Raw genomic sequence first — 72,089 nt, 5'->3', positions numbered from 1 at the left:
GCTGGCGGTGAGGAGAGACTGAGTGGGAGGGGCAGAGCTGAGCCAGGACTGCAGAGCATTCTCAGAAAGTGGGTTTAGCAGCTGCCCGCACCAGCCCAGAGCTCGGCCCGCTCTCTGCTTCTTCGCCTTCCTAGTTGATGTCCTCCTCCAGGAAGGGAAGAAAAAAAAAAAAAAACATGCCTTCACACTGACGTCAGTCTCTGTGGGTCAGAAAACAAGAGCTGTTCAGCTTCCAATACCTTCGCCGGCTCAAAGCATTACCTGTGGTTGACTCTTACTGTAAAGACAATGGCGAACAGCAGAAATTCAAGGGCAAACAACTTTGAGAGCCTCTCTAAACAGTGAGACTTGGCTACCAGGAAAGAGGAAAAGAAATGAAAACCAATCTTCATTATAACCTGGACGAAAGTGGCAGGGAGGGACAGAGTCAAGAGGAGAGGGAAATGACCTCACTTAAAATGTTTTAATATGGCAGCATGATCAAGACCTACCTTCCCACTGCCAGGCCGTGAGTCCGGAGAGGTCCCAGTGGCCCATTCTCTCAGAGGCTTCTCATCAGGAACGTAATACCCATTTGTATAACACTTATAAATCAATAAAGTACTTGCACATATGGAAACTCAAAGTCTCAGCAACCCTGAACTATTATACCCACTTTACAGATGAGAAAACTGAGACTCACAGAGACACAGAGTCAGTGGGATGTGGCAGAGTCAGGGGCACAGTGGGACCAGGCAGCTGGTCAGCAGAGACAGGGGAGGAGCAGCTGAGGACCGCACTGTGCTGTTCTTTGAGGGGAAAGCACTGAAGCATAGTCCCAACAGTTTATTTTTGTTTTTACTTCCCTTCCCTTAGAAGACGTATCTAGAAAAATGCCGCTTCAGCCAATGTCAGAAAATATTGCCTGTGTTCTCTTCTAGGATTTTTGTAGCTTCAGGTCTCACATTTAGGTCTTTAATCCATTTTGAATTTATTTTTGTGTATGATGTAACAAAATGGTCCAGTTTCATTCTTTTGCATATGGCTGTCTGGTTTTTCCAGCATCATTTATTGAAGAGACTGACTTTTCTCCATTATACGTTCTTCCGTCCCTTGTCAAAGATTAATTGACCATATATGCATGGATTTATTCCTGGGCTCCCTGTTCTAATCCATCGATCTATGTATCTATTTCTGTGCCACTACCATATTGTTTTGATTACTACGGCTTTGTAGTATATCTTGAAATCTGGGATTGTGTTACCTCCAGCTTTGTACTTCATTCTCAAGACCATTTTGGCTACTCGGAGTTTTTCATGGTACATACAAATTTTAGTATAATTTGTTCTAAGTTCTGTGAAAAGTGCTATTGGCATTTTGATAGAGACTGCCCTGAATCTGTAGATTGCATTGGACAGTATGGACATTTTAATAATAATGGTTCTTCCAATCCACAATCATGGAATATCTTTCCATTTGTGTCCTCTTCCATTTCTTTCATCAAAGTTTCACAGCTTTCAGAGCGCAGGTCTTTCAGTTCCTTGGTTAAATTTATTCCTAAGTATTTTATTCATTTTGATGTAATTATAAATGGAATTATTTTTAATTTCTCTTTCTGCTACTTCATTATTAGTGTATAGGAAAGCTACCAATTTCTGAGTACTAATTTTGTTGCAGAGCAAAGGAAACTACCAACAAAACAAAAAAGCAATTGACCAAATGGGAGAAGATATTTGCAAATTATTTTCTCTAATAAGAGGCTAATATTTAAAATATAGGAAAAGCTTATACAAATCAACACCAAAAAAAATCTGATTGAAAAATGGGCAGAGAAACTGAATAGACACATTTCCAACAAAGACATCCAGATGGCCAACAGACACATAGAAGGATGCTCAACATCACTCATCAGGGAAATGCAAATCAAAACCACAAGGAGATACCACTTCACACCTCCCAGAATGGCTACAGTCAAAAAGACAGGAAATAACAAGTGTTGATGAGGATATGAAGAGAAAGGAATGCTGGTACACTGGGGGTGGCAATGTAAACTGTGGGGACCGCTGTGCAGCCATGCGGGAAACACAACGGAGGTTCCTCAAATTATTAAAAATGGAAATATCATAAGATCTCATAATCCACTACTAGGCATTTACCCAAAGAAAGAAAAAATGCAAATTCAAAATTATATATGAACCCCTATGTCTATTGCAATATTATCTATAATTGCCAAGATGTGAAAGCAACCTCGGTGTCCAGTGACAAATGGATAAGGAAGATGTATATAATACATACATAATATATATACCATATATAATATATATTTCATTGTAGATATAATATTTACATATACCCAATATACATGTAACTATATACAATAAATACGATGGAATATTACTCAGCCATAAAAAAGGATAAGATCTTGTCATCTGTGACAACAGGGATGGTCCTACAGGGTATTAGGCTAAATGAAACAAGTCAAACTGAGATAGTCAAATAGCATATGATTTCACTCATATGTGGAATCTAAAAAAAATTAATAAACAGACAAAAAGCAGAATCAGACCTCTAAATACAGAGAACAAGTTGATGGTTGCCAGAGAGAAGGGGTGTGGGGGGAATGGGTGAAGGGGAGTGGCAGGGACAGGTGTTCCGTTATGGAGTAGACAAATCACAGGGATAAAAGGCACAGCCCAGGCACCACAGTCAGCGGTATTGTAATGACCTTGTTTGGTAGCAGATAGCAGCTACACTTGTGAACGCAGCGTAACTACAGACTTGTTGAATCACTATGTTGTACACTTGAAACTAATGCAACGATGTGTGTCAACGGTACTCAAATAAAAAAGCAAGCAAGCAGGCATGGTTTAGGGGGCTTGGGGGCTCCTCTCCATCTTTGCGGTGGACCTAGGAAACCACACTTCAGGGAGTTAGTTTTAGTCTTACTCAGACAATTCAAAGAGAACAGTCCCTAAACTGATAAATTCTCATTTCAAAGGTGATTCATAGAACATTATCTCCAAAAAGAAATCCGCCCAGAAACTTGAGATGAGAGAATTAGGAACAAAGGGCTCCAGCCGTTACTTGAATCTGTCGGTGCTTCAAACGGGACAGCAGCTTAAGCCAAAATATCAAAGGACTTTTAAAGGCCAGCAGCTCACCTTGAAGTGACTCAGCAATATGACCCCAGCCGCAGATGGAGACACTGGATCTCAAAGGCCAGGCCCACAGTGGCAGCAAGAGGTCAAGTCCACAACTCAAACCCAAGGCTGCTTTGTGACTTTGCCACAAGGAAGGGCAAGCAGAGGCACATGCTCTGGTGCGGGAGGGCGGCAGGCTCTCCTGCTCTCTGCCAGCTTCACAGGTGCCTGCATTTTGAGGACAGGTAGGCTCCCCTCTGATCTCAGCAGGTGGCCTGGGGGGGCGATAGAGAAATGAGAGGCGGGTGAACGGTGCAGCAGCAGAGGGAATGATCTACCTCCCCCAAGAGAGCACCCTCTCCTGCTGCCACTTAAAAAAGTGCTTGGCCTCACTGGTGAGTGAATCCAACCCTGGCCAGCACCCTGGGAGCACGTAAAGGTAAGTAAATCCCGAGTCTGGAGTGAAGGGACTGGAGCGAGACCCACCCCACCAGCCAGGTCCCAGGGGGACCCCACCAAGCTTCCACCACCCACTGCTCCCTGCAGCTCTCTGTCTTGTTCGAGGAACGCAACACACACACACAAGCTTGGGACGAGGGACAACACTCCCTTTGGTGAGATTTTGGATGATATTTCTTCCATTTCGAAACGCACCAAAAATCTGCTCTAACTCAATGCTCTGTGAGATAACTTAGCCGCCCTCAGTTTCCCCAGCTTACTTCTTCAGGAGGTTAATTCCAGGTTTCTCTTTCCACCCTAAACATTGTAAGGCCCATTTAAAAAAATGTTTTTTATGTTTTTTATTTATTTTTGAGAGACAGAGAGAGACAGCGTGAGCAGAGGAGGGTCAGAGAGAGAGGGAGACACAGAATCCGACGCAGGCTCCAGGCTCTGAGCTGTCGGCACAGAGCCCGACGTGGGGCTCAAACCCACGAACTGTGAGATCATGACCTGAACCAAAGCCAGTTGCTCAACCAACTGAGCCACCCAGGTGCCCCTGTAAGGCCCATTTTTTTTGGCCTTTCCATCTTTTTTAATTGTGGTAAAACGCACATAACATAAAATCTGCCATTTTAACCATTTTTAAGTGTACAGGCCAGAGGCGTTCGGTACCTTCACATGAGCCATCACGCTCCTCATCTCCAGACTTTTACATCTTCCCAAACTGACGCTCTGTCCCGTCACGCTCTAATTCCCCAGCCCCCGCACCCATCGCTCTACGCTCCGCCTCTGTGGGCTTGACTACGCTGCGGACAGCACACACGTGGAATCGTACAGCGTTTGTCCTTTCGAGTCTGGCTGGTTCCACTGAAAGGTGACCTCATAGTTTGCCCATGTTGTAGCATGTGTCAGGACTTCCTTTCTGCATTTTTAAGGCTCAGTAACGTTCCATTGTATGGATATATCACATTTTGTTTACCCGTCAGCCATCAATGGATGCTTGGGTTGCTTCGACCTTTCGGACCTTTCGGCTCTGACTGACGTGGCTATTATCAGAGAAAACACTGCTTTTACTATTGTGATGTCACTGCCCAAGCCCATCTGAAGCTTGGGCCAGGAGCCTGTCTCAGTGGTTTCCAAAACCTCCCGTCATGTTCAGTGCCCTCCACCCCACACACATGATACCCAGCCCCCACCTCAAAGCCCAAGCAATCACAAAACTCCATCCTTACACAGTCCCACCCTCCCCCACCCCAGCCCTCCCCCACCCCAGCCCTCACTCACCGCAACTCTGCCACACCCCAACCCTCATACACCCTAACCCTCATACACCCCAACTCTGCCACACCCCAACCCTGAAACACCCCAATCCTCACACACCCTAACCCTCATACACCCCAACTCTGCCACACCCCAACCCTCACACGCCCCAACGCTCACACTCCCCAACTCTGCCACACCCCAACCCTGAAACACCCTAACCCTCACACACCCTAACCCTCATACACCCCAACTCTGCCACACCCCAACCCTCGCACGCCCCAACGCTCATACACCCCAACTCTGAAACACCCCAACCCTCACACACCCTAACCCTGACACACCTTAACCCTCACAAACCCCAACACTCATACACCCCAACTCTGAAACACCCCTACCCACACACATCCCTACCTTCACACACCTCAACCCTCATGCTCCCCAATTCTGACACACCCCAACCCTCACACACCCCATCCCTCACACAACCCACACCTCACAGACTCAGCAACCTTGGCATACCCCAACTCTCACAAACCCCAGCCCTCACACACCTCAACATTCACACACACACACACCCAGTCCTCACACACCCCAGTCCCATCAGAAGCCCCCTGTCTCTAGGAACATCATTGACTGGCCTCCAGTCTACACACAAGAACCACAGGCACCCCCCTCAGCCTCGGTGCATCATTCAGGGAGCCCCAGCATTTCCATTTCGGTCTCCCTCCCTCCCTTAATGGGACTGAATAGTTTTGAAAACAAAATGCCTTCCGCCGCTACCATCTCTGCCACCTCTGCCACATGAGCAAGGGCACCTCCAGGTCTTCTGGACAGAGAGCCTTGCTCTCACCTTGGCCACTGGAAGCAGGAAGAAAATAATCCTGTCAATCATCCTGTGCTATAAAGGCTTTTGCATACTGACTCCAGCCTCTTTGGTCCTGTTTTCACTACTTTATGTTCACTTTGCATCCAAAAGGAGGACTCAAGTAGAAAAACACATTTTAAATATCCTATGATTTTCCCGCTGTCCTTGGGCCATAGATGGTACAGAAAGCCTCCATAGAGAGCTTTTAAGGAAGGAGATGGATCTAGATGCTGTTCTGTGGATTAGGCAGAAACAGGCTGTGCAAGTCTCACTCCCCGGCAGTTTCCCAAGTAAAGACTACAAGTATATAGTTGGTGTCCGATCAATAACTATTGAATGAGTAAGTGTCGGGAGGTGTAAAGTCAATGGAAAGTGAGGGGAGAAAAGGGGTGCCCCCCCTTGAGCGCCCATCTTCACCTTGAATCAGCCAGGGTACAAGTGCTGCCTGGCGGAGGGAGCTTCGGAGAAAAGCTGGAGTGGAGTCCAGTGGCCGTTTAGTCCTTGCTCACCGTAAGAGGTTGGGCCTGTGAAATTCACAGACAGGAAACTCTGGGAGCACCTGCCTAGCTCATGAGCCTTACGAAGCATTCCCCTAAGCTGTAGCCATGTGAGATGCAAGAACAAGAGTAATGAGAATCGCATAGATGCTCCTAAATCAGGAAGGGCAGTCCAGTCTTTCTGGATCCTCCTGACAATGGGAAGTTGCTGCAAATTTCCACTTGCCTGCTCCAGCCCTCTAGGAAGGTGGATTCGCCACTCCCTGCATCAGTAGGTAACCCACCCTATACCTCCAACCTCAGGCAGTTCATGCATCAGTTGGTCAAAGTAGGGAGAAAGATGCTTTCCCCCACCTTTTCAGGAAGATTGGAGCAAAAAGGTTTTTCGGCTAATAGCGTATGCATATTGGCTGACTTTACCAAACCTGGGGTTAGTTACAGCCACAGATTTGGACAAGATTTAGACACAAAACAAAATGACCCAGCTGCTGAGACCAGGGCTGCTTCTCAGCAGGGCCCTGAGGAAGGAAATCAAATACCAATCAAGTTGCTGATAAAGAAACCTGATCAGAAACTGCAGAAAAGACGCTCTCGTCTGTCTCTGTCAGATGGGCCCTTTTCTGCAACTGGCCTGTGTTTTTGTCATTTGAACCAGTGCATTCAGTTGTATCTCAAAACACCCCCCACTCTGGATGCAGCATGCTTGAACTTGAAACAGGATGACTGGAACCTATTCTAGCAGGAACCAAGAAGAAACCTACAAGGAGCACAAAGCTCTTGACTCGCCTCTTGTAGAAAGCATTGCTCTATTTAAAATACTAGGGCCATCATAGAAATAATTACATGAACTAACCATACTACTCCTCACTTCAGGTGACCTCTTCACAGCAACTAAGACCCAGGAAAAGTCTGTCATTAAGGTTCACAAGGAAAAGAAAGGCATATCAACATTGAGGTTTTGCGGTGAGCCGAGATGAAGTCTCCCTAGAGTTGGCTGGTTCTATCTCACCAAGCTACTTTCTCCCAACATGGCTGTGGTTTGGTCTTCAAACAAGTTGAAAGATAAGCAAATACCCTTCCTCTCAGTTCACATTTGACTCTCTTCAGCATCCAGTGTGTTTCATTAATGACAACAATATAGTAGAAAGCCACAATTCGCCCACACTCAACCACAGAACTCCCATCTAGAATAAACCAGATTTGGGGCAGAGGAACCGATCCAAAAACAAAATCAAATTTGATTGAAAGGTGATACAACCAGCCTCTTTCAGCCACTGATCATTCTGAAGTGGGAAATGTGAGAGTTAGGGCAATCACATGGCTAATTCAAACCACTATAAAGTCACAAATCATGTCTTAGAGTCAGAAACAAATACTTTAGAATGGATTGATAGACAAAATCTACACCATCCAACTCATTATCACTAGTGACATGCAGCTATTTAATTTTAATTTTCAATTAATTAAAATGAAATAAAATCTAAAATTCAGCTCCTCACTCTTGCCAACCACACATTTCAAGGGCTTAGTGGCCATATATGGTTAGTGGTCACCATATTGAACAGCACGGATAGGGAAAATCACCACGCTAGGATATTCTTTTAGACAGCACAGGACTAAACACTAAGAAAGGAACAACGAAAGGGCATTTAATAAGTGATAAAAGAGTTCTCCTCAAAAAAAAAATCAGAAACCTAAATATCCACTGTGTACCTATCTTATGCTTCCTGAAGGCATATTCAAACATAATGAACACATAGATGACTTGATATGAGAATTAGGACTACAGAGACCAGCGTTGTTCCATAAAAGCTAGTAATAGTATTTGTGCCATGGTAATTATTTTTGTAACTAATAAATAAGCTGAGAGCAACCCATTCAACAAAAGCACAGTTGGTGGCCTCATGCTCATTTTGTTGATCTGTTCTTCTGATTTCTAGCGGAACAAGTTTAGATCTTCCTGAAAAGGAACAGGAAAATATCCAACTTCCCACATTTAGAACATATATATTTACTAGCCCTCTTCTTTACATAAATGTTCGTCATAGATTAGGGTTTTGTTTTGTTTTGTTTTGTTTTCAGGAATTTCCTTAGCAGAAAGCTTTGCCCCACCACCACCTTGAATGCTAGCTTTGGGGCAGTAGAGATAGTCTTAGTCAAGGTTCTTTGCACAATAAACAACAGAAACCAATCTGCCCTACCTTAATTAGAAAAGGAAATTTGTCAGATGGATTCCAGAATACTTTATGAAGCCTAAGGATAATGAGGCCTCATGAGGGACTTCAAGACCTGACAATCCACCAATTCTCTCTGTCTCAAACTTCTGCTTTCCTTTGTCCAACTCTGTAATTGTTTGCTCTCTTCAGAACTTTATTCTCTGCTTCTCTTGTCACAGAGTAGAAAAGGGCCACCCCTCGGCTCTAAGGAACATATGTGGCCACCCCATGACTCTTGAATTTCACATGTCTCTTGGTACTCAGAATTTCAGAGATCCAATTCCAAGTGCCCAGAAGAAGTGATTAGCCCAGATTACCTCTCTATAGTCCAAATAATCATGGAGGGAGGGTGGAACCACCTAGAGTAAACATGTCAGCAGCAGCTACTGAGATACAGAAGAGTTGGAAGCAGAGAGTTCTGAGAAAGGATGCTCTGAGCAGTGATGCCAAGGATGTAAGTGGGGAAAAATGTGAGTTTGAGGAACTAAAGGGCCATCTAATAGATACAGTCCAATACCTCAAAATATTATAATACAGGATGTCTATAAAATCTAGAAACATAGCTAATATTATTTTTATTTTTAACAGATGAAAGATGTCTATGAAAACAAGTATATTCATTCACCTGTGTTTCCCAGACATTATGGATATAATTTACATAGTATGCTGTTACATTGCTCAAAGAAAGCAAATATTTTATAAGGAGATTAAAGTGTTAGCAGAAAGATTGTTTCCAATATACCTGAAAAGCTAAGATGATTTTTATACTTAAATTTCTGAATATATATGCTTTCTTTAGGAAGGAAGTACAGTGATTTTTTAGAGTTTAATTTAGTGTTTTTGTAATAGTCTTCACTTTAGAGATATTTTGTTAACTTGATTTTGTTATCAATTATCTCTCTACCTGTTTTCTCAGAGATACTAAATATTGGTATTCTTTGAAAGGTATTGAAGCAAAAACAATAATAAAAGCCAAAGTATCCACTTTATATTTTGCTGTGAAAAACTAAAAAAAATAAAAATAAATGGGCATGTGAGTGGTTCAATTGGTTAGGTATCTGATTCTTGATTTCACTCAGGTCATGATCTCATGGTTCATGAGACTGAGCCCTACACTGGGCTCTCTGCTGACAGGGTGGAGTCTCCCTCTCTTTCTCTGCCCCTCCCCAACTTGCACCTGTATACACGCGCACATACACTCTCTCTCTCAAAAATTTAAAAAACGTTTATTAAAAACGTTTAAAAAGAAGTTTATAGGTCACTCAGTGCAGTTCAGTTTTTTGGCAGACAGGAGCACTGTAATTTTTAATAATATTTGCCCAAATTTTTCATACTAAAAATTCATTTCTAAAGGAATATCTTTCCCTTGTATTGAAAAAGGCATTTATTTCCATTTGCATCTTTTTATCAGGTAAGTTTTTTCTCCCTGGAGCTCCCAGGATAAAATAAAGATCACGTTGTTTAAAATGGAACACATCACGGGGGCCAGAATGGCCCAGGAAATAGGTAGAAAGGCTGCACATTTGCTTTATACCTTTGGCTTTTCATGTCTTGTGTCCCAGGCTTTCAAGATCTCCAGAAACCCACCCAGCTCTCCCTCTGTTCATAGCTAATGGGGTAACAGGAGAAACACAGGCTTTGAAGTCAAATATTGTCAATAAGCTACATGATTTTGAGAAAATTACTTCATCCCAAGAGCCTATTTCCTCATCTGAAAATGAGGTTAATGATGGAAATCTCACAGTTTTGTTGTGAAGATTGAGTGTAAATTACCTAACCTCGCACACAATAAACAGATCTATATTCATATTAGAATCATTATTGTCATTTTCATTCTCTCAGTGGCATGGCTTTTAATAAGTACCTTCTTCCTGAAATGACCTTCTTCAGCTTGGTCTTGCAAATCCTTCCTCTCTCCGCCTCAGTTCCAGCCCTGGGATGCAGCTCGGCCCAGACACTGAAACAAAGGAAGAGCAAGGCACAATTAGACGCTGAAATGGCTAATAAACATTGCTAAACCTCTATAAGTCTGATTGAAGAAAAGAGAGAAGGCACAATAAAAAAGATTGGGAATGAAAAACAGAAACAGAAATACACATGCACAAATTAAAAAGAGAAAATTATGAACAATTTTTACCAAATTTCTGAGAACTTAATTCAAATAGGTAATTACCCAGAAAAATATTAATGACCAAAAATGACTATAGAAGATATAGAAAACCTGAATGGTCCTAGGCCATTTACAAAAATTTAATCTCTAATTTAAAATCTTTCTCAGCTGAGTAAGTACATGAAGTTTATTACAGTACTCTCTCCACTTTTTATTATGGAAAATTTAAAGTATATTCAAAAGTTAAAATAATAATTTCTCACATAGAAATGTTTTTGCAGGTAAGTTTTATCAAACATTCAAGAAAGAGGGATTCTAATCTCTCATTAATTTTTTCAGATACTAGGAGAAAACAGTACAACTTACTTTTTATGCTAATATATTCTTGATGCCAAAAATAGACAAGAATGAGACAGAAAGGAAATTTTGGGGCCGGAGAAGCTATACTGGGAACTGGGGCATGTTGAACTTTATGGTGACTTGGACTTTCAATTTTTATCATCCTTCCCCTTTTATGTTGTAATTTATTTTTTTTAAACTTCAATCCTTCTGCTAATGCCTGATAAATCCACACACTTGCAGGATGGTGTTGCAGATGGACATAAGGAATAAAGCCTGTCCTATACATACAGAGACCCAGAGAGTAATGAGGAGCCTCTAGACCATGTTTTCTAGGAAGGAATCCTAAGCAGAATAAACAGTGAGGATGTCAGTGACTCTTAACGGTTTTGCTGCCCCCTCCTGTAGGTGACTATTCTAAAAAATGATTTCATCTGATCACATCTTATGAATCAGCCAGGTACACCCACAGAAGCCCTATGGTCATGGCTCAGGACAAGCTGATGCCTGCCCTCTGCTCATCTCATTAGAAGTGAAGCCCATGACCTGCTGCCCCTGTCCCCCATGAGGTTACATCAGACACATCAGAGATTCAGAGCTATCAACTACTTCACTCCTATGGCCCTCCAGCCAGTAGTGCGTTCTCATTTGAGTCATAGACCCATCTATACACTGTCTTGCTAAGCGAGACCAATTTTAGTAGCTTCAGAAACTAAAATATTTTTGCACTTGGCAATTTCCCATTGTCCAAGGCTAGATCATTGCTAACAGAACCCATGTAAACAGGGATGGGCATGAAATATTTAAAAGACTGACATTATCTGTCTGATTGATGTAGAGAGTTCATTTGGAAAGTACTAAAAAAATAAGTTTGGTTATACTAAGCTAGACCCAGGTGAGAATGGTGTTACTTGTTTGAATAAACCATGGGGGTGGGGGATGTCCAGCATTCTTTTAGCAGCAGTGCAATTTTAGTGAATAAAATTATACATAAATCTTCAATACATAAAATCAATGAAATCGGTGCTGGTCTTCCTATAGCAGGAAGATGGGAGATTCAGAAATTCATCCACTTACTATCTCCTTTCCTCTGAGTCAATCCTTCTAGACCAGAGAATACTTCCCTCGACACTGTGGGCCCAGGGCACACAGCTCAAAGTCCGCTGCCATGTGACATTAAATTTCCACTTAAAACCTTTGTCACAAAGTTATCCATAATATGGAGTTGGGAGGTTTATGTAAAACAGACACTCCATTGTATCAATGAGAAAACTGTGAGGAGGGTCTTCCTGACCTGTCTGAACTCCACATCTACCCAATGGCAGAGGCAAAAATATTATATATGCACTTTGACTCCCACCTCCTCCTATTTCTACCACACTCACTATGTACACACCACTGAAGTTTTTACCAATTAAATAGAATTGAATTGTGGAACTTGTATCCATTACTGACTCCTGTATTGTTAACTATTCCCATACCTCAATGATATGTGTACACACTTCCACACAGTTCTAAGGATATGTGTAGCAGAAGTCCTAGCAAGGCTATGGATGAGGCCTGAAGAGATAGATGGTCCAGCCACACACACACACACACACACACACACGTTATCCATAAGTATCACGGTGGCCAGAAGCCTCCCAGGTATTACTTGAACTTGTTGAGCCTAGGGGCAGGTAGAACCGGGCCAAGGAAGGGGAATCAAGAGAAGGAAGGAGTAGGGAGACTGTGGGGGTCCCTGGGAAAGAGCCTACTGTGCTAGATTAAAGGGGTGGATCTGATGGTCCAATCTCACCAACAGAACCTGAGTGACTGGGGGGAGTGGGGGCGAAGAATGGCAATTCCAGGTATGACAAAAGCCTCTGCCTAGATGTTGCCCCAAACTTGACCACACTGACAGTGTGTACATGACTTGGGAAAGAGAAGAGGTGTGGAATACAGACAGTTTAAAAAGCTGTAAGTCCTAGAGGAGACAGCACCCAGCATCTCCAGAGGGTCCCTCCACAAAAGAGATTAGAAAGGTATTTCCCTACCACCAAGAATGGGGGTAAGCCTCAAGAGGCAACAGATACTGCATCCTTCCCCACACCTACTCCCCACCCGCACACAAGTGTCAGGAGTCTAAAGGGCCTCAAAGCTACAGGAGAGTTGAAGCTCCAAAAGCAAAGCAAGCCCTCCCTTTAAGTCCAACACAGGAAACTACAGAAAATCACACTGATTGGCCCTGCTGTGTCACATGACAACTCCCAAACCAATCGCCATGGGGAAAGGACATGTGCCAAGAGTGGCATGCTGAAGTCAGGTGCTCTTTGGACCAGCCAGCATCTCCCAACATACAAGATGGGGGAGGAATGGCAGGCCCCTCAAAGGTGAAGAGAAATGCTGTTATTGGAGGAAGAGTGCTGAACAGACCAAACAACGGATATCTACCGCAGACTCTTAGGCTGAGAAAGTTCTAGACTGTTACCTCAAAACAATCAAGAATAAAAGGTTCGAACAAGCTGAAATCCTTTTAGAGAGGAGTATCTGGAAAAGGAGATGCAGAAGAAAATTTAAGAAGGTAACCATCACATGCAAGGGGATGATAAGATCACTGGTAGGGAGGGAGCTAAGAGAACCAAAGATGGAATAACAAGAAAGCAGAAGATAAAAGGAATAAACTAAAGATCAATAAAAGCTACCACCTAGTCACAACTGGCAACACTACGTCTATGATTTCATTTTATCCTCCTCAATAGCCCTGCCTCACAAGTTATTATCCCCCAGTAAGAGCAATGCAATCTGGGTTTCACAAGGTCAAATCAACCAAGGTCATTTAGCTAGTTGCACAGCAGAATTGGAAATCAAGCCCAGGTTTGAAGGACCTCTGAACCTCTCCCACCCCTTTCACATCCCTCAGCTCCCTCACCCTGCCCTCGGCCCCCTCCCACACCATACTGTCTCCCATGTTCTGTAGTTTAAAAGCAAAATCATGAGGATTTGGGAGGTGGTATATTTTTGAAGCTACAGTAACAGCCACATTAGAGGCTAGTGTATATGAATTCAATAACCTCTGAGAGTCTAACTGGAATGGAGAGAAGGAAAAATGGAAAACCAACAAGGTGTGAGGTAGTGTTTCTTGGGTATTAGGGCTGAAAGCATCTCTGTAGTTTTAATAAAAACTGCACCTTCCAGGGGTGCCTGGCTGGCTCAGTAAGGGGAGCATGGGACTCTTGATCTCAGGGTCATGACACCAAGCCCCACACTGGGTGTGGAGCCTACTTAAAAAATTTTCTTTAAATTTAAAATGACAAAAACTGCACCTTCTAGGCCCTCATCCCCAGAAAATCGGAGTTTTAGATGTGGGACAAAGCCCAAGAATGGCAGCTTCAACAAGCACCAGTGATTCTGAGGTAGGCCACCGGCAGACCAGTGTTCAAAACCACTAGTGAGAAACCAGGGTAATTAATAAGGGCAGAGGGTGAAAAAAATTAGAGAGAGAGGTATGTGCTCTATTATTGTGCATACTGGAAAAAAGGAAAAAGAAACATGTCAAAGGTCACTACTAAATCTACTTATCTCTACTTTTGAATATGGATGTCATCTTTGTCCCAGAAAGAGAATATTCTGGAAAAACTAAGCAACTGGAAGGGCGGCAGGGGGGTGGGAAACGTATCTCCTGCATCACTAAGTGGCAAAGTACCAAACCTAAGCAAAGGCTTAAAATAATTATTAATACTTGATCTAAGGTTATAAAAGAATAAGGAAAGAAAATAAGAGGAAAGAATGCACTAAGTCAATGTTATTGATTTACACTCTCTGAAAGAAACGCCAGACTATTATTTAGATGTCAAAATAACTCCAAGAAGAGTACAAGGCTGTTTTGATCATTTGAAACCAAATACCTGCCTTCTCTGAGATGGGGCTTTCAGACAGAGAGCCTCCTTAAATACCACCACGATGCTCTGAACGGATCACATTTCCCCTTCAAAGGTTATACCATGGTAAATCATACGCAATTTCAAAAAGAACAAGTCGTTGTCCTACTTTGAGTCCCCTTCTCTTAAAAGCATGTTTTGACTAAGATTAATTTATAGCCCAAGGAGACTGGGGGAGAGGAAAAAACCTTGAAATTGCAAGTAAAAATAACTAAGAATTCCGGTCATTTCTTGAATATCAAGTGACGTTGTTTTGGGAATAGGACCAGATTGCGCAGAGCCACAGGTAAATGGACCAAACTCTGGGACTTGCAGGATCCAATAGATACTTCAGGGGGAAAGCTAGCTGGACGCCACAGGGGTGGAGGGTAGCCATAATGGGGGCTTAATGCCGGGCAATTCGCTTAGGCCCTAAGCCCTTCACCAAATGGAAAGTGTCATGGTAAGAAAACATGAGGGCAGAGATGCTCGTTTACCTCATAGGAGGGTCGTGAGGCTAATTAGTGAGTGCTCCTGAAGCACTTAGGAATGGATTGGCTAGGTGTTTGGCACATTCGACTTCCGGTTTCTGTAAAACGTGTGGGTAACTGCACCCTGACTGTTCCTACCACAAGAGCATAAGTGCCCTTGTTTACGTAATCAGATTTCTCCATAATAATTTATCATTCGTGTTTCTTCTTTTCATTCTTTTAAAGTTTACTTAGTTACTTAGAGAGAGAGGAAGAGAGAGACAGAGAGCAGGGGAGGGGCCGAGAAAGAGAAGAGGGAGAGAATCCCCAGCAGGTTCTGCACACTGTAAGCAAGGAGCCCGATGCTGGTCTCAAATCACAAACCACAAGATCATAACTTAAACCAAAACCAAGAGCTAGAGGCTTAACCAACTGAGCTGCTCAGGCGCCCGTTTCTTCTTTTTATTTTTTTTATTTTTTTCCATAATATTTTATTGTCAAATTGTTTTCCATACAACACCCAGTGCTCTTCCCCTTAAGCGTTTCTTCTTTTTAAAACAAACCAAAAAAAGTATCTCGTTGTGCTTTTTACTATTTTCTTCATATATGCTAGGAATCTCTCTGTCAGCCATTTACCTAACATTTTCTCTACCAAATCAATGTAACTCATTATTAACTGAAGGGGCCCCAGGCAAGCCTGTGTGGCAGATGGTACTAGGGTGCACTCACCCACCTAAGGAAAAACTTCCTTATACACCTCAGCTTTTGCATAGGGTCACGCTGATAATTCCATTTCCAGAAATTTTTTGATGATTCAAAAGAAAATTACTGAAGGGAATTTTCAGTGGGATAGGGATTAAGTACTTGCTTTGTGGTTTTGATCTGTTGGGCCATTTCCTGAGTCCTTGGATTTTAAACTCGGGCCCAATACTTATTTCCTTAGAAGATCTATAGTCTTCTAGGACTGCCATGACAAAATACCATAGGCTTGGGGAACATAAACAGTAGACATTTATTTTATCACAGTTCTGGAGGCTTAAAGTCCAAGATCGAGGTCTCAGCAGGCTTGGATTCTCCTGGAGCCTCTCCCCTTGGCTGGCATATGGATCTTCTCACACTGTCCTCACACTGGGCTTGCCTCTGAGTACACACGTATCTGTGCCTCTTCTTAACTGGAAACCAGTACTGTTGAAGTAGCCCCCAGCCTCTAAGACTTAATGGTATTAGGTAGAGTTCTCCAGAGAAATAAGCAATATGATATAAAAGGAGACTTCTACAGAGTTGGTTCATGTGGTTGTGGGGTCTGGGGAATTCCTATAGTTTGCTGTTTGCCAGCTGGAGAACCAGGAAAGCCGGTAGTATAATGCAGTTCGAGTCCAAAGACCTGAGAAACAGGGGGTTGATGACTTATGTCCCAGTCTGAGTCCAGATTCCCAAGAACCAGGACTGTCAATGTCCACGGGCTGGAGATGGATGCCTCAGCTGTAAACTCACCCACCTCTGCTATTTTGTTCTCTCTCGAGAGAACGTAGATGATGCTCTCCCACACTGAAGGGGGTCACCTGCTTGATACAGTTCACCAATTCAAATGCTATCCTCTTCCAGAAACGCTCTCGAATACATCCAGAAATAATGTTTTACCACCTATCTGGGCATCCTTTACCCAGGTAAGTAGACATAACATTAACCTTCACACTCATGGAACCCTAATTATCTCCTGAAAGGACCTGTCTCCAAATACAGTCACATTGAAGGTTAAAGTTTCAATGTATGAATTTGGGAGAGCACAGCGCAAGCCATCACAGACGATATACCAGATGTATTAACAGAACCAAAAATGGAAACTCGTAGAATGGTAGAGAAGTTTAAGTGAATACTCTTAACTTGACCCATAACACCATCAGAGCACCAACACTGTAAGTTAAACCATACTCCTGAAATAAATCAACTGTATATAGAATAAAAGGACTGAATTTATAGGAAGGGATTGGTCCTATTGCTAATCTCTACCTTTTAATATAATTAAAAGGGGCTTCTATTCAACCAGAACCTTTAGACATTCATTTCAGATCCAAATGATAAAGTGAGTCAAAATACATACCTTGGAAACGATCTGTATTTAGCTTTTCTGATAGGGAAAACTTTTGTGGACATAGCATTTAATCAATAAGAGAAGAGGGCTTTTCACTCAATACTCTTATGATCTGAAAGACGACTGCTATTAAACTTAACAGCCATTACTATTTCAATAAACAATGAGCATAACCCAGAAAGCACTTTGTCCAAAATGTATAAAATCTATGCAAATCACCAACTGTGACTAGCCAATGGGAGAGTTTGGCTTCTGGCACTAATTTGCTATTGGCCCCTGGTACTTCCTCTTCCTCTTCATCAAGATGCATGGCTGTACAATTCCCTGAGCCCTGACAGATACCTCTCCTGCATAGGATAGCATTGCCAAGGGGCAGTTTATATGGGATCATTTAAAAGAGGGATAAGCTCCTGGAAACAGCCCTAGATTATATTCAATAACATTTTAAAACAGATATAACCAAGGCCTACAGATAGATTTTTTTGAACCTCAGAGTACCCAACATTTTCTGGCAGCTCATGACATTTCTATTAGCAGCCCCACACCTGACATCATCTAAGTGAAAATGTGCTGGTGCCTTCTTAGCCCAACCAATACTGTTAGCTTAAATTTCCCATCAATCTTTGTATTCCTTATTATTTTCTTCTTGTTCCTAGCATTGGGTTATTTTCTTCGAAGCCCCAAATCCATATTACTTTAGATGACTATGTATCCAGTGTGTCTGACCTCCGATGAAAGTTTTCTATTTAACTTCACGACTGCTGAAGAGTTATGGTGATGAAGACCTACTAATCATTATTAGCAAAGCAGGATGGTGGGGGCGGGGTGGTGGAAAGAATTGCAGGGGATACACAAGAAGAAATAGCCTATGGGACAGACTTTCCTTTGTAGTAAAGAAATTTTTGTGTATATGGTGTCTGATTCAACACAGGTATGGCTGGTAATGCCATAAGAATTGGGAAAATGCTTTTTACTAACACTTATTATAAGGGGGGGAAGAACCATGACCAAGTTTTTCTGTCAGTGACACCCAAACTCTGAAGAACTTCCAGAGACAAGACCTACATTTTCCAATGTCTTCCCTGGTTACTGTCCCCAAGTTGTGAACTCAAAACTAACATGGGAGTGGTAGCTACACTGTCCTGTTGCTGCTCTATAGTAAACTGCATTTTACTCCAGGAAGGAATATTCAGAGTGAACAATAAAAAAACATTACATTCATATTAAATTCCCAAAGCTAACCATCTACCCCCTTGGTTTAGAATGACCAAGATGGCCTTAATGTTTCCCTCAGCTTGACTAAACCTTAGACAGGCTTATTCTTGACCCTAGACCCTGACCTCCCTTTCCCTGGAGCATTTTGTCTAAAAAACTTGTAAATTCTTTATCTCCCACTTTCAGATATATGTCATCTTTTTTAAAACTTCTTGCCAGTTTTACAGTCCAGGGATGTCTTTCTCAAGGACCTGGGAGCCATTGTTTCAAAATGTAATCATCAAAGGAGATAGCACCCTTACCTCCCAGTCTCTGGGGGAGGGCATGAGCCCCATTTGATGGCCTAATCACAGAGAAAACATTTGCGAACTCATGAAATAACCCAATGTGCTCTACACATCACAGCCATCAACCTCCTGCTAACATCCTCTACCAGTTCATCACAGCCCTTAAAAACCCTCTTGCCCTTTCTTTCAGTAAAGCTGACTTCAGACTCCAGTTCCTCTCTCCTTTTGTAACAGTCTTGAAAACGGCCATCCTTGACTGTTAAACTTTGTCTACTGCAATTTTTGCTTTGACAAGAGTTTACCATTCCAGTAACTCTGCTCTTCATGGAGAAGAAGGAAAAGCTCCTTTCCTCTTGGTTTCAATGAGTTACTTACTTCACAACAAAGGATCCCTAATTTCTTTGTGGTAAATTTTCTGTTAAGTGCAGCCAAGTTGTTTGAGAAGTCCCTGTACATGTGTTGATAGGAGCTCTGAAGATATTCATTATTATCATCATTCATTCAACAAACATTTACTGAGCGCCGACCAGCAACTGTGCTTGGCCCTGGGTATGCACTGGGGAGCACCCAGACCCAGGCTCAGCCTGCAAGAAACTGCAGTCCAGCATCAGTGTTACCAGGATAGCAGTTTGTAGAGTATTCGTGTGCTTTTTTTTCTTTTTTGTCTTTCTCTTTGCTCTGACCTTTGGGGACATCCTTCTGTCTGGAGGGAGAAAGAGGATCATAGAAGACACTCAGAGAGACAGACCAGTAACGCAAATCATCACCTTCATGCATTCAAAGTGATGCTTTTGTAGCAAGATATGGCCCTTCCTCCTGGGCTGTTGTCCTGAGAAAAGGTGTTCAGCTTTCCTTAAATCCCCCGTAGGATATGGAGAGCCAGGCTTAGAGGACTAAGCCACAGGGTCTTTATATCTTAGAGGCATGGAGGCAAGCTGCCCCATTTTGGCCCTGGGTGAACTGTGGTAGGAGAAGGGAGCCCAGAGGCATGAGGCCAGACCTTACTCCACAGGCACCTTACTCCACTCCGGCTGCTTTAAAAAAAAAAAAAAAAAAAAAAGCCACAGCTTGAGTGGCTTAGACAACAAACTCCTATCTTTTACAGTTCAGGAAGCTCAGAGGTCTGAGATCAGGGAGCCAGCATGGCCTGGTTCTGAGGAGGGCTCTGCTCCTGCTATGCAGACATCTCCCTTCTTGGTGTGTCCTCACGCGGCAGAGGGAGGCCAGGAGCTCTGGTCTCTTCCTCTTCTTATAAGAGCACTAATCCAAGGGTGCCTGGGTGGCTCAGTCGGTTAAGTGTGTGACTCTTGATGCCAACTCGTCTTTTTTTTTTTTAATTTACATCCAAGTTAGTTAGCATCTAGTGCAATAGTGATTTCAGGAGTAGAATCCAGTGATTCATCCCCTATGTGTAACACCCAGTGCTCATCAACAAGTGTCCTCCTTAATGTCCTTTGCCTTCCACCTGCCCATCCCCCCACCTGCAACCCCTCCAGCAACCCCTTGCAAATGGCAAGATTTCATTCTTTTTGATTGCTGAGTAATACTCCGTTATATATATAAATATCTCACATATTTATCCACTCATCTGTTGACGGACATTTGGGGATCTCAGCGCAAGTCTTGTTCTCAAAGTCATGAGTTCAAGCCCCACTCTGGGCTCCATGCTGGGTGCAAAACCTACTTAAAAACAAAACAAACCAAAACAAAGCACTAATCCCACTATGGGGGCTATAATTTTTGTGACTTCATCTAAACTTAACCACTTCTCATAGCCCCAAAACCATCATACTGGGGTTAAGATTTCAATGTATGAGTAGGGGGTTGGGGGGAGAAAGAAACATGCAGTTTATACCTACAAGCCAACAGGTAAACTATTTTTCAAGTGAGGATATGCAGGACAGAGTTCTGGCCATACCACTGGCCACAGTGTGGCAGGCTATGAGGGAACCAGTTTGCAGGCTGCCCCACACTTCAGGTCAGGGCCTGGACACATCCTGAAAAATTTGGCAGCATAGAAAAGCTCGGTCATTCCACAGGATGCCTTGAAGAGCAGCCTTCCTGCGCCACACAGATTCCTGGCCGGGGACCAGGTAGAGAATCGGGCTCCGAGGTCTGCAGGTGGCAAATTCAGTCAGGGAGAGCTCGCAGGTGCGTCCCGGAGGTACTGCCCGGCATAGGCTGCAAGTTCACCAGTAACAGACAGATGAGCCAGCACAGGGAGGACAGAACCGTAAACACGAAACCCCCTGCTTCCACCCAGAGCCATTTTAGGGGAAGAAACAAGGAACCAGCTACTGGATCATGCTACTCTTCAGACAATTGCCTAAAGAAGCTACTTAAATTCAATTGAGGCTTTTAAAATTAAATTGGATGAGATAAAATTTAAACTGGAGGGGACTAAAAGCCAGGTCTTACCCAATAGCCTGTGGGGTGGGCTCCGGGGGAAACTGGATCACGCAGCCACAGCGAAGGCTTTATGTTTTCTCTGTACTATGAGTTAAACGGATGACCTTGCACAACAGCCCACCTTGGCTGCTGGCAGAGGCACATTTCATCCTCAGGGCAGCTGGTGCTCTGCTTGTCCTCATTTACAGCTGAAGAAGAAGGGGCACAGGATGGATGATAAACAGTTTCCATGGTCCCGAAACCAGTAAGTGGTGTATCAGGACCCAAATGCAGGTGAGGCTCGGTCTAGAACCCACGCTTGGAACCCATACCTCACAGACCCCTGATCAGAAGACCGTTAAGCAGAAAGAAGTCTGCACAATAAGGATTCCCATTCAAGCAAGAGGAAGGTACCGTATAAAGCTTTCATATCAAAAAATCGAGCAAAAACGCCCTACCAGCAAGCAAAGCTCCAGGACTCCTAAGTGTCTTGTGCCTGGTAACAGTCTGCCCTCAAAACTTAAAAAAAAAAAGAAAGAAAAGAAAAGAAAAGGCATAACAGCAACAGCAATAATTAAAGATGAAATGAGAGCAGTTAAGAGAAATGGAAGTTGGAAGAGATTCCCTGTGACAGCTGTAGTTTTTAGGGAAAGAAAGAAAGGAGGCCGATTTTTCTTCCAACGACTCTAGATCAAACTGAGGTTTGATTAAAGAAATGACCTTGAACCGGAGCAGAGAATAATAAAAGATAATTTCCAGTAAGTATGCTAGCTCAAATTAATGACTTACCCTTTATTTTTAAACGGAATTCAGTAGAGATTTACACGCATTAGGTTACAATGATTAACATTTGAAATTTGACCTTGAAATAATCTTTACATTGTAAATTCTTAATGATCAAAACAATGTTCTCAGTGATTAAAACATATTAGTGATTAATTATTAAAGGAGAATAATTGCAAATACACATTCCTAAAATCTCAAAGCTTTTAAACCATTTGTACAAATGACTGGACACATTTTTAAAATTTGCTAAGAAAAAACACCCTCCATTTGATTCCTTTTTATCTCTTTCTTTTTTTTTTTCTCTTTCTTTTTTTTGGATTCGCATTCTCAAGCCAAAAATAAGAGAAAAGGCACTTCTCACAAGCTAGAAATGCATACATCTGTGATCCCATCAAAGCCAAAGAGAGTAAAGAAAATTGTTCTGGGGGCGCCTGGGTGGCCAGGGAAAAGTGTCTGACTTCCGCTCAGGTCATGATCTCACAGTGCGAGTCACAGTGTGTGTCTCCCTCTCTCTCTGCCCCTCACCCACCCACTCTCTGTCTCTCTCTCTCTCTCTCTCTCAAAAATAAAAAAAAGACATAAAAAAAGTTTTAAGAAAATTGTTGTGTATAAATCTGTAACATTAAGAAATAATCCCAAGAACTTCTTATATAAGGTTAATAAAAGGTCAGTAGTTTTGATCATCATTTATCTTTAAAAAAAACACTTTGATGGGCACCTGAGTGTCCAACATCCGCTCAGGACTTGATCTCACAGTTGGGGAGTTTGAGCCCCATGTTGGGCTCTGTACTGACAGTAAGGAGTCTGGAGCCTGCTTTGGATTGTGTGTGATTCTCTTTCTCTGCCTCTCCCCTGCTTGTGTGTTCTATCTCTCTCTAAAATAAATTTTAAAAAAACATTAAAAAAATTTTTTTAAATACTTCGTAATTAGTTTAATAACATAGAGTCATGATCTTAGTGCTATGCCTTGTAACTATGACCGATTCCCAAGCTGATAACTGGACAAGCAAACTACCTAGAAAACTAGACTTGCCCAGGGGGCACCTGGGTGACTCAGTTGGGTAAGCATCTGAATTCAGTGCAGATCATGACCTCACAGGTTTGTGAGTTCTGGCCCCATATCACGCTCTCTGCTCTAAGTATAGAGCTCACTTTGGATCCTCTGTTTCCCTTTCTCCCTGGCCCTCTCCCCTACTTGCGCTCTCTCTCTCAGTCTCTCTCAAAATAAATAAAAAAACTTAAAAAAAATAACTAGATTTTGCCTGAACAATGTTTACTCTTTGTAAAAAGAGTAAAATTAGCCCTACTAATATGCATAGTCATTCTGTGAATCACAATTCATAATCCATTGTAGGTCTCTCCAAACCCAATCTGTCCTTTATTTTGCATACTTTCATGCAAGAGGCAAAAATGGTAACCCCTTAAGGATTTTTTAACATTCACGTCAGCCTAAAAGGTCCCCGAAAAGTTGTATTCCACGTAACCTTGAGGTTGTACTTGGTTTGCTGTCCACAGAATCCAGTAACTGTCTGGTCCCTTTGAGGCTACTTTTCTGCAGGAGCAATTTGCATTCTCTTAGCCTGATGACTGATAGAAAGTGGGAGACAACCAAGAAAACACGGATACTTCTGTTGAAGGGGTATTGTAATCACCATCAGAGATTGTCCGCTGCATGTAACTGAAAACCTAACAAAAAGGAGCTTAAACAAACAAACAAAGACAAGGTTACTTCACATAACGGAGATCTGGGTAGGGAGAGAGAGAGAGGCTCCAGGGTTATTTAGTTGCTCATCAAGAACTTTCCCTCTTTCTTCTTTCCTTCTTTCTACTCTGCCATCCTAAGGGTAGTGACTTGGGATGACTCCCCTCCTAGTCACAAAGAGGCTGCCATAGCTCCAGGCATCACACAGAGATGACAAAAACAACAACATCCAGAAGCACAAAAGTACTATTCCTTCTCAGATGCCTCTTACATTACAAAACAGAGCATGAGGACACCTACATTATGCTACAAAATACAATGAAAAACACCAATACTTCACAAACTGTTCCAAAGAAAAGAAGAGGAAACCCTTCCAAACTTTTTTCATGAGGTGAGATTACCTAAGTACCTAATACCAAGACAAAGCTATTACAAGAAAACTATAGACCAATATCCTCTATGAATACAGAAAAATCATCAATGACATATTAATAAACCCAATCCAGCAATATTTTAAAAGGATTATGACCAAATGGGATTTGTCCCAAGAATACAAAGTTGGTTGATTCATATGTTAAGTTTTATGTTATGTGTTTTCATCGCAATAAAAAAAAAAGCAATGATGTAAGATGAATAAGTCCTGGAGATCTAATGTACAATGTTGTGATTATAGTTAATAATACTATATTGTGAACCTAAAATTTGCTAAGAGGGGAGATCTGAAGTGTCCTCACCACAAAGGGAAAAAAAAAGATATGGTCAGTATGTGAGGTGACAGATATGTTAATTAGCTCAATTGTGGTGATTATTTCATAATGTACAATGTGACAAATCCTGTTGTACGTCTTAATCATATGCAATGCTTAATTCTCAATTAAACCTCAACAAAGAAGAGAAGAAACAATGAAACGCTGACACTCACCACATCATGGATGAACCTCAAAAACACGATGCTAAGTTAAATAAACCAGACACAAAAGGACACAGAGTGTACAATTCCAATTCCACAAAATATCCCAAATAGGCAAATTATAGAGACAAAAAGTACATTGGAGACTACCAGGCTCAGGGGTGAGGAGAAAGGAAAAAGGAGTTACTGGTTAATGGACACGGAGCTTCCATTTGGGGTGATGAAGTTCTGGAAATAGGAGCTAGTGATGGCTACACATCACGGTACTCAACGCCACTAAATTGTACACTTAAAAATGGTTCCAAGGGCACCTGGGTGGCTCATTGGTTCAGCGCCCAATTCTTGATCTCGGCTCAGGTCATGATCTCCCGGTTGGTGGGTTCGAGCTCTGCATCGGGTTCTGTGCTGACGGCAGAGCCTGCTTGGGATTCTCTGTCTCCCTCTCCCTCTCTCTCTCTCTCTCTCTCTCTCTCTCTCTCTCTCTCTCTCTCTCTGTCCTTCACAACCCCCACTCTCTCAAATAAATAAATACATCTTTTAAAAATGATGACAATGACAAATTTTATGTCATGCTTATTTTACAATTTTGTTAAGTTTGTATTTAGGAAAAAACAAACTTCATTTCCAAAAATAGGGCCGGGCTGTGGTTCGCTGACCCCTGATCTGGCGTCTCTGTAACACAGAGCGGACGGTGGGTGTACGCTTTTGCTCCAGAACGACCCCAGCACAGGAGATACAAGGTGGTACCTACTCGGCGTGAACCCTGACGTCCTGTGTCCTTTCCTTATGAGGACGCGCACATACACATCTGGCACGGGGAGGAAGGTGTACTTCCAGTAGGTAATGTGGCTTTAAAAAGCCTCCAAACCGGGTCACGTCCGCTGTGCAGTATCCCTAAGAGAAAACACAGAGAGACTGTCTGGGCAGTGCGCAGGACGCCCACGCATCACCGTCACGCACGACGCTTCTGCGCACGTCCTCCGTTTGATGGCCGGTTCTACTTTGCTGGCTCGATGACACCCTGCGTTGGAAAGCATGTCGCTCACAAACGAGACCAAGTGACGCGGGGCACTGCGCGTTGGCGGACGGCTGCCACCGTCCTTCGGCCTATTTTCAACCAGAAGCATAAACAGCCTAGTAGAAACAGACATGAAACGCGAGGCCTGAAGTCATAATTCACTGTAGAGCAACCTGCAGGCCAACGCAGGTTTATTAGACGGCTAATAAAAATAAATCATGGACGTGTTTTGAAAATGACTCCCCATGTGTTGTGGTTATTTCTCCAGCATGCCGTAAATTACCTGTGAAGTGCTACTTCCTACAGGTTTTTTTTTCTTTCTCTCTCTCAAATATAAAGGGTTATAAGGCTAAAGAATGCAGACATGCATCACGTCTGCAGAAATCATAAAAAAAGATCAAATGTAATATTTTCTTTCAACATGGACGACTGCTTTGAGATTTTCCATTCAGGCAGCCTTGAACACAGCCTCCAGCATTTGCCAATTACTCCTGACAAATACCATTTGGGCCTGAGTGATGTTGTAAGTGAAATAAAACAGTGGGAGGGAAAAACCAGAACATGATAAAAGGCATTTTTTCTTTTTTGGTCTGCTGAGAACTTACTGTAAGTTATGCATTCATGAGGGAAGGCCTTGCTTCCTGCCAGGGACGGACCCCATGCGATTTTGAGTTCTAAGGTGACTTTTGTTTGACAGTAATGGGAAAGGAAGACAAAACTCAGTTTTCATGTCCCTTAAAAGGGAGTCAGCTCTTTTTTACTCCTTCACAAAGGAAAAAATGTACATAAACAAAAGAAGGGACGCAGGGCGCTGTTCTCCATCATTCCGCACAAATATGAGCTAACGTGCGAGAACAATGCCATGAAATCAGCTGCCTGGTGCGATCTTTGAGCGTGTCAGACCCGCTGCGGGTAAGAAAGCCACGGGACACAAAAGGCACTGCCAGGGTCCAGAGTGTGGTTGTCTGTCCCCCCCTCACACACACACCGGGAACTCACGGAGGGCCCACTGCCCCGTTCTTTGAGATTCCAACCAAACTCAGCCCTACTCTTTCTTAAAAAAAAATTTTTTTTAATGTTTTTATTGTATTTCTGAGAGAGAGAGAGCATGAACAAGTGGGGGGGCAGAGAGAGAGAGAGAGAGAGAGAGAGAGAGAGAGAGGGAGACACAGACTCTGAAGCAGGCTCCAGGCTCTGAGCTGTCTGGGAAGAGCCTGATGCAGGGCTCAAACTCAAAGACCATGAGATCATGACCTAAGTTGAAGTCAGACGCTTTACTGACTGAGCCACCCAGGTGCCCCAGTCCTGCTCTTAATCACAGTGTTGTAGCGAATCGGGGAGTGGCCCACAGAAATGACCTGAAAGGAGCTGCATGGGTATAAAGCCCGTGGCATCAAGCAGACCAGGGGTGGCTGTGTTCAGCCTTCTTGGGCCCAGGAAGGTACTTTACCTAGTGACCCACTGGGCTGGGCTTCCTTCATCTATCAGACAGAGAATAGGGCACGGCGAGGATGGACTCAATTCAAAGACGGCACCCATCTGGTACTGCGCTGGCCCCTAGGAGCTAGGCAGACCCTGCAGAAAAATCCAAGGCAAACACGTGGCCAGGCTAAACGTCTCTGGACTCTTCCAGTCAAGGCCGAGTGGATACCAGGGTTAATGCCTCTACCGTGGTCGGTGATTTCATAACAACACTGTTGCATTAGGATCTACTTTTTCCCTGTGAATGTGAACCTCAGAAATGTGTGTTGGGGAGACTGGGGTTCCACGGCCAACTGGCCAGCAGCTCTCGGGCATGGGGTGTAGGTGTGGAACTGGCAGCATCTGTCAGGCCCCTCACCTGGTCCTGCAGGGATGCCTGTGAACAGCCATGCCCCTCGCCCGTAAAGGGGGCAAAACCATGATCGGTGCTCCAATACACTGGCCTTGTGAGTCCTGCCCACAGAGCCCGCAGCCTCACCCCACTCACTATAGATGAGCCAGCACCCAGGGCACCTTGTGTCAAGGACCAGCATCCCACAACTGGGTTAAACGGGTTGCTGATGGTCAGACTAGCAGAGGAGACTAGGAAGACTCGACCAAACACAATCCCCGGGGCTAGCCATCCCCAGAGTCATGGCTTTTCTAATTTCTGCAGGCTCACAAATCCTGTTACCATGCAGACTCTGATGTGCAAGGTCTGGGATGGGGCTGGAGACTGCATTCCTTTCTTTTTTTTTGATATCAAATATTAAATGTCACGTTAACTAACATACAGTGTATACCGTGTGCTCTTGGCTTCGGGAATAGATTCCTGTGACTCATTGTTTCCATACAACACCCAGAGCTCATCCCAACAAGTGCCCTCCTCAATGCCCATCACCCGTTTTCCTCCCCCCTCACCCTTCCCCATCACCTCTCAGTCTGTTGAGACTCTGCATTCCTAACACACCCCCAGGACTGCTGATACTGGTGGTCTGCATCTCAGCCTTCGAGGAGCAGGGTTCTACGTGGCCCCCACAAAAGATGCTGACAGCACTTGGTTTCCTGTGGGGTGGTTTCTGGTGGCAGTGGCCTCTCCTATAGACTCTTACTGCTAGCGAACCATAGAAGAAAGAGGGTGGGTTCTAACGGTTGCCCACTGCCAGGATTCGGCCCTACTGGTACCAGAGACCCTGCCTTCTGAATAAAGAAACAGGATATTTCATCTTTCACACAACCTCTGCTGCTGCTTGTGCCCATAAGAGCCACGGCTCCCGCCCTCGGCTGCGCTCTGGCTGCCTGCTCTGAATCCTGAGGCACAGCCGGTTACCCCAACCTGAACACTCTGGAGCAAGGTCTCCTTCCCAAACAGGCAGCCGCCACCAGCAATGCGACTCCCATCAGGTAAAATGGCCATCTGCAGCTTTCTCTAGTCTTTCAATAAAGGGGGTCCAAAAATCCAATATGGTAGGAAGGGCTTCATGCAGGCCTTGCCAGCACATTCTGGATGAAATGCCAAAGAGAAAACAGGCATCCAGTCAGGGCAAATCCAGAATGCGCATCAACAGCAGGAGGTGTAGAGGGAGGAGGGTAACCCAAAGGAAAGAGGTGTGATAGGAGTTCCCCGATCTGCAAGGAGAGTTAGTCTTGATCTAGGGATGGATAAAAGGAGGCAAGATAAATGGGGAAAGTCTGGCAGACCGATGAAATCATTTCAAATGAGACCGATGAAATCATTTCAAATGAGACCGCCCGCACAGCCACTCTGTGATGCGGTGCTAGGCCCCTCCCTTCACATCGCCAGGAGTTCGATCTGAAAGCTGTCAGCTGCCTGTGGACAGGGAAGCCCAAGGACACGGTGGTGTTCCTCGCTCTACCCTGAAGCTCTGTCTTCAGATCAAACGCATGCCTCTAACAACGGATGGGCCAGCATTCCCATCAGTCAGAAGAAAGCCCCTCTCTAGCTCTCCACAAAATTAGTCCCATTTTCTAATTCCAGAAACATCTGGCAGAGGCAAAGTCACAGGAATAGGCCCCTTTCTTTGTGCAGGTGGTCAGTTTAAACTCCTTAAAAGCCCCCTGTCCTCTGCCTGTGTCAGGACCCACGGCTACCCACCATCAACGATGTCAGAAATTACAGCCTGCTATCTGCTGCGAGAAATTGTTTCTTTCTCAAAAGAAAGTGCTAAATATCAGCATTTATTTATGGCTTGTCTGGACGCAGAGGAAGGGCAGTTTCTGCGTCTTATCAGGCCCCCTCCCCCATCCCAGCCCCTTTGTCTGAGCACAACACACCTGCCAGGCCCCCATCTGGCAGCTGTCACCTTGAACTGATGTTGATCTGCCTGTGTTTCTCACCCAAGGAGATCCAACACCGCACAGAGAATAGGAAGCTCTGCATTTCATCCCTGTAACAACACACAGAGTTGTTTTGGGCTTGTCTGGATCCTACTAACATCTGAAAAAAAAAAAAAATGACACTCTTGTTGCCTCGTTTCCATAGAGCCTCGGGTGACCTGGGTCAGCTCCTCATCCCGGCGGTCCTCTTGTGCCATCTAGTGTACGAAAGTGGAAGTGTCTCAAGCTCAGGGCAAAGTCCCAGGAAGATTAGAGACCCACTGCGTATTTTTCAGGCATGGATCCAAACACGTGGGACTCTTACAGGTATGACTTGCTTTTAAAAAGAGTTGCAAGAAAAGAACTAAGATGCACTTGAGCATCTGTCGCGGTCTGGCCGCTCACACGTAAACATACTCACTGAACCAAATGTTAAAGCATTTGAGCTTTGGAGGAATCTGTTCTCAGTGTGGACTGGAACCATTTAAAAGGTTATTTAAGCGGCATAAATGGGTGTAGTTGTAGATCCTGCCTCCCAAACTACTGTCGTTGGAGGCATTAGCATAATGCCAGAGTGTTCCAGCTGGGACAACTTAAAGCAGCCTGCTCCTCTGGTGCAGAGGCTCAGAAAGGGAACTGTGGCACATATTAGAGTCACCTGGGAGCTTTCAGTTCCCCGTGATGTTGGGTATCTCAGACCAATTAAATCAGAGCCTCCAGGAGGGATCTGGGCTCAGCAGTTGTAAGGCTCTGCCACACGCAAGAGAGGTGGGATCAGTCAGCAAGGTGCGGGGCTAGGGGGCCCAGTGCTCAGCTCACCCAGAAAAACAATAAAACCTATAAATCAACAACTACAGACCAATGAAAATAACTCAGGGAAAACTCTGGACTACAATTTTTTTAGAAAGGTGGCAAAACCCCTGCAGAGCTTAAAACCCAAGGGATGCCATGTAGAAAAGCACAGGAAGCATTTTGGTCACATCTCCCCCTCCTCAGGTCAAGAGCAGCCTGGGACACAGGGATCCACTCAGAGGAAGCTCCTCATGGGGTAAAGGAGAGCAGGAGAATCCCAGCAAGCCACCCCACTGTGGATATTTGCAGCCTCTACGACCATGGTCTCCCACGGTCTACACCACTGCTGATCCCCACTGACAGAGCTGCCCAGAATCCCCACCACCAAGTCCCCTCCTCACAGATGGAGCTGCCACTGCAATAAGATCTGCCCTCGGGGGTCCTGTCACTGTGGCACCCAGCTCTTTGGGATTGAGACTTCATGGTGCCTCACCATCTACAAGATGAGGGCTGCCCCTGCCTTGAGTCCTGCCCTCAACTCAGGTCACAGCTTTGTCCCATCACAGGGGCTCCTCTGAGACCCACCCCCAAGCTCCCAGGTCACAGGTGTGAACCTTCATTGATTGGGCTGCCCTGCCGCTGCTCTGACCCCTACCCGCCCCACCACCACCACCGGCCCAGATCAAGGCTGGGAACCTTCACTGACTGGGCTGTGTGGCCACTGCTCTGACCCTCCCACCCCTTAGGTCCCAGGTGGCTGCTCTGAACCATCATTGCCAGGTCACACTGTCATGGTTCTGATCCCTGACCCTGGGTTCTAGGTCAAAGCCCTAAACCAGGGGCACTGCTGTGCCCGGAGCCCTGACATCCTCCCTGGGTCCTAACATGTGGCTTTCAGAGGCCATCGCTAGGGACGTGCTTCTGCTATCCTGCAACCTTCCCTGAGGCCAAAGTTGGGACTTTGACCCAACACCTTCCGCAAGCTATACTGCTACTACCCTGTGCCCCCCTGGGCCCAAGCTACTGCCGTACGTGCCATCCAAGGGCCTGTGCCATTGCTGCATCACCCACCTGGCCAGAATCAATGCAAGACCCAGAGACCCAGATCCTGGCTTCCCAGGTTTCTACATACACTCACCTTAGACATCAGTGCCACTGCCACACCAAGTGCACCTGTGCCTCAGGACCCATGCACAGTGGTAGCCCCACATTCCCCTGCATCCAGGACTCCGAGTGCCAGCATGCCAGACTACACGCCAAGAGGGATCCCCTCTGCTAGAACTTCCTCCCACGAGCAGAACTAGGTGAACAGAAGATCCTAGCAACCTTCACCTCCAGATATCCCAAAAGCCTTAGTTACCACTGCCACCCAGTCTGGGCCACAGAAGACCCGCCACGAGTCTGCATCTACACTGACCTCAAGGTGATGAAGTTGCATGGAGTCTACACTGCTGTGCCTTCCAAGATTCAAAAACAAGACACTGGGTCCCATCCAGTTGGCACCCTTGCAGCCACCTTTTGGTGAAAGTCATGCTCCACCAAAGCCAATTCAAATGGCTGGAAGGGGTGAATGCACTCCCAAATGGGCAAACATCAACACAAAGCTATCAGCAACATGAAAAAGCAAACATGACACCAGGAAAGGAACATGATCTTCCAGTAACCAGTTCCAAAGAAATGCAGATCTGTGAGTTACCTGAAAAAGAATTTACAATAATCATTTTAAGGAAGTTCTATGAGCTTCAAGAGAACACAGACAATTTAACAAACTCAGGAAAACAACATATGAGCAAAATGAGAAGTTCAACAGAGACATAAAAAAAATCAACAGACACTCTGAGCTGAAAGAAGACAGTGAATGAAATCAAAAATGCAATAGAAAACTTTAACATTAGGCTCAATCAGGCAGAAAAAAAGAATCTGGAAACTTGAGGACAGATCAAGTTGAAATTATGTAGTCAGAGGAGAAAATATGGCCATCCAAGTGCATGAAGCTCAAAGATCCCCAAATAGACACAACCCAAAGAGATCTTCACCAAGACACAAAATCAAAGACAAAAAGAGAATTTTGAAAACAGCAAGAGAAAAAAGATTAATCACAGACAAGGGAATCTCAATAAGTTTATCAGCAGATTTATTGGCAGAAACCTTGCAAGCCAGGAGAGGAAATAATATATTCAAAATGCTCAAGAAAAAAAACTGTCAACCCAGAATACTTTACCCAGCAAAGTTATCCCTGAGAAATGAAGGAGAAATAAAAACTTTCCCAAACAAACAAAAGTTGAGGGACTTTATCACCACCATACCTGCCTTACAAGAAATGCTACAAGGAGTTTTGAGGCTGAAACATGAAAACAGATGAAAGTATAAATTCACTAGTAAAGGGAAAACATATCATCAAATTCAAAATACTCTAATACTGCAAAGGTAGTGTGTAAATCACTTTGAACTCCAGCATACAGGTTAAGAAACAAAAATGGTAAAAATAACTATAGCAACAACATTTTGTTAATGGATAGATAATATAAAAAGATGTAAATTGGGACACCAACAACATAAGCAAGTCAATGTGTAGAACATTTTTATGCAACTGAAATTAAGTTATCATCTCAAAATAGATCTAATTATAAAATGTATTGTGAAAGCTTCATGATAACCATAAAGCAAAATCTATAATAAACACATGAATGAAAAAGAACAGAATGGAAGCATACCATTGTAAACAAAATCATCAGCTCACAAAGAAAGACAGCAAGAGAGGAAGAAGGGAGCAAAGGAACCACAAAACTATCAGAAAGCAATTAACAAAATGATAATAGTCTTTACCCATCAGTAATTACTCTAAATGTAAACACTTTATATTCTCTAATTAAAGGCAAAGAATGGCTAAATAGACCCAGAAAATGGATTAAAAAAACAAAACCCAACTAAATGCTGTTCACAAGAGACTCATTTGAGCCTTAAGGACATTCACAGGCTTATAGTAAATGGTAGAAAAAGATTCTGTGCAAATTAAAACCAAAAGAGGGTAGGATAGCTATACTCACATCAGACAACACAGACTTTAAGTCAAAAACTGTAACAGAGACAAAGAAAATCATTATATAATGCCAAAGGGGTCAATTCATCAAGAGGATATAATGACTGTAAATACCTATGTACTCAATATTGGAAAACTTAAATATAGTAAACAATTATTAATAGATCTGAAAGCAAACATAGACAGCAATGCAGTAATTGTAGGGAACCTCAGTGCCTCACTTTTAACAGTGGGTAGATCATCCAGAGGAAAAATCAGTAAGAAAACAATGGCCTGGGATGACACTTTAGACCAAATATACCTACTAGACACATACAGAACATTCCATCCGACTGCAGCAGAAAACACATTCTTCTCAAGCACACATGAAACATTCTACAGAATAAATCGTATGTCAGGGCAAAAAATAAGGATTAAGAAATTTAAGAACATTGAAATCAGGGGTGCCTGGGTGCTCAGTTAAGTGTCTGACTTCAGCTCAGGTCATGATCTCACAGCTCAAAGGTTCGTGGGTTCAAGCTCCACATCAGATTCTGTGTCTTCTCTCTGTCCCTTGCCCCACTTATACTCTGTGTCTCTCTCTCAGAAATAAATAAATATTAAAAAATTTTTTAAAAGAACACTGAAATCATATCAAATATTTTTTCAAACAACAATGGTTTGAGACTGGAAATCAGTAACAAGAAGAAACCTGGAAAGTTTACAAATATGTGAAATTTCAACAACACACTTCTTAAAAACCAAAGGGTCAAAGAAATAAAAAAAATATCTAGAGGCAAAGAAAAATGGGAACGCAACACACCAAAACTCATGGGATGCATCCAAAGAAGTTCAAACGGAAAGTTTACAGTGATATATGCTTACAATAAGAAAAAAGAAGATCTCAAATAGACAACCCAACGTTATACCTCAGGGAACCAGAAAATGAAAACCAAACTTTGACAAGGGCACACAATGGCAGGAACACGTAATGGGTAAAGGATACTCTCTTCAATAAATGGTGCTGGAAAAACCTGATATCCACATAACTGGACCCCTATCTTACACCCCTCAAAAAATTAACTCAACGATTTAAATGTAAGACCTGAAACTGTAAAACTCCTAAAGGAAAACATAGGGAATCCTTGACATCGGTCTGGGCAATGATTTCTTGAATAAAACATCAAAAGTACAGGCACAAAAGCTAAAATAAACAAGTGAAACAGTATCAAACTAGAGCTTCCGCATAGCAAAAAAAAAAACAATCAATGAATTGAAAAAGCAACCTACAGGATGGGTGAAAATATTTACAAACTATATATATGATAAAGGGTTTATATCCAACACATACAAAGATTTCATACAATTTAATAGCAAAGAAGCAGATAATACAATTTAAAAATAGGCATAGGACCTGAACATTTTCCCAGAAGAGACATACAAAAGGTATTTGAAAAGGTGCTTAACATCACTAATCATCAGAAAACGCATCTCAAAACCACAATGAGATATCATCTAATCGGATGGTTACTATCAAAATGGCAAAAGATATCAATGATGGTGAAGATGTGATGAAGGACACGTATATGCTGTTAGTGGTAATTATATTGGTATGGCCGTTATGGAAAACAGTATATTGATTCCTCAAAAAACTTAGAATTGAACTACGATATCACCCAGCAATCCCAGTCCCGAGTATATATATCCAAAGGAATTGAAATCTGTATCTCAAAGAGATATCTGCACACCCACCTTCATTATTACAGCACCATTCAAATTAGCCAAGATACAGAAACAATGTAAAGTGTCCTTTAACACATGAATGCAAAAAGAAAGTGGAATATTACTCAGCCACAGAAAGGAAGGAAATCCTCCCATTTGCAACTACATGGATCAACCTGGAAGACATTTTGCTAAGTGAGATAAACCAGACTGAGAAAGACAAATAATGTATGATATCACTTAGATGTGGAATATTAAGGGGGGGAGTTTCATAGAAACAGAACAGACGGTAGTTGCAAGGGCCCTGGGGAAATGGAGCGGCACACGTCACAGAGTACAATTTTTCAGTCGTAAGAAGAATAAGTTCAGAGGAACGAACGTACAGTATGTTGACTAGTTAAGGCTATGGTACTGTTTACGTGGAAGTCCTTGAGAGCGGATCTTCAGCATTCCCCCCACAGAAAGAAAACAAAGTTACCTACGTAACCATGGGAGCTGATGGATGTGTTCACGATCTTGCTCTTGGTGATTATTCTATAATGTGTACATATATCAAATCATCGTGTGTACACCTTAAGTCTATACAAATGTACTTGTTAATTATTCCTCAATAAAGTTTTTAAAAACACTCCGCATGTGGTTCCCAGGGACAGCCAGGGCTTCGAATGGCTGCTGCACCCCTCACTGTCTGAGGTTTGGGAGGACCCGAGAGGCTAAGATCCATGCTGCCTGCGACAAACATACCCTTAAACTTGACCCGCCCTCTCCCGGTCAGTGACATCTTGCATTCCCTTTTATCTTGAACACTTTGAAGTCTCCCTTTGCGACAAGGGCAAAGTTAGAACTGGAATTATTTACTGTCCTAATAATTGCAACACAGCCCCTGCACGGTCCTGGGGTTTGCCTTATCTTCTGGCACGGGCAGATGGCTTCTAAATGCCCATCGCCACAGTTGCATAACCAGAGGACTGGGGCCATTGAGATCAAAAGGAGGGCCCCACCCCCAGGACAAAGTCCTCTGAAACGGGAGAAGCCTGCCTTGCAGGACCACTCACCCCTTCTTGCCCCTCCATCTTTGTGGGACGTGGGTGTCACAGGGACAGGCTTGGCACTCTGTGGAGGCCTCTTTCTCCTCGCACCTCGGTGCTGCCTGGCTCCTTGTCGCCAGTCTGCCCAGTGAGGTCGGTGACGTTGCCTGTTAGAACATGCAAACAAGGGGGCCTGGGTGGCTCAGTCAGTTAAGCATCAACTCTTGGTTTCGGCTCAGGTCATGATCTCACGGCTCATGGGTTTGAGCCCCTGCCTCAGATCCTCTGTCTCCTTCTCTCTCTGCTCCTCCCCAGCTTGCACTCTAAAATATAAATAAACATTAAAAAAAATTTTTAATGAACATGCAAACAAGACAAAAAACAAACCACTTTGAGGGGGCCCCTCCTCACCTGCACTGGAGGCTGCCCATCTTCACAGGCAGAAAACAGGTATAACCAACAAGTGACAGACTTGAATTCAGAAACTCCCGGGTTCTAATTCCAACGGTTTGATGTGGACGGATCACATGACCCTTCTATGCCTCAGTTTCTTCACCTATAAAAAATGTAGCACCTGCCTCTTAGAGCTACTGTGAAATTAGGAGGGAAAACCGAGAACATGAAGGCGGCGCAGGGCGGGCTCTTGGCTCCTTGGGGCTCCTTCTCCGCCTCTTCCTGGGCTGGAGCCACTCCTTCTCTTTCCCCTCCAGCCGCCCCACTCCCCACTCTGATTCTTCTCTAAAGACTACAGTTGGGGAGTCCATTTGAGAGAACGTCTAGATCTTACACTATGGAAGGAGAAGGCAGCCATGGTAAGTCCACCAGAATCCAAAGGAAACCCTGGATTCTGATGCCTAGTCCAGGGTCCAGAGCAAGCTCCTCCGCCTCTCAGGGCTGCAACCACAAAATGAAGGGGTCTGAGTGGATCAGCTTGAGGGTCTCTTGTCACCCCCACTCTCTGACAGTGCACATAGTCAGAGACCCGGCCTTGTATTCATATGACCTGGGGTCTGCCTAACAATTCACATCAAGAGTCATGACCAACTGAAACCCTGGAACCAGCACCTCGGGGCAGGGGGAAGCGGGGAGACACAGGCCTCCTCCATTGGAATCTCTACATCAAGGCTTCACAAACAGCTGGCACTCAAATCACCTGGGGGTTCACTGAAAATATATATTCCCAGACCTACCCCTAGAGATTCTGATTCTGATTCTTTGGGTTTGGGATGCCCTCATATATAACCTGGCAGTTTCTGATGCCACAGTCAGAGCACCATATCCTGTTGTTGTTGTTGTTTTTGATTTTGGTTTATTTAAACTCAAGTTAGTTAACATACAGCGGTTTCAGGAGTAGAATCCAGGGATTCATCACGTACATAGGACACCCGGTTCTCATCCCAAGTGCCCTCCTTAATGCCCATCACCCATGTTCATCTGTTTTGTTTCTCAAATTCCACATATGATGAAATCATGTATTTGTCTTTCTCTGACTTATTTCACTCAGCATAATACTCTCCAGTTCTACCCACATTGTTGCAAATGACAAGATTTCAGTGTTTGGTCACCGTGTGGCATTCCATTGTATTTATATATGCAACATCTTCCTTATCCTTTCACCAGTCAGTGGACATTTGGGCTCTTTCCATACTTCGGCTATGGTCGATACCATTGCTATAAACATCGGGATGCCTGTGCCCCTTTGAAACAGCACACCTGTCTGTATCCCTTGGATAAATACCTAGTAATGCAATTGCTGGGTCGTAGGATAGTTCTATTTTACATTTTTTGAGGAACCTCCATACTGTTTTCCAGAGTGGCTGCACCAGTTTACACTCCCACCAGCAGTACAAAAGGGTTCCCCTTTCTCCACATTCTTGCCAACATCTGTTGTTGCCTGAGTTGTTCATTTTAGCCATTCTGACAGGTGTAAGGTGGTATCTCATTGTGGTTTTGACTTGTAGTTCTCTGATAATGAGGGGTGTTGAGCATGTTTTCATGTGTCTATTAGTCACCTGGATGTCTTCTTTGGAAAAGTGTCTATTCATGTCTTCTGCCCATCAAGGATGCTCTTAATAAAGGCTTCAACTACCTGTGATGGAAAGTAGCCCAACCCCCATGCCAGGTGGCTCTTCACTCCCCTGCTGAATACCTTTGGCCACGTTACCTCCCTTCTCTGAACCTGTCTGCTCTTCTATAAAATGTGGCTAAAAACACTTCTCAGGGAATGAGTTGTCATTTTTGAAGCCAGGTTCCCTGGGCCATGAGTCTGTTCTTCCATATACTGAGGAGTCTCTTTGCTTATCAAAAGTAGATGCCAGGAGAGAGGGGATTCATTCACTCATTCATTCATTCAAGAGAACAAATTTACGTTTTTTTTCAAGAGAAAAAAATCTACACCTTTATTTATTTACTTTCCAGTTAGTTTAAATCCTTGAGGGGTAAAGCATCACGGATTCTGTGGCCAATGGCTTTAGCAGGAAGGTTGCCTCGGAATCTGACACGGACCATGCCACTGTTCCATAAGCACGAGGTACTATTCCCCAGATGACACTGGTTTTATTTGGTTTGCCACCAAGAGTGCTGTTGCTCTTTGCTTTGTACACATTATTAGCACTTATCTTGCCTAGACAGAATTCAGTTTCATCTTGAGTATAAACACGTTTTAAGAAGAGCTGTGTGGTTCCAGAGACCCCACTTATAGCCAGCAAAAATGGCTTTGGACCACAGCCTTCCAGACACATTTGCCGTTTCAGGAGTCCTGTTCCCAGCACGCTGCCACAGGTTCCATGATGGTGGAAAGAGAAAGGCCCAGGAGAGAGGGCATTTAAGTAGGTAGGACTGTAGCATCTCAGCCCTCCAATGTTCTTCCAAGGATGGCGGATCCAGCTGCACTTTAATTCTACAAAGTCCTGCTGAGATGAGATCAGGTGCCTCCCTAGCCTGGGGGCATCTTTCACAGACACGGTCTTTGCTGTATGAACCCTACAAGCATGGCGTCTGGAGGCTGACGGAGGTTTGAATCCTGGCTCTGCCACTCAGCAGCTGTGTGACCTTAGCAATAACTTTACGTTTACAGAATCAGGAACATATGCCCTGAACTGATTGTGGTAAGGATAAACAAGGTGATCGATGCAGTGCATGGGCAGAGAATCTAACGCTGCCAGGCTATTACTGTCATTGTCAGACTGACAGACTGTGGACCTTCCTAGAAAAAGTGTGAGCTCTAAGTGAGAAGAGGGGTAGAATCCTCAACAATTAGGCACTAACCTTACTTCTTTAAAAAAGAGCTTTATTGACTATAACTCTCAAGGCTTATACCACTGACCCATTTAATAGTGTACAATCTGATGGGCTTCAGTATACACGGAGGGCCACACAGCTACAAGTTGAGAGCACCTTCATCACCCCAAAGAGAAACCCTACACCCCAGCCCTCATCACCCAATCCCTTCAGGACCCTGGCCCACCCACGGCAGCCATTAATCCACTTCCCATTGCTCGAGATTTGCTCTTTCTGCACCTTTCATATAAATATAATTTTACTTCAAATATTTGAGAAAGAGAGTGAGCACACGCATGAGAGGGAGAGGGGCAGAGAGAGAAGGACAGAGAATCTGAAGCAGGGTCTGCACTGTCAGCACAGAGCCCAACATGAACTCCCGAATCGTAAGATCATGGTTCCGACTCACGAACCACGAGATCATGACCTGAGCGGAAGTCGGACACTCAATCAGCTGAGCCACCCAGGTGCCCCTCATATAAATACAATGATATGCCGTCTTTTGTAAACAGGTTCTTTCATTTAGCATGTTTTTAAGGCTCATCCATGTGGTAGCATGAATGCACTTTGTTCCTTTCTGTGCCTGAATGACATTCCATTTTATGGCAAAATCTCATTTTATTTATCCATCCATCCCTGGATGCATATTTGGGTGGGGGCTGTCACAATGCTGTGACAGACACTGCGATACAAACTGCTACGAACACTCGTGTTCACCTTTTTGTGTGGACATGTCTCCAGCCCCAGAGCGGGGAGCTGCTGAGTCAGAAGGAACTTTGCTGACCCTTTAGAGGAACCGCCGGACTGCGTCTCTCAGCAGCCACACCATCTGACTTTTCCATCAGCAGCGCAAGAGGGCTTCGATCTCCCCACATCCTCAACACTTTACCTTTTCTATTACAGCTGCCCCAGAGGGTGCAAATGGGAACCTTGCATTTGTATTAAATTCTACATATTTTTTTAGTTTTTACCAATTTACTCACAGTAAATTGGTAAAATTATTTTACCTAGTTAAAACTGCAAAATAGTTCGTAACGTAGAAGGAAAGTAAAGAAAATACCTCCTCGAAGGTAGGTTATGACAGAATAAAGACAGGAGCTTCCCTCTGAAAGGTGAAACAGAACAGCACCAGAGAGAGTGTATGGCATTACAGAACGTGGCACAGCGGCAGGTTGTGTGTGGGACGCTGGCAGGTTGTGACACCCTGGCACATTTGTACGTGGCACCCTGGCACGTTGTACGTGGCACACTGGCAGGCTTATGGAAAATCTTCAGGCCTACTTCTTCCCTCTTAATGTTCCATTCCCTTTAATTCACAAATGACTTTCTGGATCTGTTAAAAAAAAAAAAAACGGGGGGCCTTTTTGAAGTGAGCCAACAGGGTGGCATTCCTGACAAAACTCTATATTCAGATGTCGGCTGACAAATCGGTTTGGGTTTTATCATTCTTCGCTCCTCCGGACAAGATATACTACCCAACATGAACCTATCACACAGACTGTGTTGCTGTTTGCCAACTGAGGTGCTAAGATAAATGCCCCATTTCTGTGCCTTAAAGGGCCCTCTCAGGGCGAGTTTGAGGGACATTTTCACAGTCACAGCTCTGACTGCCTAGGTCTGTACCAGTCTCCAGCTTCAGGCAGAAGCACATGAAGTGCCCCAGTCTGAGAACTGCCTCTGCCATTTTTAGCTTGGAAGAGGAGGACAAACAGTCCTTTGCCTTCTCAGGGCCCGTCCCCTCAGGCGAGGTCAGCCAGTGGGGGGCTTACCACCCACAAACTCTGTAACCAGATACCCACAAGGAGAGGGTGCGTCAGGAACCTCAGGCATGCCCTAACAGAAGAGGAAGAAGGAAATGGGGGGGTGAGGGGATGGTAAACTAAAGAAGGAAGAAAACCATGCCACTGGGAAAAGAGCAGGGTAGAGAAGGGCTTTGCTGGCCCTCACAATGATTGGCAAGGACAAGCCAAAGGAGGCTGTGGGTCACTGTCCACAGTGGTTTGCCCTGTGGGCCAGACTGCCCTACGAGAAGTCGCAGATTTGTTGCAAAATGTCTGACGGCACACATACACCAAGCATGGCGAATAAACAGAAAAGTCTTATTCTGCTGTTTTCCAATACACCTAGATCTGGTGTGGATAAGGAAATACTTCTCATTTGTAAATGTGTGAGTAATGACTTCTGTCATTGTGTATTGCTTTTCTAATCACTGGACAACTAAAGTACAATTACAGGAGTCTGAAGTTTTTCATGTTCAAGGGTGGGTTTGGTTTTGAAAGGTGTAAAGCACCTTCAAGTACGAGTTTGTGTGTGCATGTGTGTGTCTGTGTACGTGTGTGTGTCTGGGTGTGTATTTAGGTCCTAAACGTCCACTAATATAGGACTGAAAAAATGAGTATGGTATAGCACAGGGGTCAGCAAACTTGCCCATGACCTGTCTTTGTAAATAGTCTTACAGAACACAGCCTTTCAACCTGTTTGCATATTGGGACAAAGGCTGTATGGCTCAGAAAGCGGAAAATATTTACTACTTCTTGCCCCCATTAATATTTGCGGACCCCTGGTATAGCACATCCTGAATCACACTGTAGCTATTTCTTTTTTTTTTTTTTTTAAGTTTATTTATTTTGAGAGACACAGAGCATGCAGGCGCACACAAGTAAACAGGGAAGGGGCAGAGAGAGAGAGAGAGAGAGAGAGAGAGAGAGAGAGAGAGAGAGAGAGAGAGAGAGAAAATATCACAAGCAGGCTCCACACTGTCAGCCCAGAGTCCAACACACAGCTCGATCCCATGAACCATGAGATCATGACCTGAGCTGAAATCCGGTCAGAAACCACCCAGGTGCCCCCACTACAGCATTTAAAGATCAAGTCAACACCAACCGCATATATGAACAGGGAAAGACGTCCAGACATTGTCTCCTAAGGTGAGTGGGCCCCGTTTGCTTGTTGGGGTTGCAGGAATTCTGGTGCTGGGGAAGAATAAAACCTGGGAGAGAAAACCGAACTCTGGGCACCAACGTCTCATGGGCACCAACAGCCCCCAGACTGTCTGGCCCCAGTCTGGCCCCAACCTTGGAGAAGCCTGGTGGTCCCTCCCCGGGTCCAGCCCCGGCATGATTTCTCCACGGTCCCTTGAGGCCAAGGGCTGTTGAGAACTGTGGAGGGAACATCCCCTCCTCCCTCCCTGATTCTGAAAAGGACACACAGGAAAAGAATAGGGATGGGAGTTCACATATGACCATGGCTTTAGGGCAGTTTGTCCACACTGAGCCCCAGAACCAAGCAGACCTCCCCACGGAAGTAGAGCTGCACTGGATGGTCCAGGGCCTCCAAGTGGCGCGTCGGTGCCCACCGACATGGGGCAACAGGCCCAGATGCATGAGCTCCACCCCTACAGCAGGATAGCACGGTGAATCCCGGACACCAACACACCCACGCAGTGGACCCTGATCCCCCCGACAGCAGGGCGAGTGGGCGTTTTCGCTGCAGCACACGCCAGGTGTGCAATCGTAGGCAAGTTATGACATCGGGTAACTGTGAGGCTAAAACACCGCATACCAAGGCCTGAACCCAGCACCTCGCGTCCAGCAATGAATGCTAATATTTAATAAATGTTATTGTCTTATGTTCCAATGGCAGGCGGTTTTTATAATAAGCACGTATTTGCTCCTGGGACAGATAACAGAACACCTGCTCCGACTCCCTCCCAGTGATCCTGACTGCTGACTGACAGGCATGAAACTGCTATGAAAAGTGTAAATCCTGAGCCAAACTCTGAGCACTGAAAAGTACTAATTGGTACACACTTTATATACAAACCATATTCAGAGGAAAGTCAATAGACTAAAATGCTTTTATTATTTTTTAAATTAATTAGTTTATTACCAAATTGGTTTCCATATAACACCCAGTGCTCTTCCCCACAAGTGCCCTCCTCCATGACCATCACCCCCTTCCCCTTCCCCCCTCCCTCTTCAGCCCTCAGTTTTAAAATACTTTTATTATTAAAAAAATAAAGAGAGAGAGAGAGAGAGAGGGAGTGAGGGAGGGAGGGAGGGAGGGAGGAAGGAAGGAAAGAAAAGGAAAAAGATGTAAAGACTCTTAATTTAAAACAGCCAATTGAGCACAAAAATTCATCTCCTGTTCCTCCCAAACCCCCATGAAAATGACAGAAAAGCAGCAGAATAAAAGAGTTAAACACCCACCACAAAGAGAATGGAAAAGGGACATGTCTGACAAGAGATTTAAACACACTCGGGAAACCGCAGAGGGAGGTCTGCCGAGGCGGGCCCTACGCTCTCCTGTATTTGATGACTGAACTTCCATTCAGTCAAACTCACAGGTGGGCAGTGCCCGACTGTCCCTCCGACGGCCACTTCCCTGGCTCCTGGCGAACAAGGCCAAGAAGGGGCGAGGCAGCATCACCTGGGCCCCTGCCCAGCACGGGTTCCAGCCCCTGGCCCTTCTGCACAAGGGGTCCACAATCTCCTTTTCAATCGGAAATCAGAAGGAAAAATGTGAAGTGATGTGCTTGAGCTGAGTGCAGCTGGGGGCCAAGGCCCACCCACCCACGGCCAGCACATCTCCACACCAATGGCATCAGAGCAGAATGAAAGCATGACTTCTGGTCCTTTTACAGCTGCTGAGTCAGCGGGGAAGGAGGCGGCCCGGGGAAGGCCACACACAGAGCCCGCCCCTCAGGCCTCTCTCCCCTCACAGAGCAGTGCTTTCCTCCTGCTTCTGCCTGCAGGCCTGGAGTCTGTTCTGAGAATGTTTCTGGGGGTCCTGTGAGGACGACGGTCCGTCATCACTTCCACTCCAGTATCCACAGGGCCTGCCCTGCCCCCTGCAGGTGCCCTCAGGGCCTGCCCCGCCACCAAAGAAAAGCAGGAGCAGGGTAAGTACATAATTGTTTAACAGGAACCACTCACTGACTGCAAATGAGTCTGTACAAAATAAAACTGGTTAAAAAGTCACACCCACCACAGGAGGTGATCACATGCTTTAGGTGAAGTCACCTAAAAGGTGCCTGCAAACTGCTTAGAATCTCAGCAGAGGCCTGCAGGATCTTTAGCTCTTCTGTCCACAGTGTTTCTACCAAAGTTAGCTGGTTTATCAAAGCCACGTCTTCACCTTTCATGTGAGAAATCTGGAAGGTATTTTAAGATTATTGTTTTCTTGTAGTAAAACATACATAAACATAAAACTGACCATTCTGACCACTTTCCAGTGTGCAGTTCAACGGCATGAAGTGCGCTCACAACGTTACGTAAGCACTGCCACCATCCACCCCAGAGCTTTTCCATCACCTCTAACGGAAATGCTGTGCCCTCTTAACACTAACCGCCCAGCTCCCCTTCCCCCAGCCCCTGGGCACCTGCCTCTACTTTCTGTCTCTATGACTTTGCCCATTCTAGATAACTCATATAAGTGGAATCGCACAATATTTGTCTTTTTGTTTATTTCACCTAGCATAATGTCTTGAAGGTTCATTAAAATTATTTTTCAATCCCAGTAATGTTTTCATTAAAATGAGCTAATTTCTTGGGGCATCTGGGTGGCTCAGTCAGTTGAGCGCCTGACTTCGGCTCAGGTCATGATCTTGAGGTTCGTGGGTTCAAGCTCCCCGTCAGGCTCTGTGCTGACAGCTCAGAGCCTAGGGCCTGTTTCAGATTCTGTGTCTCCCTCTCTCTCTGACCCTCCCCTGCCCACACTGTCTCTGTCTCTCCAAAATAAATAAAAAACATTAAAAAAAAAAAGCTGATTTCTCATTTAATTAAAACATTTACTAAATAAAAATATTTTTAAAAAAAGAGTACTTGAAAATTCATCCAATAATTTTACCTAAAGGTATAAACACAATTGCTAACAATCAAAAAGACCCCAGAAATTACATCAGTGTCCATCTGTTTAAACATCAAATGACACCCTAATAAGGTGTAACAAGTATAAAACAGATAAACTTCTTAATCAAAACCCTTCTTTAGCAGAAGAATATGACATTCTAGAAGCATACCTTTTCAAGCATAGCATTGGTCTCCTCTGTGAAATAATGGCATATTTTCTGGGCCATGTCCAAACTTGTCTTCTCATTTGTATCTGAAATTACTTCCCCCAGAAGTATTCTTTTCCAGCACATACTAGAACCAAATTGTTCAGTAAGAGAATGTCAGCAGGCTCTCGCAAAGCTAAGAAAGCCTTTACACTTCAACACAACACATAAACTCTCCTCCTGTTTTTCTAGAAGCATAATGAAGCTCACTGCATCAGCAGCCTCCCTGAGCCTGAAGCAGACAAAGCACAGGAGCAAAGAGCAGGAACGAGTGAGAACAGAATCAAGGGGACTGCCACTCCTCGCAGGCAGGGACTGGACTGTCATCGCGATCCTGGCAGGCAGGGACTGGACTGTATGGTCACCGCGATCCTGTGTCTGACACGTAAACTAACTGGAGTCACGTCCACCAGCCATGGGAATAGAGCAGAAGACAGAGCAGGAAGGTGAGTCCCAGCCAAAAGGACTGAGGACAAAAGCGGGAGAGTATTCCTTCTCTTCAAGTGACAGTCTTTCCTAAACGATGGCAAACTGGACAGAACATGTTTCACAAAGTAAAATGCTCTCAAGATGGAAGGAGGAATCTACAATGAAGCCTTTCTGTACACAGAGGTCATTCCCATTTTATAGGAAATGGGGTTCAGGGGGCAAATGGGGCCAACCGTCTGCAGGCAGAGGAATCTAAGTGTTTCAGGGTAAGCAAGAGGGAGTCACTGCAAGAGGCTGAGCCAAATCACATGCTAGAAAGCGGCACTAGGCAGAGAGGAAGAGACTCTGGATGCAGAGAATCTGCAGTGGAATGGCTTAGGAAGGGAAAAGTAAGGTGTCCCATCAGAGTGGAAGTATACGGAAGTCACTTGGAAATTCAGAACAACTGGCAACCCACACAGGGAATAAAGTCTTAAAGGTCTTCAGCTTTAGAGATAACAACTGAAATCTCAGAAGCGGCTAAGTTCTCAAGGAAGGTAGGAAGGATGGATGAATAGAAGGAAGGAAGGATGGACTGATGGATGGAAGGAAGGGAGGGAGGAAAGGAGGGAGGGAGGGAGGAAGGAAATCACTCTATGCCAGGCACAGTGTTTCATATAAAACAATCATCTAATTTAATCACCACAATTACCCAGCAAAGAAAGATTATCCCCATGTTAGACACAAAGAAACTGAGAACTGGGAAAGGTGAAGAACCCACCCGAAGTGACAAGCTGAGGAGAGGCAGCAACAGCATGCAAACACCCCGCTGGCAGAATCCCTGCCTCGGGTTTTTTCCGCCACGGCACTCCAGGCCGCCACACCACGCCGCCACGCCACAGCACCACTCCAGACCGTTAGGAATAACTCAAAGGGTGGCCTCTGGGAAAGAACTGGTTGTTTTATTTAATTTGAGGCATGTGCCTAAGAAGGACTCATACCTTTTTCCAAGAAGGACTTAAAGATGCTTAACGTGAGCACACATGAGATGAAACAGAAGGTGAGATGAACGGACAGGAAAACAAGACAAAGGAAGGTTAAGGGAAGAAGAAGACACAACCAGGATACAAAGCAGGCCTTAAAACCCTACACATTTCAACGAACCGCAGATTTGCCTCTGAGTTTTCTAGCAAACAGTAAAGAGAAAGAAACGTTATCAAACACAGAATCCACAATGACTGTAAGATAAAAACAGCCCATCTGCTGAGAACAAACAACTCTTTCTGCTGCTGAGACGGGGGAGTAATTTTTCTCCGAGTCCGTACAGAGAAGAGGTAAGCCACATCTTCACAGGCGCCACTGACTGAGCACCAACTGCTTCGAGGCACGATGCTAAGGGTTATTTCTACACATCAGCTCATTTAGTCCTCCCACCATCTTCAGCAAGTCCTCTCTTCAGGTGGCTTCTGTCACCGGAGCTTCTGCTGAGCAGTGGACGGGGCTGAAGGAGCTCCCCGCACCGGGCAGCACACAGCCCTTTCCATGCCGGCGGAGACACCGGCTGCCTCAAGGTAGCGTCAAGGAGCCTAACCAGGACGTGTGTCTACACCGGGGGCCCATCTACCTGCCTCCCCCATGGAAATACCCAGGCCTCTCCTTTAGCACAGGTCTGGGTCTGCTCCCAGGGCGGGCACAGCTCCCTAAGAAGCCATCTGTCCCCAGAGAAAAACTCCCTACTCAAGTCTTCCCCCTAAACAGCACTGATGCATTTTTTAAAATATTTACTCTAAACAATCAGCTGCCGGTCACCAGAGGAAAATGCGCGAGGAAAAGATCTGAGGGCCATGTACTCTGGTTATGACTCTAAAACCAGAATTCCAGAAATGGCGAAACGCTCACCCCACGGGCAAGCTGCACTGAGAACAAGCCACCCAGAACACAATGGCTTTCCCTTCTCCTCCCAGGCTCGGTGTTTGCAGGCAAGCCAAGAGAAGCCCCCAGCTCATGTCCGGGTTGTAAGCACTGCTCATGCCCGACACACAGGAAACTTACAATTCTTCAGCTGCCAGACACAACAACTTAAGTGCCGTGAGTAACCTCCAAGACGGTCCATCCCATCCAAATGTCAAATTTCTAAAGCAGAAGAACAAAAAGCAACACACCTGTCACTTCAGGACTTAATGTCACCACAGCAAATGGCTGAAGAGCCAAACAGTTCCTGAAGGGGCTGAACATTATGTAACCCGGCATCTTGGTCACAACAGTAAAAGTGAAAACTAAGTCTGCAAATACGTAAGAATAAAGCCAGAGTAAAACAAAACAAAAACAAAAAACAAATCAACAAAAATAAACACTAAACTCTTTCTTTAAAAAAAAAAAAAAAAAAAGGTAAAAAACTATCTCCCAATTGATTTGGTAAGGAGCTGAGCCTGGGGGAGGAAGCCAGAGCAAGAGGGCGTGTGCCACAAGCCCCAGGAGATGAAGATGAAAATGGGCATCACCCCGGGCACCAGACACATGGCAGCCACTGCAGCCAGACTGCTCTCACACCGCTGCTGGATCGTTTCAAACGTGCTTCGTTTACAGAAGAAAATCTGAAAGGGAGAGCCTCAAACCCTATGTATCCCACTTGGCATGGAACCACCTAGGCGCCCCCCTCCCGCCCTGCGGCCCTGCCCCGTAAGCGCCAGGGGCACGCTGTGGGGTGACTGAGGGCCCACGAGGCCTGCAGCGGCTGCCCCTGACCCTGTGCTGGAGACACACCAGGCTCCCAACCACTATAACCAGGGCTGTCTCTTGGTTCCGTCATTTAATACTTCAAGCTTGTCCCTGATATCCCCAAACAATCTTCTTGAAAAGACCCTTACCCTCCTTGTGCGCCCACATCCAGCACGGTTTGGCACACAGAGTAAACGCTCAGTAAATACCTGCCTGCCCACTGGGACGCGTCAGGACGTATCTCAGACCTCAGAAACCCGACCCTCCACTTCCTCACCGAAGTGTCCTGAAGGAATAATTTTAAGAGACACTTACTCTATAAAGTCATGATCCTTCAAAATGGAAATCTTCTTGTTCATCTGTTTATCTATTGATGGAAGATATTTAACAAGTATATCTATAGAAAATAAGAAGATCAGAATGAAGTTGAGGGTGCCGTTCGACAGAAATGTGCACTTTCTAAAGTTACTCTCCCTTCCCCCAGCACTGAAGATGTGTGGGGATGGTTTTTCCTAATTCACACTGAAAAGCTCCAACGGAGTACACGTCAGTGAATCTTTCTTTGGCCCCTGAAAAGCTACAAGAATTCCAGGGCAAGGGACCAAACATTCACAGTCTCAACGCATGCTCCCACCGAGCCAATGCACCCACAAAACCAGGCCATTAGCACAGTGGCAAGATGCTGGGAAGTTACACCAACCAGAAATGCAGGAGCTGCACACACATGGGGAGTTTGGAACATAAAGGTTTCAAAAGCCAAAATTCAAAATTATGTATCTGTGATTATGATCATAAGCAATAACATACAAAAGTTAAAGCTTTGGGGATAACAGGGTAAAACCTGATTTTTCTATTTTTTTAATTTCTCTTTTGGAGTGCCTGGGTAGCTCGGTTGGTTAGGTGTCAGACTTCGGCTCAGGTCATGATCTCACGGTCTGTGAGTTCAAGCCCTGCGTTGGGCTCTGTGCTGACAGCTCAGAACCTGGAGCCTGCTTCGGATTCTGTGTCTCCCTCTCTTTCTGTCCCTCCCCAACTCACACTCTGCCTCTCTCTCTCTGTCTCAAAAATAAACATTAAAATTTTTTTAATTTCCTTTTTATATTTTTATGCTTTTATTTTTTTAATGTAAAAATAACTAAAATGTAAACTTTGTTTGAAACTGTTAGACAAATCAGGATTTCATGGTCATTAGTATTAAAGCTATTCTGATAACAGAATCTCAAAGCTAGTTTTCTAAGAGACTCAGCAAGGTCCAGTTTTTGCTTTTTTATTTCTATTTTGAGAAACATTATTATTATTCTCCCTATAGGATGGAGTAGTTTCACCTTGAATAAAAGTTTCTACTTCCATCAGCTTTCATTAAAACTACCCCAAATTATGCATTCAGTAAACTTCTGGCCATATTTCTTCATTGCCTAGAAAACTATTTCTCTGATGGGTCAAGAGAAGGGAAGAAATCGATTTTCTATGTACTGTTACTAATACTACATTTGGAATTTCCACAGCATAAATACAATAGCTCAATTATTTCTTTTAAGTAGTAATACCAATGATGGCTAGTTAGTAGGCCACAGAAAATAGAAATGAAACCAATATTTCATCATGGCATTAAATCCCCCAAGGGGTGGTCATGCGTCCGACTTCGGCTCAGGCCATGATCTCACAGTTCGTGGGTTCGAGTCCTGCACGGGCTCTGTGCTGACAGCTTGGAAGCCTGAAGCCTGCTCCGGATTCTCTCTCCCTCTCTCTCTTCGCCTTCCCCGCTCGTGCTCTGTCTCTCTCTCTCTCTCTCTCTCTCAAAATTAGATAACCATTAAAAAAAATTTTTTTTAATTTAAATCCCCCAAAACAAAGACTGTAAAAGATTTATCCCTGTGATTACTGCAGTGCCTCACACTGTAGGTGCCTCAATAAATATTTTATGTTTTGCTCTCTAATCTATCCTCTTTTTAGTGACGTAACAATGTCTCAGTACAAAAATTTCGTTCTTCCCATCTTTTCAATATTATATTCACTTTCTTAGCAGTCTTCCTTTCCTTCTGTTCTACTGTCTGACCTAACCCAACGCAACTCTTCTCAGCTCTTCCTATCCCCAACATCAATGAAAAGCTTTCCTGTTTCACTGGCCCTACCTAAAGGAAGAGAAATGGTATACACTTTAAGGTTTTGCCATTTTTACTTAAACAAAAAAAAAAACTATATCCCAAGACAGGGAGGAAAAAAGAATTATATCTCAGTAAGAACAAAGCTGCTTCCAACCTTCTGAGACATACACACAAGCATGAGGATTGTGGACGGAAACGAATCCATAGTCCAGCAGCAGCCGCTGGTTATCATGGGGGCCGTAGCAGATGAACACTTCCTCACGCTTCCTACAGCGTGACGCTGTTCTAATTTCGTAACAGCGAGTTTCCTCATTAAATGCTGCTTCTACCTAGAAAGAAAAATTGTTCAAGTTTTTTATAAAGTGAAGCATACAACTAAAAACATTAAGTTATTGTATTAATTTAAGGCAGATGCAGCCTTCAAGCACTCATCACTGAATTTAACCACATGTCGAAAAAGCCACACCTGCACCTGTGCCTCTGGTTTGCCTCCCCATCACCCCTCCGTGAGGGAGGGGGTCTGGCCCAGGATTTTCAGGATGGGCACACACATGACACCTGACAATGGACAGGTAAGACCAACAGCTCTTTACCAGTCACATATACAGTGTGGGGAGTAAGGACACACCAGCCACACAGGGCTAACCAGGGACTACACTCAGGAACAATGTGACCAGGAGGGGCCATGGGGAGCAGGATTTGGAGTAACAAGAGGTGATCCCCTGAATCCCATGGGAAGACGTGACTGCGTGTTTGAATAATCTCAAGGGCTGGCAGGAACCTGACCTGAAGCCCATTAGGTTGAGGCCAGGTGGGGTATGCTAGTCCAGCTGATGGGGCCACCGCGGGGGGTGGGGTGCATATCCAATTGAGAGCAGGGGACTCAAGTCAAGCCTCTGGGGCCCTGTGAGGCCCAAAGACACCAAGGCAGTACATGAATTTCAGGTTTTACAATACACAGCCTTTGAGCAGCATGATACTATTTGACACAATCACATGGATTCTGTGACAATTCTGTTAGTGAACAGATGACACAGAAAAAGACAGAGAAGGCTACCCGCTCTCCACAATAAGGAGTGGGTGGAGGCACCGAGGCCTCCATACTAAAGAGTGAAGCCCCATGAGGGCAAGGACCAGCAACAGGCTGAAATTCCCAGCTTGCAGCACAACAGATCAGGGCTATGGTGTCGAGTCATGTACCAAGACCCCGCTGCAACTCTTTAGACCAAGGATCAGCAATTTTTTTTCCATAGAGGGCCCGAGGGTGAATTTCAGATTTTGCCAGAGCCCTGGGGCCCCGAGCCCACAGGATGTAGTTTTCGGTGCCCCTTCGCCTGGCTGTGAAGTCGCTGGCTTAGAGCACAAATGCACTAACAGCCTGCACCAGTGAGGAGTGACTCAGTCCCTGTGTCCAGCATCCTATTACACTGCACGCCCCGACCACTTCATGAACATCAGTCACAGAGACACCCGTCTAAACTCCACCTCCTTTGCTTCCTACTGTCAGAAACGCATCTTTCTACAAAAATAACAAGCAGACAGGCAATGAGACTGCCCCGGCCTAAGAAAGCATCGTATGGCCTCCCTGGGCTCTCCTCTCAGTGCATGTGGGCTAAGGAGATGCCATCAATCTTCCCCAGGTTGGGGTCGGAGGCTGGTGTGAGGAGAAGAGCACAGGCAAGGGCCCAGCCAGTGTACCCTGAGCAGGTCACAGGTGAGCCGACATGTGGACACCTCTGCCCTCAAAGCCAAGCACTCAACCCTAGCAAGCCTGCAAGTGTAACCATCTCTGTTATGTGCCACGGTGGGGAGAGGGCTGTGGTCGAGACCTAGGACCACCCCCAAAGCGGGTCTCTTTAATGCTTCCCAGACTCCTTTTCCCACAGACAATCATCCCATTCAGTAAGGGCTTACCGAACACCCACTACCTGCTTGGCCCTGCGCTGAGCACTGTGGTTCCAGGGCAAAACCAGGCAGAGCCTCCGTCCTTACACAGCTCAGAGAGGCAGGCAGCAAGTCAGTCAGTGATCACGGCACAGATCACTGCTGACAGCGATGCCGCCCCGTGTGACAGGGAACAGGACAGCAATCTGGACCTCAGTCCCCACACTGGCGGGAAGAAAGAGGACTCTGCACCAAAGGTGGGGGTGGGGAGCTGCTGGTTAAGGCCATCCAGGGGACACCGCACTGAGCGCTGTGGGCCTGAACATAAGAGTGTGAAAACACAGCAAAAAAGAGAAAGGGAAAATGGGCTGGGAGGAAGGACAGAAAACGGCCTGGAAGCAGGCAGGTTTACCTAACGCCGGCAACACCACTATCGTCTCAGAGTCACCGTTTCTACAAGTCGGCGTCCTCCGTGTCACACCAGAACGTGCCCCTTGCCCACCACTCACCTGCACACGCGGGCTGTGATTCAGCAGATCCAGGTACGGGGCGAGCGCACAGGTGTCTGGCTCTGCCGAGAAGCAGCGCCTCTGCCTGGGCTTCACGTACACGGCCCTGGTGTTGACCGTACACCAGGCCCACAGGAGGGCGCGGTAGCTGAAGATGCTCTCGACGGCCTCAGCAAACAGAGGCTGCAGGGAAGAGAAGAAATCTCTGGAAGAAGAAAAGAACTCTTGCACACGGGTTCTCTGCTCTTCGGCCTTTGCCTTCAAGGGTTTGGGAAAAAGATTCACCACTTCTGGCTCCAAACAAACGGGGCAGGTGTAGGCCTTTGGTAAAATCTCTAGGTACGGTTTCCAGAGAGACTGGTCTCCAGCATGCTTTTCTGAAACCAGAAAGGTACACAGAGCCAGCAGAGGGGATGGAGGAGGGTGCCACCTGTTAAAATTAACAGCCAAAATAACTTAAATTATTAAAAAGCAGATTAAAAGAATTACTTTTATTCAAAATACGGAATAGGCTAGAGACACAGATATCCTAACGGTGTTTTCTGCTCCCAGAGGGACTGCAGTCAAACTGTCATTACACTCTGAGTTTATTTAGTGCACCCGAGAGAGGGTCCTTGCCTCCTGAAACTCTCCTCTCCAGAGCGCACCCTGATGTAAGGGCTCTAAAGAAGTTACACTGATAAGCGCCAAGAACTGACTCACTAACCCAAAGTTTTAGCTTTGTTTTTAGGGATTTCTTTTTGTAACAAGCTTCGTTTCCAACCTGGTTCTCCAGTTTTAAAGCTTTTGCTCTGATTCACTTATTTCACTTGGATAAGGGATAAGGGTATCAAACTGGGTGGGGAAAAATTGGCAGAAGAATCTAGACCTGCCCCATCCAATTCAGTAACCTCGGGCTACTCAGAGCTATTTCAGTTTTAGGTTTGTTACAATAAATACAGCATTTAAAATTCAGTTCCTCAGTCATGGAGGTCACATATCAACCACTCAATAGTCATACGTGGCTAACGGCCACCATATTAAATTAGGCAGAGGAAATATTTCTATCACTGCCAAGTTCTACTACATGACACTAACCTAGACAGAAACTCAAGAAGCTCATTGTACATTTGCTAAAGTTTTAATTCCTAAATGTACCCATTCTATTTCCAATTATACCTCACAGCAGTTTAATTTGTTACCAATAAAAAGATCTCATGTTGCATGCATGTATTTAGAAAAGTTTTCATTAATCCTTCAAAGTCCAGATTCTACAATATCCTACTCAAAATTTCAGAATGATACAGAAAATGTTAATACTAAGAGTCTCCTTGCTTCTACTCAGGCCAAAAAAGATACACTTGCCCTCAGAAAAACATGTCGAGGAGATTAAAAGCCCAGGTCTCACGCTGGGTTAAGAAGCAATATAATCTTTCAATGCTCATAATTTAGAAACCCCTTCTGCTAAGGATCTCACTCACTCTGTCCTCATAAACGTCTCCTAAAACAGAGGCCCCCTATAACAGGAGCCAGAAAATAGTTCTCGGCTCCTTTTTTGGCCTCCTCTCTCCTATGTTAAACAAAACTAACTCTTTCATAATGTCAACAGCTCTTCATAGTTGCAGGAGGATTCAAGCACGTGGAGTAAGGGTAAAAATAAGAGTAACATCTGTCAAGACCTACTATGATGCAGGCGAACAGGCTACGGGAGTAGAGGCTCTCAGAATGATTTACATCTATTCTCCCATTTTACCTTCATTTTCTACAAGTGATAGATCAGGATTCAAACCCACATCCCAGGCAGCCTATTAAAAACCTTAAAAGTGCAGTTTAAAAGAATCAAGAACAAACTTCAAAGAAGAAACACATGTGAGGTATATGAAGGGGGCGGTCCTAGTGAACCATGCCTTACTTGGCGTATCTGCTGATGCTGTGGACTTGAGAGGAAAAGCACTTGAGCAGACAATCATGCGAGCGGTCACTTACTTAGCGATGTACGCCCCTAAGTAGCTTCTAATCACTGTGTCCGTGGTGAGCAGGCAACTCTCAGGCAACGAAATAATCACCTGTCCCTCCTTACCAAAGAAGAAAGTAAAGTTTAGAACACCCACGCTTTGAGAAGGACCTGTGAATGTAAGTTCTGTGAAGGCCCTGGGCCCACGATCGCGTCCTAAGAACCCAGCGAAAGCCAGCCGCGGACACTGAAGAGCCCCGGCAGTCTGGCTCCCAAGTCCCGGGCTCAGCGAATGCAGGGGAGACTGCTCCAACGGCAGGGACCGCAGCCCCACCGACAATCAAAGGTGACTCATGTGACACACCGCCAGCAGTCAGCCTTTCACCAGCACATATGGAAACACGGACAACTCGCATCACATTGTTCCTTAACTTTCTTACACCAGGTGATAGTGCTAGCTGTGGGAAACGGCAGAAACCACTCCATCTGGCGAAATCCATGCGTCCAGGGACTACTCCCAGCAACGGCCTAGTCTCCATACCACCTGTGCCAACTAGACAAAGAAACGGCAGCCTGCCCACACAAGGGTCTCATTTTACTACCTGCAAAAGTGTAGCTCTGAGTTCCTCCCGCTGAGACAGAACACAGAAAGAAAAATTAAGATGTCAAGAAATAGACACCAGGAAAAAATAAAGCATTAAGAAGGCAGATGTTAATTAAGATCCTGGCTTTCATTATAACGGGCATCAAAGCTGGTTAAAAGTCTCAGCCAAAAGTCTTTTGGGTTCAATTTCTGGTTTCAACATTTGTAAATCAAGATCAAGTTGGATGGTCCCTAGAGTCCCCTTCTCTTCCAACAGCCCATGATTTTCTGACTTAAAAATAAAAAGGCACTTAATAAAATGCTCTGTATCTTGACTGGAATAAATCTCTTCATCATCAACACTTAACAAATTAGACACTTAAAATCTGTGCATTTCACTGTGTGTAAAATATGTCCCTACTGTTCAAAAGGTTTAACAGAAAGCCGTATTTGAACGCAGATGTGAAGCAACTGCCAATTATCATTTCAGAATCTAAACAAAGACGACCTGTATTTGCTGCTTTAGACGTGAAGCATTTAGACATTTCTCCTCCGGAATAGAGCACAGTAAATTACATGTTCTCTCAAAAAATACAAATACTATGGGCTGCCTCGGTGGCTCAGTCAGCTAAGTGTCTGACTCTTGATTTTGGCTCTGGTCATGAGCCACACTGAGCATGGAAACTGTTTCAGATTCTCTCTCCCTCTCTCTCTATCAAAAAATAAATAAATAAAAATATCATACAATGTGACTGTACTCAATATTATTGAATCGTACACTTAAAAATGGCTAAAATGGTAAATTTTGTCATATATATTTTACCACAATGTAAAACTTTTACATTGTAAAAATAAAAGTACCATAATAGAGTTCTACATTAAATGGTACTCTTTAAGTGAAATATGTGTACACAGCTGGATTTTATAATTAAGGAACTAAAAATAAATTAGGGGATTAACTTCGAGCTTTATAGAAAATGGTGCATTGAATGTCCTTTAAATAGCACAGAAAGAACTAAAATGGACCTGGGAGACCACCTATATCCCTATGTCACCTACCTTGTTTTTCAGGTGAGGAAACAAGCCGGGGGGTGGGGGGCCTGGGGGGTCTCAAGCTGAAGGCCGCCCCGCCCTGCGCCCGGGACAGGCTCCGAGGCTCCGCCCCCTGCTCCCTCAGGCTGCACTCACACACCCCGCACAGCCTGCTTTATACAGTTTGCTGCAGCAGAGTCGGCTAGCTGCCAGCCCAACGTGCCTTCTCCCTCCTGCCCTCAACGCAACCGTGTGTGGAGGGGGCCAGGGCAAGGACGGTCCCACCTCCCTCGAAGCCAGCTGGGCTGTGCGCCTGCTCACTGTGGACGCGATGGGGTTGGAATTTCCTTAAAAGAAGGAAGCCTGCCCTTCCGCACGCCCTGGCTCCATGCTGTCCAAGCTCTAGGAGCCAGACCGTGGACCTGAGCGTGCCGGGCTTCCTGGAGGATGTGCACAGAAAAGCTGGAAGGGGCCTGGGCCTCCAGCGGCCTGGGACCACCACACCAGCCCAGATCCGCCTTTCCAGGCTTGTTTACTTGACAGCAAAATAAACTGCTGCTGCGTTTAAGCACTGTTACTTTGGGTTTGTCTCTCAGATGCAGCAACCTTAATCCTAACAGACACAATTATATCCAAACCTATAAAGGTAAAAAATGGCTGTGTGTCTGAAATATTTTTAATTCACTTGATCTGAACACAAAAACAAAGCAGCAAAATCTACATTAGGTTTCAAGGAGATGAGAAATTCTCACCCGCAGGGATGTTTTGCTCATCAGCCCTCTTCCTGTACCTAAGACACAAAAAGAAAAAAATAAAAAGGGTAAATCCTATGGTATCTTCAAGATCTCAAGGATATCATTTTGAATAAAAAAAAATGTGATTGAACTTCAAAACTGCACAAAGCTAGAGCTGGGCATCGCTCATTCTTTGACTCCCAGGGGAAACAGAGGGTCAAGGAGCTGTTCTGGAAAACGTCCTGACCTCCTTTTGCATTCGTAATCCTTGAAGAGCAAAGAGCCAAGACCTAAAGAGAATCGACTTTTCACACATCTGCTGAGGTGTCTCTTACAGGCCCCTTCGAGCTGGACCCTCTCTCCTGGGGCCTACCAGCCGTGCTGGGGGCCTGCTCTTGATGCCCCCCCAAGCTGAGAGGCCGGACCCTCAGCTGCTCTTACCTACTACCAGGCCAGCCTTCTCATGATGATCTTGAGATTCCTTTGGCTGGCTGGCCAGGAAAACCCACTCGGGTCCCACAAAGACTGCAGACGACAGCCTCCCCTCCCCGACCATGAAAGCCATTAGACTGCCCTTGGCCAGGTGAGCTCAGCAGGTACCAGGACCACCGGCTCCTCCCTGTGAACCAACGCCTCAGCTAGAGCAGTCACAGCAAGTTAACTTCCCCAGCTGCACTGTCAACACCACCAACACCCGAAATTAACCCTTTCAAGCCAAAGGCTGCCTTCCCGTCACAGTCAGGTTACGGCTTTGCCGGCAGGCCTAGGTACCTATGACCTATAATTGTTATATGAGGTCCAGAATATTCATCTTCTCAAATTCATACTTCTTGATCTTCTTATCTCTCAGCGCGGAAGGAATATAATTCAGCAGAGCTCATTCCCTGCAGGACAACTGGCAGCTCCTACTTCATGGATGGAGTAGTCTGGGATTGGCCTGGCTGTGCATTTGGGCTGTCTGTGCCTCGGGTGTCTCTTTGCCTTAAGAAGGACAGGATTAAGATGATCAAGCAGGGATTGGAATATGTTTAAATGGAATGCCTGAAAATAAGTAACCTGTCTATAATTTGGAGCGGTCCAAATTATGCCTACTTCATGCCTTGAGTCCTGGATCAGGTGTCTGCCAAGTCTGATTTGAGGAGTCATAACTCATCTCTCCACCCCGAAGCGTACTATCTGTTCACTATTTGGTTTTAAGAAGTTATTTAAATATCTTCTGTATGTCCCACAGCAGAGTTAATCATCCCTGGGAGTCAGAACCCCTCCTGGAACCAATTACTAATGGGAGGACTTTTTTCTACAGGGTCATCCTTAAAAGACCTGTGTACTAAAATCTAAGTGGAAATTTCTCTTCAAATATATGAACAGAACCTGGCATATGAAACAAATCTGGAAGATATTTCACATGTATTTCTACAACATAGCATCAATATCAGAAAGCAAATCATAGGAACCTGCACTTATTAAGGCAAAGAAGGAGATGGTCACTAGGATCTTATAAAAGTAGAGCTTATTACAGACTTCCCAGCACCTTAAAGTTCTGCGATCATAAGTCTAACTGCGAGACCCAGATTGGTCAGTGCTTTTGGTGCCAAAAGGAAATACTAGGGTCAGTACTCAGAGCATAAATCAGGTGAGAGTCTGAAGACTGAATCCTGCTTGCAACTTAAGAGCCTTGCCTTGTCCCTCCACAAACTAAAATTAAATACCCAGAATTGTTTCCAAAAATGTTCCCTCTTATCAGAATAAGAGCTAAAAATATATATAACATTTAAAGAAGATATGTTGAAATCACAACCCACAATGTGATGGTGTTAGGAACTGTGGCCTTTGGTAAGCGATTAGGTCACAGGATGGAGCCCTCACGAACGGGACTTGGAGCCTATGACAACAGTAGGAAGAGACCGGAAAGCCTGTCCAGCTCCCTGCTCTCCAATACGCGAGGACCCAACACAAAGATAGCAATTTGTAAACCTGGAATTAGTCCTCACCACACACTAAATCTGCCCATGCCATGATCTTGGACTTCCCAGCCCTCAGAACGGTGAGAAAGAAATTGCTGGTTAAGCTACCCAGTCTGTGGGAATTTGTTATAGCAGCCCAAACTAACTAAGACAGAGGTTCGTCACCCTTAGAAAAGTAAGTGGCTATGAACATTACCAAACCGTTTTGCTTTAGCTTCTCTGTGACCATGAATCTGAGGGAGGGCCCAGAGAGACTTGTTCCAACTAAAAATGGTAACTCTTTACTACTCCAAATTATAGACAGAATACTTATTTTTAGGCATTCCATTTAAACATACGCCAATCCCTGCTTGATCATTTTAATCCTGCCCTTCTTAAGGCAAAGAGACATCCAAGGCACAGACAGGCCAAATGCACAAGTCCACACCTAACACTATTTTCTCTGGATCATCGTGTGAGGAACTCCATGCGGTCAAATCTAAGAGCATGGCTTTTACTATTCTGTGTGCTTCTGGACACACAGAAACAGAAAGTTAAACATTCTGTTAGCGTTTAAGATGGTAAATGGTTTACCATCATAAATAGGAGCACCCCAAACAGATAATGGCAAAGATTTTAGCCCAAAGTCCCCATTTGTAACTAACACATAGGAAATAACTACACACATCACCTCATTCAACCAGGGCCACACATGGTCAATTTATTTATCTTGGTGATGTATAAGGAAGTTAATCTGCTCGAAGTTAAGTTATGTAATAGGTACTTAATCATCTGAGCAGCCAAAAGGAGCACTCAAGAGGCATACGATTTAATTTTCCGTAAGGTAAGTGTCCTGTACCTGCCTCCGATACAGAACTTCAAGCCCCTGAAGCTGTCTCTATGGAACCCCAGACCCAGAATCCTTCTGAAGAGCATCCTGGTCCTTCCCATGGATACTTCAAGCCCACTTCCGGACAGAATTGGGTGGTGGTGTATGCGGGCACACACCCAGAGCAAGCTGCCAACTTTTATGAGAGAATGTTCCAGAAGAAAATGCTAATCCAAACGCTATATCAAACTCAACTCCAGAAAATTATGTTAATTGGCCTCTGCCTAGGTGACTGTTGAAGCTACGGCCACACAGAGGGCTCCTCCTCTAACACGTGGGGCCCACAGCCACATGCAGCTAAGGCCTCCCTGGGACCGCTCTCCTCCAGCCACACCATCAGAGAATGAGCACCTCCGCTGGCTGCTTGGAAAATTATTTGGACTCACCTGAGCTCTGGGATAATCCCATCAGCCTGCATGGTTTGAAAAACCCCATGAGGCCGCCATAAGCGTGATGATAAGGACACCAATTACACTACATAAAAGTCTTCCCGATGAAGACCCAACAGGACATTTCCCTCAGGTCTCCGTTCCGGGCATCCCTGCACTTCTGCTGAGTAAACAATGCAGTTTTGTTTACAGAACACAAAGACTCAGGCGTTGATCATATAAATTGGCGGCTGTAAAGACAAGTCGAATTTGTGGCTCACCTTCCAGGCAGACAACAAGATTTCAGAATCAGGGCTTTTATGTGTTCTTCTTATCCCTACCTTCACCTTATTTTTCTATGCTCATTTTCCTTTTAGAATTTTTGATATTATTTCACCACTTGGGAATTTCTCCCCATCAGCCACTTCAACTTATTTTTAGAACAAGGTGAAGGATAAATAATTAGGGCTACAAAGCAGGAAGCCTGACACACAGAAGATGTGCCCCAGCGAGAATACAGCCCCCCTTGAAGAACTACCCCCCCTTTCCTATCGCCAGGGCCCACATGTCTCCCACATGAGAAATCATGAGACTTTAACAACAGGCCTTACCTGGAAAACAAGCCGGTATTAAGTTTGTATCTTCAAACTTTCTATCTTTCAGCCACTTCTTAAGCTCTATAAATTCAGGCTTGTAACTCTCACTCACTAGTCAAGAGAACAAAAGAAGAAATGGAGAATAAGATCAATATATAATCAGATCACCATTTAAAAAGTAATAGTCTCAGACAGGCAGTCATATTATAAGAGAATAAATTTTAAAACATGCCTAAATAATGTGAACTAAAAACACCAAAAACCATGATCATCTCAAAGATTCAGGAAAAGCATTTGATAAAATCTAACATTCATTCCTGATAAATAATGCCAACAAGCAAGGATAGAATTTCCTCAACCTGATAAAGACTATCTAACAAAACACCTAACAGTTTACACACCTGATGAAAAATTAAAGGCTTTCCCCCTAACATCAGGAACAAGACAAGCAAGTCTGTTCTCCAAACTTCTGTTCAAGAGTGTACTAGTGGATCCAGCCAGTGTAAGAAGGAAATAAAAATAAATAAAAGGCATCTATTATGAACTGAATTTTGTGTACCCCCAAAATTCTTATGTTGAAGTCTATCCCTCAATACCTCAGAATATGACCTTATTTAGAGATTGGTTCTTTACATAAGAATCAAGTTAAAATGCAGTCATTAGGGTGGCGGACTAGTGTCATTATATAAAAGATTGGACACGGGCATGCATGGAGGGAAGATGACAGAAGAGATACAGGAAGATAGCCATCTACAAGCCAGGGAGAAAGGCCTGGAAAAGATGTTTCCTTCTTAGCCCTGGGAGGACACCAATCCTGCTAAACACCTTGACTTCTAGCCTCCAGAACTGTGAGACTGGGAAACTGACAGCTGTAAAGGCCTATATGGAAAAAGAGGAGCCAATTAAAAAACAGGCAAAGGACTTGAAGAGATATTTCTCCAATAATGGTACAAATTTCACCATGGTGGATGAATTCATTTTTTAAAGTTCAACATCACTAATCAGTAGGGAAATGCAAACTGGAACTGCAATGTGCAGGATGCCTGGGTGGCTCAGTCAGTTTGCATCCAACTCTTGGTTTAAGCTCAGGTCATGATCTCACAGTTCGTGAATCTGAGCCCCGCACTGGGCTCCATGCTGATGTGTGGAGCCTACTTGGGATTCTCTCTCTCTCTACCTCTCCCCTTCTCATGTTCTCTCTCTCTCTCAAAATAAGTAAATAAATAAAATTTTAAAATTAAAAAACCTATAATGTGCACATTAGGATGGCTACTATTAAAAAAAATCATAAAATAGAAAGTGTTGACAAAGATGTGGAAAATTTGGAACTATTGAGCACTGTTGGTAGAAAGGCAAAATGGTGCAGCCAGTATGGAAACCAATATGGTGATTCCTCAAAAGATTAAAAATAGAACTGACCCAGCAACTCCAATTCTGAGTATATCTCCAGAATAGAAAGCAGCACCTCAGAGATATTTTCCCATGTTTATAGCAGCATTACTCATAATGGGCAAGAGGTAGAAAAAAATGAAATATCCACAGATAGATGGATAAAGAGAATGTGGCGTATATAAAATGGAATATTATTCAGCCATAAAAAGGAAGGAAATTCTGATAACACACTAGATAGATGACTCTTGAGGGCATTATGCAAAGTGGAAATAAGCCAGACACAAAAGATAAATACTATATGATTATTTATATTGGGTATCTAGAATATACCCTTATATAGGGTATCTAGAATAGTCAAACTCATTGAAACAGAAAGCGGAGTGGTAGTTGCTAAGGGCGAGGGAAAAGTGAAGAATGAGGAGTTAACTACTTAATGGGTACAGAATCGCAGTTCTACAAGCTGAAAAAAGTTCTGGAGATTCATCGCACAATATGAGCATATTTAACACTCAGGACTACACTTAAAAATGGTTACAATGGTAAATTTTTAAGTTATGTACATTTTACCACAATTAAAAATAATTTTTAAAAGATCTCAAGTCAATAACATGAATAAATGGAGAAATATACCTTGTTTATGGGTTAGAAGACTCAACATTGTCAAAATGTCAAATTCTCCCCAAAGATTCAATATAATCCCAATCAAAATTCAAGCAGGCATTTTTAAAAATTGACAAAATGATTCTAAAATCCATAGGGAAATGCAAAGGACCTACAATAGTCAAATCCACTTTGAAATACTGATTTCAAAACTTATTATAGCTATAGTAACCAAGATTATTGAAAATGTCATCAAAACTAATAAATCAATGGAAAAGAATAGACAATCCAAAAACAGACCCATACATGTATGAATAGATGATTTTTTTTACAAAGGTGCAAAAGCAATTCAGTGGGTAAAGGATAATTTTTTCAATAAATGTTGCTGAAACATGTGGACCTACATAAGCAAAAAAAGATGAACTTAGTCCTGTCTTGTACCATCTATAAAAATTAACTCAAAATTAATCACAGATGTAAATATAAACCTAGGACTATTAAACTGCTACTAGAAAACATACTATAAAATCTTTGCAACCCAGGCTTATGCAAATTTTTTAGGTACAACATCAAAAGGAAGATCCCTAAAACAGCAAATTGATAAACAGGACTTTATTATAAATTTCTGTTCTTCAAAAGAAGGATACTGTTAAGAGCAAACACAAGATAATTGAAAATATTTGCAAAACACCTATCTGATCAAAGACTTATATCCAGAATATCTAAAGAACACTCAGTAGTCAAGAAAAAGAAAACAAGACTTTTTTTCCCAAGAAGACATACAGATGGCCAACATACACATGAGAAGATGCTCAACATCACTCAGCGTCAGGGAAATGCAAATCAAAACCACATGAGGTATCACCTCACACCTGTGATATTAGAGTGGCTAAAGTCAAAACCACAAAAACAACAGGTGTGAGTGGACACGTGGAGAAAAGGAACACTTATGCACTGCTGAATGCTAACTGGTGCGGCCACTGACAAGGAGAGTAGAGAGCTTCCTCAAAAAATTAAAACCAGGAAAAAAAAATAAAAATAGGGTTACCATATGACTCAGTAATCCCACTACTGGGTATTTACCCAAAGAATACAAAAACACTAATTCCAAAAGATACATGCACCCCTATGTTTATTGCAGAGTTATTTACAATAGCCAAATTATGAAAGCAGCTCAAGTGTTCACTGACAAGATAAATGGATAAAGAAGAGGTACTACACACACACACACACACACACACACACACAATGCAATATTACTTATCCAAATTTAAAAAAAAAAAGAATGAGGGGCACCTGGGTGGCTCAGTTGGTTAAGCATCTGGCTTTAGCTCAGGTCATGATCTCACGGTTGATGGGTTCGAGCCCCGCGTCGGGCTCTGTGCTGACAGCTAGCTCAGAGCCTGGAGCCTGCTTCTAGTTCTGTGTCTCCTTCTCTCTCTGCCCCTCCCCCTCTCATGCTCTGTCTCTCTCTGTATCAAAAATAAATAAAACATTAAAAAAAAACTTAAAAAAAAAGAATGAAATCTTGCCATTTACAACAACATGGATGGATCTAGAGGATATAATGCTAAGTGAAGTAAGTCAGAGAAAGACAAACACCATATGATTCCACTCACATGGAATTTAAGAAACAAACAAAGAAAAAAAGAGATAAATAAAAAAACAAACTCGTAAATACAGAGAACAAATCATGGTTACAGAGAGAAGGTGGGTAGGGGGTGGGGGAAGCAGGTGATGGGGATTAAGAGTGAACTTATGATGAGCACTAAGTAATGTGGAGAATTGTGCAATCACTATATTGTACACCTGAAGCTAGTATAACACTGAATGTTAATTGTACTGGAATTTTAAAAATTAAATAAGTTACAAATAAATTAAAATTAGCATTTTCAGCTCAAAAAACAATAAAAGAATAATAGTGCAAAAAGATATATAGAAGAGAATTTACTAAGACGTGTCATAAAAAATCAATATGTAGAAATCAATAGCCATCACAAGTACAAATAAGAGACAGATAGAAAATGTAATGGAAGACAATGCCTTTCTTACCATAACCAGAAAACAAAATTAAAGAAGAAGATGAAAAAGAAAACAACCTAATAAAAACATGGGCAAAAGATCTAAACAGTTAACCAAAGAATGCTTATATAAATGGCAAATAAGACCACCGGTCATTAGGAAAACACACATCAAAACCATGATATCACAGTACTTCTACCCATTAGGACGGCTATAATCAAAAAGACAGACAATAAGAAATGCCAGAAAAAATGTGGAGCAACTGGAACTCTCACTAACTGCTGGTGGAAATTATACAACCAAGCTGAAAAACAGTTTGGCAATTTCTTTAAAAGTTAAACATACATCTATCATATGATCCAGTCTTTCTACTCCTAGGTACTGACCCAAGAGAAGAGAAATCATGTGTCCATGCAAAAGCAAAGACTTGTACATAAATGTTCCTAACAGCTTTATTTTAACAGGTTTAAAAAAAAATGAAAATGACCCAAATGTACATGAACAGGACAAACAAATCATGGAATGTATTCAGCAATAAAAAACAATGAATATCGATACAAACTATTATCTCAAAATAACTATGTTAAGTAAAAGAAGCCAAATACTATATATTACGATTATATGACATACTATATGAAAATACAAAACATAAATAAATCGATAGTGACAAAGAGCAGATCATTGGTGGCCTGGAAGAGCGGTGTGATTAAAGAGGGGCAAAAGGAAAGGATTACAAGAGGAAACAAGCAAACTTCTTGAGATGGATGGATATGTTCATTATCTTGACTGTGGCGACAGTTTCCTGTGTGGACATACATGTCAAAATCTATCTAATTATACGCTTTGATATGTGGCATTCAATATATGTCAATTATACCTCAATAAAACCTTTCTAAAAACACAATTCAAAATATAAGGCTTCCAAAATATGTTACCAGAAACTAGAAAATAGATTTTACAGTAAGACCATTTAATCAGTGAGCAATTACTACATACACAGCACTATGTTAACAGCGGGGAATGTTCAACAAGTTCTTCCACCTCAGAAATTAACATCTTAGTTAGGAAGTAAGACTTCCATGGGACACAACTGAAAAACCAGTAGGTCATTAAGAATAACACCCAGGGGCGCCTGGGTGGCTTAGTCGGTTGAGCAGTCGACTTCCGCTCAAGTCATGATCTCAGTCTTATGGGTTCGAGCCCCGCGTCGGGCTCTGTGCTGACAGCTCCGAGCCTGGAGCCTGCTTCAGATTCTGTGTCTCCCTCTCTCTGCCCCTCCCCCGCTCACTCTTTCTTTCTCTCTCTCTCAAAATAAAATAAAGACATAAAAAAAAATTAGAAAAAAAAAGAATAACACCCAATAAGCATCATAGCAAAGGGTGACATTAGTAAAAACTGAAAATGGCATTACCAAAAAAATAAGATCTCAGCTCAGTCTTAAAGGTTGGAGAAAAGCTGAATAAGCAAAGGAAAATGGCTCCTTTGACTGAAGAAGGATTTGGAGGAAGAGCAGAGGGAGACAATGTGGGGTGTGCCCAGGGAGCGGCGAGTAGAGAACATACGTCTGGTGCGTGCAGCGGCAGCGTGAAGCCTCCTCATGAGGGAGGTAATGTCAGGGACGAGGAGTTCAGGTAGCATGCAAAATGGAATGAGGATCCCTGGAGGCTCTTAAGCCAAAAAGGCAACATGAGAATCGTCCCTTGGGAAAGTTAGTCTGAGAGCAACAGATGGAAAAACAAGCAAGGAAGGGAAACAAGGGTGTAGATAAACCGGCAAAGAGCCAGCTGAAATCATCTTCTGGTAGTAGAACGGAGAGGAGAAGCTACCTAACGAAAACCAGACAAGATTTAGTAGGACATTGGCTAGAGAGAGCAAAGAAAGAAATAGGAAAGGGCTGCCTCAGTTGGTGCTGACAGGCTTGGGATCAAGTCAGAAAAGTTTTATTAATTTTTATCAAAAATAACAGCTGCAGTTGTTGGCCAAGCAATTCCACACACAATGTCTTACTCAGACTCAGTTATACTGAATCTGAAATGATGAGTTTATATCCAAATGCTGATATGCTACAGGTGGCCGTAGGTCAAGAGAAAGGCCCGGACTGGAACAGAGACCTGGAGTCATTCCCAGAGAAGACAAAGGTGAAGCAATGAGACAAATATTGACATTCCCACAAGAGTTGAGAAGAACATAATGGTATTCCTAAAAACCAGTATCAAGAAATATTCCCTTTGAACACTGCTCATGTGCCTTTGAGAAAAGCTACGTGTGTCTCTTAATACCAGTCAACAAGAGATTCCTCTTCTTCATCACTGGCCCCAAAAGATCAAAACCGTACCTCCTCCTGATACAGAACTTCGGAAGAGTTTCCGTCTTCTGATCCGGCTTGTTCTTCCTCTTCCCATCTTCATACCAAAACTGCAGCTTCTGTCAGGTGCCCCATCGAACATGAAAGCTTTTTCTTTGCCTTTCTTTCCACTTGTATGATAAGCATTGTTCTTTGTACCTACAAGGATTCAAATACACAAGCTTATATTATTTAGTAAACCTTTCTCTAGGGTTTTGTACACAAAACATTTATACTGTGAGCTAAATCATCACTCCTTAAGCAGTAAGGGACCACCCATTACACTGCTCTAAAACAGTTTTATGTTAAATTTTTTTTATGTTTTATTTATTTTTGATGCAGAGAGAGACAGAGCATGAGAGGGGGAGGGGCAGAGAGAGAAGGAGGCGCAGAAGCAGAAGCAGGCTCCAGGCTCCGAGCTGTCAGCACAGACCCTGACTCGGGGTTCGAACCCACGAATGTGAGATCTGACCTGAGCCGAAGTCGGAGGCTTAACCGACTGAGCCACCCAGGCGCCCCTAAAACAGTTTTATATTAAGGTCCTACTAAATACGGATTCGTCACCACAGTCCTCATAACTGATTCACAACTGCGTGCTTTGGTGACTTACGTATCTCAATTCAAATCAACATTTACCAAGCACCAACCTAACGCACTTCAAAAAATCAGTAGCCATAAAGATTCTATAAGCTAAAACGTCTTAGAGGAAAAAGGAAAAGATTCTGGGACGCCTGGGTGGCTCACTTGGTTAAGAGTCCAACCCTTGATTTCAACTCACGTCATGATCTCACAATTCATGAGTTTGAGCCCCACATTGGGCTCTGCATTGGGATTCTTTCTCTCCCTTTCTCTACTCCTCCTCTGCTCACACACACATGCTCTCTCTGTCTGTCTCTCTCTCTAAACAGCTGGGGTGTTTTTTTGTTATCCTCCTTCAATGTGAAGTCAAGTATTTGTTCTTACAACTAGAATCCAGAAATTGATATAAGTAAACGAGGGTTTGCAACAAATTACAGAGGGAATGAGAGCCAAGAAGGCAGACAAAACAAATGATCATAAAATCTACAATGACTATTGGAATATTACTCAGGGAACAAAAAGAACGAAATCTTGCCATTTGCAACGTGGATAGAACAAACTAGAATGTATTATGCTAAGCAAAGAAGTCAGAGAAACTCAAATATATTATTTCCATATGTGGAATTTTTTTTTAATGTTTATTTATTTTTGAGGGAGGCGGGCAGGGAGAGAGGGAGACACAATATCCGAAGCAGGCTCCAGGCTCTGAGCTGTCAGCACAGGCTGGACACAGGGCTAAACTCATGAACCTTGAGATCATGATCTAAGGGGAAGTGTGATGCTTAACCAACTGAGCCACCAAGGTGCTTTGATATGTATGGAATTTAAGAAACAAAAGAGATGGAGACACCTGGGCAGCTCAGTCAATTAAGCATCCGACTTCGGCTCAGGTCATGATCTCCTGGTTCCTGGCATCAAGCCCCACATTGGGCTCTGTGCTAACAGATGAGAGCCTGGAGCATGCTTTGGATTGTGTCTCCCTCTCTCTTTCTGCCCCTCCCTTGATTGCACTCTGTCTCTCTCTCAAAAATAGATAAATAAACACTTAAAAATTTTCTAAATAAAAACAAACAAAGCAGTGAACATAGGAGTATGGAAAGAAAAACAGAAGATAATAACAGAGAGGGTGGCAAATCATAAGAGACTCTGAAATAGGAGAATAAACTGAGGGTTGATGGAGGGGAGGTAGAGGGGGGGGGGATGAGTGAAATGGGTAACAGGCATTAGGGAGGGCACTTGTTGGGTGTTACTTATAAGTGATGAATCATTAAATTCTCCTGAAACCAATACTACACTATATATTAATAACGTGAACTTAAATTTTAAAATATGATATATTTTCCTGCTAAAAAATGACTATTGCAGTTTCTACATGCTATGTCTCTGGAAGCATAAGCATAAGAAATGAAATCGATTAAACACACCAGCATCGTACAGACAATGGGGTGGAGTATTACGCAGCCATTAATAAGGTATGTGCTGTGTTCAAGACACATTACTTGAAAAAATAAAGTTGCAGAACATTCAATGGTCCCTATCGGGTTTGCTTTTGACACACTCTGCATGTTTATAAGAGAATTTAAGGAAGGATATTCAAAAACGTGCCTGGGGAGGGAGCCTTTACTATTACTTTTGTATCCTCCTATCTCTGACTTACATACATCTAAACACCCAAGTGACATAACGTGAATATTGTGAATATTACTTAGGGGCATATGTATGCATTGTAACCACACGACTGGTTGTAAAATCTACTCATGAATACAGAAACCAGTATGAAGTCCAGGCCGGAGGACCGCCCCACCCCCGCAGTGGACGGTTCCCTGATCTACCCAAGGTCCCAGAGCCAACCAAGGGCGTCCCCTCCGGTGCCCAGCGCTCCGAGCGCCCGCACCAGGACGCCGGTGGCAGCGCGACGAACGGCACGGACCTCGCTCCCACAGGCACAGACTCGCGCGGGGGGCCGGGTCTCGGCCCCCGCGGTGCGATTTCCCGGCCGCCGCCCCCGCGCACCCGCAGCGCGACTCAACCGCGGTTTAAGGGGCTACACCCGCTGAGGGACGTCCAGAAGACGGGGGTTACTGCAGTCGCAGCGTAACGCCAGAGCTGCAGGGGGCCTGCGAGCTCAGCTGTTCTCTTCACACCCGACAGTGAAAACACACACGGAGGGCTCCAGCGCCCCCCAATCCCGGGACCCGGACCCCGGATTCACCACTTTCCGTCACCCCTTAGTCCTGCCGGCTCACCTCCGCGGCGGCGGCGCGCACAACGCGGCGCCTCAGACACACGTTGAGTTGAGGAACAAGCCAGAGCAGCTGCGGGAGACCAGCTCAGCCACGCCCGCTGCTGATCTGACCAATCTAAGTCCTCGGGCGCCCCGCGGACGTCTCGCGTCGCCGTGGTCACCACCTCCTCCTCCTCCTCCTCCTCCTCCTCCTCCTCCTCCTCCTCCTCCTCCTCCTTTTAGCGTGCGACTGCGCCTGCGCCTTCGCGCGCGCGTGCGCCCAGTGTCCCGGAAACGTCATGGCCGCCCCGCCCCGCCCCGCCCCGCCGGGGTCAGTGGTCAGAAAACCCAGCGGCCCCACGGCGAGGAAGCTCCGCTCCTTAGAGCTGGGCTGCAGAGTTCTGCCTTCCCTGATCGACGACACGAGACCGCTAGGGCGTGCGGCCCGACTCGGCCACTAAAGCCTCCAGGCTTCTCTTGATCCCTCTATCCACTGACTTCCGCCTCGCTCTAGGGCCCAGGTAGCATCCTAACAGGTAGCGTCAGGCCCTACCTGGCAACCTTTGCCTCGATCCCGCCCCGCCCTTCCCTTCGCCGGCCAGCCCAGCGTAGCCCCTTTGCTGGGTTACTTCGGCCCCACTTCACCTGCTTGGGCCTAGCTCTCCTAGTACCATCCTCTGTTAGAGGAATCCAAATTCTTCCTGGATATGGAGCTCAGTTTCTGCCTCCTTCCCCGCCTTGATTGCAATTTATGCTTAGTGACTTGCTTCCAAAGAGTACGTTGTGAAAAGGGGAGAAAATGAACAATAGAGAAATGTGATAGATCCTGCCATGATCACGTGATGAGGGTTAATAGTACTGTTGATGGCGGGTACTGGTAGTTCATCTATCTCTGTGGTATTGCTCCCCAAAACTCATAACCTCAGTTCCTCCTTGAGGAAAGTATCAGACAAACCCACAAACACCATGGCCATTGACAAATCTGTCAAAGTTCGTGTAAAAGAAATGACCACTGAGAATCTCTCATAAAGCAGAGAAAACTAAGGAGACATGCCAGTTACATGTCATGTGGTATTCTAGAGGGCATCCTGGAAAAGAGAAAGGTTTCTAGGGAGAAAGCTAGTACAATCCGAATAAAGCACGGAGCTTAGTTAACATGACTCTTCCATGTTGCCTTTTTACTTGTGACAAATGTGACCAATAACAGTAAGATGTTAATTGTAAGAGTTACCTTAAGAAGGTGACCGAGCGGCCATTTTGCTGTGGTTGGGAAAAACAGTGTACCAACGACCCCCACCCCCTCACCTGCAGACCTGGAAAGTCCCGCACCAGTTTGAAAACAGCCAATCATGAAGCTCCAGCTTCCCATCACCCTGACAGAGGAGGCAACCTATCCCATCCCACCAAGTCCCTGAAATGCCCTTATTTGATAATCTGCCCTCCCAAGATCAAACCGGGAACCCCCTCACCCATAAAAAAAACCCCCCTTTTCAAACCAGGCGAGACTTCCCTGACTCCCCACTCCCGGGGTCATGGAACCTCACCCGGGAATCGCAGATCCCAATGGAGCTTTCTTGGCTCCATAACTTGGTCTCTTTCTTTCCTCTTGTCTCTGCCTCCATCTATTAAATCTTACATTAATAATAGGGAGAATTTGATGAGGAGTATATAGGAGCTCTCTAGTACATTTGCCACTTTTCAGTATATTTATCTAAAATCACGTTTATTGAAAAGTAAGGGGGACAGTGGAAATAGTCGGTTCCAGATGTTGGCCCTATGGTTCGAGCTGTCATCAAGGATCAAGGCTCTTGCTAACTTTACCTGTTAGTTTGATTCCTCGTGGCGTCAGCCCAGTTTTGTTGCAGCTCCAAGCATCACAATCTCACACAAATGATTCAAGACAGAAAAGGGTCATA

The 72,089-nt window shown here is 44.3% G+C and overlaps 1 protein-coding gene and 1 long non-coding RNA gene across 5 annotated transcripts; one reads left to right on the top strand and one right to left on the bottom strand.

Annotated features, from left to right (window-relative positions):
• Positions 1-23,909: 23,909 nt before the first annotated feature.
• LOC115291508 lies at positions 23,910-25,856 on the top strand. Its single transcript, XR_003908493.1, has 2 exons — positions 23,910-24,080; positions 25,234-25,856. It is a non-coding gene; the product is annotated as an uncharacterized LOC115291508 (long non-coding RNA).
• Positions 25,230-70,333, bottom strand: SETD4 (SET domain containing 4). Of its 4 annotated transcripts, XM_029938992.1 has the most exons (12): positions 70,196-70,333; positions 67,362-67,529; positions 61,028-61,123; positions 57,235-57,272; positions 54,900-54,988; positions 52,935-53,364; positions 50,696-50,870; positions 48,752-48,833; positions 47,771-47,851; positions 45,275-45,398; positions 44,242-44,407; positions 43,285-44,123 (listed from the first exon to the last, which is right to left on the bottom strand). In XM_029938992.1, the coding sequence occupies exons 2-11, from the start codon at positions 67,471-67,473 to the stop codon at positions 44,273-44,275; spliced, it is 1,362 nt and encodes a 453-aa protein (XP_029794852.1). In that variant the 5' UTR covers positions 67,474-67,529; positions 70,196-70,333; the 3' UTR covers positions 43,285-44,123; positions 44,242-44,272. The 4 variants fall into 4 exon arrangements, with proteins under 4 accessions (XP_029794854.1, XP_029794852.1, XP_029794851.1 ...); XM_029938991.1 differs by having other exon boundaries at positions 43,285-44,407; XM_029938993.1 differs by lacking the exon at positions 47,771-47,851 and having other exon boundaries at positions 43,285-44,407.
• Positions 70,334-72,089: the final 1,756 nt, after the last annotated feature.

The sequence above is a fragment of the Suricata suricatta genome, chromosome 5 (assembly GCF_006229205.1).
Source record: "Suricata suricatta isolate VVHF042 chromosome 5, meerkat_22Aug2017_6uvM2_HiC, whole genome shotgun sequence".
Lineage (NCBI taxonomy): Eukaryota > Metazoa > Chordata > Mammalia > Carnivora > Herpestidae > Suricata > Suricata suricatta.
This window is presented reverse-complemented; position numbering and strand designations above follow the sequence as displayed.

Coding starts and splice junctions, on each gene's coding strand:
- SETD4 (XM_029938991.1), bottom strand. CDS start 67,473: ATGTTCGATGGGGCACCTGACAGAAGCTGCAGTTTTGGTATGAAGATG. Junction 53,365..54,899: donor TTAGGGGCGTACATCGCTAA/GTAAGTGACCGC, acceptor TAATTTTAACAG/GTGGCACCCTCCTCCATCCC. Junction 47,852..48,751: donor AAGGATCATGACTTTATAGA/GTAAGTGTCTCT, acceptor CTTCTGCTTTAG/AAATTTGACATTTGGATGGG.